At 44.7% G+C, this 72,089-nt stretch overlaps 1 long non-coding RNA gene and 1 pseudogene across 2 annotated transcripts; both read left to right on the forward strand.

Moving 5' to 3' along the window:
- On the forward strand, positions 8,737 to 9,867 carry Gm18393 (predicted gene, 18393; annotated as a pseudogene).
- Gm39127 lies at positions 20,210 to 52,417 on the forward strand. Of its 2 annotated transcripts, XR_870128.1 has the most exons (4): positions 20,210 to 20,413; positions 27,267 to 27,367; positions 46,371 to 46,475; positions 52,405 to 52,417. It is a non-coding gene; the product is annotated as a predicted gene, 39127 (long non-coding RNA). The 2 variants fall into 2 exon arrangements; XR_870127.1 differs by lacking the exon at positions 52,405 to 52,417 and having other exon boundaries at positions 46,371 to 47,262.
- The last annotated feature ends 19,672 nt before the right edge of the window (positions 52,418 to 72,089 follow it).

The raw sequence follows: 72,089 nt of genomic DNA on the forward strand, positions 1-72,089 counted from the left end.
CTGTGGACCATAGCCCAGGTAGTATCAGCCTGTGTTCAGCAAGAATCCTGTTATCTAACTGCAGTCCCCCTGCCTCTCAAGCCTCCTCTTGACCATTTTCTTCCTACTAACTTCTACTCCTCTCCCAAGCTATGCATCTCTTCGCTCTTCCCTGAAACACGGATCTGCCAAATGTGGTGGCTTATGCCTTTCACCCAGGAACTTGGGAGGTGAAGGCAGACAGATCTTTATGAGTTTGAAGCAGATGAGTCTCTACAGTGAGATCTAGGCTAGCCAGGGCTACACAGCGAGACCCTGCCTCAGAAAGTACTCTAAGTGGTTTGCTTCACTGTTCCTGGGGGTTGGGAAGTCCAAAGTCAAAGGACCATCAGATGCAGTGTGTGTTGAGAACAAGCTCCAGGCACCACAAATGTTGATTTCAGGCTGTGTCCTCATGTGGCAAAGGGGTGTGTCCCTGACGTACCTCGATCATAATGCCCTCCATGTTTTAGAAAGATTTACCACAGAGTCTTCTATGTTCTCCCCATTCCATCTTCTTTACTCAAGGTCCCCCCACTTTTCCTTGCTGCCTCTGAAGTTGAGCCCCACCTCTCTCCCTGTTGCAAACCTCACTGCTCGGAGTCCCTACACCCATCACAATACTATCAGGATGCCTGCCTTACTCTTCTTGAGCAAGTGAATGGTATTTTTCTTTTCCTTTCAGTAGATGTATAATGTATTAGAACCCAACATGGAACAAACAGGTTGTGCTCAGCGTTCACTGCAGCACAATCTTGAGCACATGAACCAAGGCTGAGGCTAATCTGTCTCACATGTGACCAAATAGACAAATAAAGGAAAAGAAGAGAACCACAAAAACAACAAAGATAGAGCCTACTTTTGGCCGAAAGCCACCACTGTTCACCACAAGTGACTTTTCAACACACGATTTAAAATCTAAGTAAGAGCAACCTGCTCCATTGACCTTGGAGGGAGCTGAGGGGAGGGCTTGGGGGTTCTGAATCCCACCAAAGCTTGCTTTCAGGATCCTGGTGATTGTGAGCAAGGATCTCACCAGGCAGAACAAACATGTCTCATATTCCTCTGGCTTTTGCTGACCTGGGACTTGGTTATAAGTAAGTTACCCGGTCCACTGCACTCACAGAAGGTGACAAGCCATCTGAGAACCTCTGAGTGCAGACACACCCACTCACCAGGAAGGAAAAGATCTACCATTTATTCTCCACAAACAACTGGACTTTCCAGGTGGAGTGCATAGTGTCACATTAAAATGCACACACACACACACACACACACACACAAGCATGCAATTGCTAAGTGACCCTGGGGTTCCTGGCATCAAGCTGAGGAGATGAGAAAGCTCTGCTGCGTGACTTCATGCTTCTTGGCAGTCCCTGGCATTTACAGACTTCTCAGGTACACTCAGTTAATTTCAACTCCAGATGAACAATGATTTATTTCTAGAGTAAGCATGTCACAAATACTGTATTGCGCATACACCATATAGGAGACATGTCTATACCAAGAAATTGTGTTATTGATATTAACCTAAAATTCAAATAAACTAGCAATCCTGCATTTCTCTTTGGTGACTCTCCCAGTGTTAACTTTCTTGTTTTCTTCTGTCAAAGCCGTTCTTTCAGAGCTCACGAGTGGCTAGGACCTGTTGACAGTGCTTTACAGACCATGTAACCTCAGAAGATCCTGGGGATGCACAATATGGTAACTTCACTTCCAAACACTGTTGGACACTCTGACCAGCCCAAGACCATACCCACCTCCCTGCCTCTAATCTGAGCAGCAGCGGGCTGTCCAACTTGATTTTTTTTTCTCCAGCAGATGAATGAGACACTATGTTTCAACTTTGTTGTATATTTTCTTGTTGAGGGTCAAGTCGAACATTTTTTTTAAAAATTTGCTTGAGGGCTAATGGCAGTTTAAATAAGATAGTCTTGAGTATGAGAACTCTTGGTCCATAGCTGGTGTTCTTGCTTGGGAAGTCTTAGATGGTATGGCTTTGCTGGAGGAATTGTATCAATGGAGATGGGCCTTGAGGGTTTAAAGAGTTGTATCTTTTCTAGTTCACTCTCTGCTTTGTGTCTGTGGTTCAAGATGTGAGCCCTCAGCTTCCTGTTCTGCTTATGTGTGTTTGTTCCACCACCATAGACACCAATCCTCTGCAATTGTATCCCAAATAAACTCTTCTTTCTAATGTGTTAACGTGGTGTTTTTAACTGTAGGAACAGGAAGTAACTAATACGGAAGTTGGTGGCGGGGGGTTGTCCTATTGCTGTCTAGATCCGACTGTGTTGCTTTTGGTTGAGGAATGTGGAGAATTTTTGGTAGCTAGAGTAGAAAACAGGGCTTAGTGGGACATCTGAAAGCCGGGGAGACAGTGCCCAGAACGATCGATACTGCGGAGACTCAGCTCAAGGAGTTTCAGAGAAGGAACAATATTAGCACGCGGGTTAGAGACCCTTCCTATGGTCATTTTGACAAAGATTGTGGCTGCTTTCTACTACTGTGCTAAGACCTTGCCTGAGGCTAAATTTAAACATACTATAGTACAGACTAGGACTAGGACTAGGGAGATGTCTCAGCACTTAACAGCACTTGTTCCTGCAGAGATTCAAAACAGCATTCAGCTCCCAGCACCTAAATAGTGACTCGAGGCCATCTGTAATTCCAGTTCTAAGGGGCTCAGCCATCCTTCTCTGACCTCCACTGGAACCAGGCACACACACATGGTGCACATATATACATGCAGGCAAAATACCCATGTAGAATAAAATAAACAAACTTTTTAAAAAAAATTTAAAGTAATGGACTAAGTTCTTTGGCAGAAGAGGTTTTAAGATGGCCTAACCATGATTCTGTCACATGTTTATTAGTAATCACTCTTATTCAGGCCTACAATGAAAAAGAACAAATGGGGCATATAAACACACACACACACAGTTCCAAGAGAAAAGAATACTGGCCAGCTTAGTGTTCCAGGGAAACTTGCACTGGATGAGAGACTGTTACTGTAAAACTATTATCACAAAAACAAATAAACAAAGGCAAAGAACTGGTCTACACTGATCTATATGAGAAGGAGCCCTAAGGGGAAGATTCCACCCAGCTACCTTCTAACACCTGAAAGAGAGCATAAGGCATTCACTGCTCTTGAAACACGGCTACAGTCAAAAGCTAATGCTGATGTGATTCAAATGGGTCAGGGTTCATCCCAAGCTGGTAGCTGAACTCAGCAATGTCATCCACACAGTTCTGGCTTTAGAATCATAAAAGCTAAGGGGTCGTGGACTCTTTCCCCATGGCTTCAGAGAGCCCCTGAGGACAGAAAATATATGGCAGGGGAATCCGTGTGTGAAGACCAAGAGAGCAAGAGGCCCCGAGAGGCCAGGGCATGAAGCTGTGCAAGTGAAACCCATGCTGCATTGGAGAGCCATGGGGTATTTGTCGAGGAGAGCTGCATACAGGGACTGAAACTAGCAAGGGAGAAAAGAACGTTGTAGTCAACAAAGATGGAATGGCAGAGACATCTAAGCTTTTTGACATCAGACATGGAGCTAAAGGATTTGGTATTTGCCTGCTGGGTTTCAATCTTGCTTTCATCCAGTATTTCTTCATTATGTCCCAAGTCTTCCTTTTTGTAATGATAATATATATTCTGTGCCATTTTATGTTGGAAGTATGTAATTTTGTTCGTTCTTTCTTTCTTTCTTTCTTTCTTTCTTTCTTTCTTTCTTTCTTTCTTTCTCTCTCTCTCTCTCTCCTTCCTTCCTCCCTTCCTCCCTTCCTCCCTTCCTCCCTCCCTCCCTCCCTCCCTCCCTCCCCCTCCCCCCTCTCTCTTTCTTTAAAATGACATGCACCTCTATCAAGTGGACTTTTTGGGACTGCTTTACTGGTGTTGTTATTTTTTTTTTTAAGATGTATTTATTTTATGTATATGAGTACACTGTAGCTGTCTTCAGACACACCAGAAGAGGGCAACGGATCCCATTACAGATGGTTGTGAGCCACCACGTGGAGGCTGGGAATTGAACTCAGGACCTCTGGAAGAGCAGCCGGAGCTCTTAACCACTGAGCCATCTCTCCAGCCCCCTGTTTTTTATTTCATAGAGAGTGACAATTAACAGATTGACATTCTGCTTTGAGTTTCAGAGACTTTGGATTCAAAACCAGTGTTGTGACTGTAAAAGACTAGTGGCTGTAGTTTTAATTTTTTTTTTTTGAGACCTACTTTTAATATGTGTTCTTAAATGCTTTAACCTCCCTTCTAGCCTTCCTCCACCCCCAACAGAGGGAGTGAAAAAGAAAAGTTATTAAGATACAGGAGCAGTGGACCTGTTTAGAAATTGTCCTTTGGAGCAAATCCCATCTGTGGACTCAGCAGCGGCAGCTCGATCCCATCAAACACTCCACACATACACCAGAAGTCCAGGTCAGTAGTGTCGCTATAGCAAACAGGAGTCAGTAGTGGTAGCAGGACCTAGCAGATCTAGCCAGGCCTCAGGTGAATCAGCAGGAATCAGCAGGAGCAACCAAGACCACCAGGGACACCAGGAGAAGTTCTCTGCCTGTTAACAAAGAGACCAAGAAGCGTTGCAAAGCTAGATATGCAAGCAAGCCCCAGCCACTCTCTTAATTTTTACCTCCTCTAGACATCACTTGTCCTTCACGTGTTTTGCTCTAGCACATGAGTTTATATTAGCAAACTCCATATGAGTCTGTGTCCGCTGACTTCACTCTGCCCGTCAGCCCGAGTTCAGGGAAGCGGCAAGGGGCTTCAGGAACCTCTCGAGAAGTTTTTTGGGGCATTTCTCTCTATGGAGTCATGCCCAATGGAGCTCAACACATGTAAGGCAAACTAATACACGTACGTCGTTAGTGATTGTCCTTCGCGAGCTTGCTTTAGCAAAACATCCTTTCACATGTGTCTGCTTTTGTGAAACATTCCTTCATGTGTCTACTTTAGCAAAACACCCTTTCTCCTGTGTCTGCTTCAGGAAAACACTCCATCTGTTTGCCCCAGCAAAACAACATCCAACACAACTGACTTTCCAAAGAAACCATAAGTTCCACTTCAGATGGCTGTGAAGTTGGACTGCGTATTCTGCACTCTTATATGGCCATAAGCCACTAGAGGACAGGGAGTGGAATGTGTTGGTTTGGATGAGGTGTCTCATAGTTCCAGGCATTTGAACACTAGGCTCCCAGTTGGGGGACCTGTTTTAGGAAGGATAAGGAAGTGTGGTCCTGCTGTGGAGAGAGTATATCACTGGAGATGGAAATGACATCATTTCCAGTTCACCCTCTCTGCTCTGTGCTTGTGGCTCAAGAGGTGAGAGCCCTCAGCCACCCGCTCCCGTTGCTATGCCTATACACAACCAACATGAACTCTCACCCTTTGAAACCACATGTCCCCCCCCCCCCCAATCCTCCTTTCTATGAGGTACCTTGGTCATGGTGCTTTATCACAGCTTTTTATCTTATTATATTTTATTTTGTCGTATTTATGACATACATGACGAAAATAAAAGATAAAATGAAAACCAACACATTGAGGCCGAACCAGGCAACTCAACAGAAAAGAACCCCAAGAGGAGGCACAAGGATCAAAGACTCACTTGTTTACATACTCAGCTGTAAGCTTTTACACACACACACACACACACACACACACACACACACACACAAGACTTAGTGCAGAGCCCTGCAGGCCCTATGCTCACCGGTTCAGTCCCTGTGAGTTCATATGAGCCTTGCTCATTGAGTCAGCTGTTCTCTTGGTATCCTTTATCTTCTCTGACTCTTTCTGCTCTTTCTGCCTTCTCTTCCATAGCATACTCCTATTTTCATTTAACAATTAACAAATACATCTTATCTTGTTGTACCACTTTATGTCGATGTCCACTCTTGGTGTTTTTTCTTTCATTGTATAATTGGGTTTTGTTGCATTTGATGCATGTAGGATAGTCAAGGTTTATATTTCTGCCTTTTAGAAAATAACAACACACACACTTCTTTTTGGGATCCTCCCTGACTTTGGAGATCATCAGCCAATATAGGTTCACAAGGGCAAATGGAGCAGAGATGACAGACAGCGGGACAGGACGCCCTGAGAGTTCACACAGTAATGACAACATACTGGGACTAGCTTCAGGGAGATAGATCAACTTTACTTGGGGTGAATCAAGAGTTATATAGCTTTGGGTTAAGAGAATAGGAATATCCGGGGTGAGCAAAGGTTATTGGCTGAAGGCTTAAGGTGTGAGTAGTCTCAATAGCACAGGGAGTGACTCCAGGAATCTCAGGTGCTAGCTGATTTCTTACCAGGAGAAAGGAAGTTGATTGACCCTGTAATATGAACCAAGGCTATGTGACATTCTGCAGGTAGAGGTGTATCGGTTGCAAGCTCCCGAGACAAGGAGAAGGCCTATCAGTGAAGGAAGTCTGACACTTTGCACCAAGCCCAGAAGGCTATCCAGACAATGATAGTCTTCGACTTTAATTAGCAAGGCAACACTTTCCATTTATTTTTTTTTAGAAACTTTTTCATTATATGTTTGAATACATGTTTTATGTCATTGTCAGTATCACTATGAATATGACAGGAAGGGACATCTAGCCATGTGGACATTATTTCCCAAATCGTTGGATGTTTTTCACCTTTTTTCTATTTAATTATTTAAATGTAAATCTTCAAATTTTATTTATTTATTTTGAGACACAGTGTCTCTAGGTATCACCAGCTGGCCTGAAAATTGATATGTAGATCAATCTAGCTTTAAAATGAGAGACATTCGCATCTCTCTACTTCTGGAGTACTGACATTGAAGGTGTGCACCACCATGGCCAACCATTTAAAACATTTAATTTCTGGTTCAGTGATCTATTTCTTCAGTTTTGATTTTTGCTGTTCTTTCTGTATTTGTTTATTCCTTATTATTAATCTGATTTATCTTTGTTTTTGTGTGATTATTTTCTTATGTTTGAGTTTGTCTTGCCATATCAGACTTGAGACTCTCTCTCTCTCTCTCTCTCTCTTCCTTATGTTTTTGCTATTTTTCTATTGATGTGATAAGCATGACCAAGGTAATTTATAGAAGAAAACATGTAGGCTTAGTAAGGATTCTCAAACATTTCAATCCCCCTTCTAGCTCACCATCCAAAGATTGGGGAGAAAAGATAGTAAGTAGGACAAGGGGATGTGGAAACCACCATCGGGTAAGATTGGGGACCCCAGCTTGGGTGGGAAACAGCACAGCCTGAGGAGGCAGGGGTTCCCAAAGTCCTGAGAGCCCAGTCACCTCTGGAACTGTGTGGTGTAGGGAATGAGGGTGCTGCGTGGGCTGGTGATGAGCCTGGGTACTTTGGCTTCCCTCAGGGGTGAATTTCTGTGTCTAGAGGTCTAGACAGGGGAGACTTAGGCGGCGAGGCTCTGTATGATGAAGGCCTCCTCCCACGTAGGTTCTTGATGAGAGAGACAGTCCTTGTTTGTCCAAACTAAGAAATGTCTGAGAAGGAAAGCTTATTGGCTAAACCATTCTGGGCTACATAAGGAGCTGCTAAGAGTCAGAGCTCATCTTATTTTATGCTCGGTTTCTCAGTGCCTGAACGTATGTGGGTGGATGTGCTTTGAATGTGGTCATGAATGTTCTTGATTGAGTAATTTTATTTAGCAAAACTTAATGACAGGATTAAAAACAAAACTTTTTCTCAGATGAGAGGGCATAAGGTTTAATCCTTACCATTTTTCAGATCTCTTCTCCATTTTCCCACAACTGAAGCTTATTATAGGGACTTCCATTTAAACATAAAAGGCACAAACATGTAATTAACAGTTTCCATACCCTTAACTACCCCCAAGAAATCGATGGGATGATGGAGAGTAACTTTGACAAAAGTTGGTGTAAAGAGTGAACACGGCAGCGAAAAAGAACAGGGGAAGGGCAACATCAGACAGATCTTAGAGGCTGAAAGCGAAACCGGAGCTTAGCTGAGTTAGAAAGGTAGAGAGGGAACTCGGATGTCTGAACATTTCTAGGTGGAGAGTCAAGATAAGATGTTCCTTGGAGCTTCGGGATGGGAGAAGGCAGCAGACAGGCATGGGCAGTAGGAATGGGTAGCCATTTGTGTGCAGCATGGTCCATCCCTATTTTATCTCTCTGCATCTGGGACCAGTTGGCCCAGCCCCATAGATGCCCGCTGTGGGCAATACTTTGCTCTAAACCAAGAATCCTGACTCTGGGATGCGATGGCAGGAGAGAGGGCTAAGGGTTCTGGGATGGAAATATGGATAAAGCTAAAGTATAACCAAATGCAGCCTGCCCATCTGTAAGGTCATCCCATGGAGCCGTCTGCTGCCCCTGCATGCGGCTTGCACGCGGCCCGCGGTATGTGTAGGTGTGTGCTGCACGTGGCTGTTCCTCCGCAGCGTTCATCTCGGTCCGCCCCTCTAGCCTCACTCTCGTGAGACTCGGGTCAGCCTCAGAGGAGAAGACACACGGCGGGCAAGCATGGCGGATGAAGGCTGAGGCGAGCAAGGCTGACCTTGTGGGCCTTCGGAGTTAGGCTGTGTGTCTCAGAAAAATCTCCAGGCTCCCGACTTCATCAGCACTGGGTGGAAAGCCTGAGGAGACACAGGAGCACTTCCGGTAGTGCCAGCCTGGAGGAGACAGAAGGAGCCCCGAGAGTAAGTGACTTAAGGACTGGAGGGGTAAGGTGGAGATGGGGGAGAAGAAGGTGGAGCAGCAGGACTTCCTGAAGAGCTTCCGGGAGTTCCCGGGCCAGCAGACCCCCCACAGAGTGAACATGCTGCCTGGGGACCCGACGCAGGTCCGAGGCCCCCGAGCCCCCGAGGATGCCCCGGACAGGAACCGGGTGCTCATGCTGGACGGCTTCGAAAGGAACGTCGACGGGAAGCTGCGGTGTTCATACTGCGGCTATTCCAGCCACAGAACAGCTCGGCTGATGCAACATACGAGAACCCACACGGGCGAGCGCTACCTCGAAGCCCACATGTGCTCCCACACTGGAGAGAAGCCATACAAGTGCCTACTGTGTGCCTATCGCTGCAACTATGGAAGCAGCCTAGCCCACCACCGAAGGCGCAAGCATAATTTGTTACCACTGATGGGTCCCAGGGCTTCCATAAGCAGTGTGAAAATGTGGGGGACCTTGCAGAATATGAGCAACGTAGAGGATGGCAAACGAGGGGTGCTCATCACCTTAGCTCTACCTTCTGTGGCTGTTCAGAAACCAGATCAGCTGAGGTGTGATTCTATGCACAAGAGCCCAAATGTGCAGAATGGCTTCTGTGACAGTATGGATAAAACTCCAGTTTGCAGACTGCTGAGGGACCCACAGGGACTCTGGTTTGTGGATAATCCTTTGAATCAGCTCTCTGACCTAACAGGGCACATGTCCACCTGAAAACCCAAACCCCGTCTCTGCTGATGTAGACGCCATCCTAGAAGAATGGAAGCCTTTTGTGATGCAACAGCCCTCTGCTCAACGGAGAGTACCTCAGAGCTCTCTCATAGTCCTCGGGCTTTCTCCAGCATCGAGTCAGAGGATCTGCAGTCCGCTGGAAGGGCCCAGCAGCCAGCTAAGTGGCTACACCAACACACCCATCCTTGGAAACAGCCAGCCAAGCAGTCCAACCGCAACGTCGCCGGTGCAGGAACCTCAGCTTGTTTACCACTGCCAGCACTGTGACACGTACTTACAGACAACATCCTTTACACTGTCCATATGGGGTGTCATGGGTATGACAGTCCCTTTCAGGGTAACATATGTGGATTCCATTGTGAGAACAAGTATGACTTTGCCTGTCACTTTGCACGAGGTCAGCATAACTAGAGCTTAGAACGACCAACTGTATCTTTACCCAGGCCTTTTGGGGTGTTTGCAGTTTGGGTTTAGATTTTGGTTTGCTCCTGTTAAGGCCTTTTCTAATTTAAAGCTTGCTATAGTTGGTAGAAACCTCTCTCCCCTTTCCTCTCTTGATACAATTCAATCAGGTCAGGGTTAGACACTAGACACTTACATTTTTCTTCCCATTCGGAAGTCATGTGAGACTTGAAGTCCAATCAATACCTTACCAGGTATTCAATATTTTCCCTATTTATGGCCCTTTAGGCTTTAAGGATTGTTCATTCTCTTGGTACTACATCCTACTTCCATGCTGGTATTGACTTTAAAGTTGCCTGTAGTTGAAGTATTGTCTAGTTCCTGTACTGAAATTGGACTGGTAGTTTCATTTCAAGTGGAAATAATAAGGCTGTCTCAGTATAATAATTGTTTTTTCAACAAAGGGAGCATAAAACAATTTTTTGAACTTAAAATAGGTGAAAGTCCTGAAAAAAATGGAACTTCGGACCAAGTTTCCTTTAACCTAAATAAGTGTGTTTAATATTTAACACTGTGGAGACAATGTCTAATTTAGATATATTAATAACCCATTGAGCTACTAATGTTTCAAGTTTATTTTCTAAAACCGGAGGAAAGGTAGCAGAATACTAGGCACCTTTTTGCAATTTCAATTTCTTAGTTAAATTTGTCATTGTCACATGACTGGTGTTAGCTGAGATGGGTAACTTTAATGAGACGCTGTTCTTCAGATTCTTCTGATGAGCAAAACAACAAGAGGCATAGGGAATTTTATCCGTTTGACATTGCAGCTGTTCCCAGCCCTTCCGAGGCAGCCAGTGAGACCCCGCCAGTTCCTGACTGTGACCTTCAGGACTTCCGGGATGCGTAGACTACATTACCGCTGCTGCTATATTCCTATGGCTTTGATAGAACGGCCACAGAAGCTCCATGCAAGGCTTCTGGGAAAATCTGATTCTCAACTTTCTGTGTGCTTTCCTGAAAACGAAGTGCCCTCCAGACTGTTCTTTTCAGCCTGTATACTCAGGCTAAGCTCTAACAGACACTGTGTAGTTAATAGTTACTGATTTTAGAATTTTTCTTTGGATTTATAGCACATACAATGGGCCTGAATGGTGTCTTATCCAAATTCATATGTTGAAATCTCCCGAGCTCGTGAATGTGACTATATTTGGACAAAAAGTCTTTAAAGGAGCAAGGTCAAATAAGGTCTCAGGGATGAGCCCTAATCTGGTATGATTGCATCCCTATGAGGAGAGGAGAGTTGGACACAGGTCTACACAGGTGGATGACCAGGGAAGGAATGGAGAGGTTGTCTAGCTGCCTGTGAGCCAAGGATGGACAGAGATCTCAGAAGGGGCTAGACTTACTTGCATTTTGTTTTCAGGTTTCTGGTACACGGAACTGTACAGAAGTAAATTTCTGAGTTAAAATGTCCTGGGTCATGACAGTAAATTGCTAAGGAAGCCTAGCAAGTTGATAAAGAATACCAGTGTTCTGTTTTTGTTTGATTTTTGGTTTTGTTTGTTTTGAGTCAGGTCTCACTATGGATCCTTGCCCAGCCTGAAACTCACTGTGTGGAATAGCTCATAAAGAGCCGTTTGCCTCTGATTTCCTAGTCCTGGGCTTAAAGGTGTGTGCTACCAAGCCACCCTGTTTTCCTTTTTCAGGAAGGAAATGTCCTAAGGAGACAGTTATGGAGGGGAAGAAAACGCATGCAATTCCACGACCCTATGTTTTATAGCTTAATACAGTGTGAGAGCAGTTTCCTGGGCTTATCTAGTTCCGCATTTATTAGATGTTGTTTACTAGGACTTCCTTTGGAATGTAGCATCCACTTTATGTTCTAAAGATTGCCACTTACTCATGGTACTCTGTAAGTTCCCTTAGCTGCTTTCCTAGCCTATCACATCATAAATGCCAGAGTAAGCTCTTGAGCAAGATTGAGTGGACTCACAAGCTGGAGCTAGGCTGTTGAGTGTTGCTGTGTTCCTTGACCCACACATCCTTACTCCTGGTGTTTATCACTGAGGTCAGTACAATGAGGACAGTGACATTCAGGAAACCGAGTCACATTTAAAGCATCAAAATCTTTTGTTTTAGTTCATTTTTGTACTTAAATTCATCCATCATAGTCAAAAATGATTAAGTCAGAGAAGCCAGTCACCGTTACTTATACTTCAGGGAAGAGAATTGATCCTGTTAACTATAATGGCCAACATTTGGCTCTGAAGACTAATTCCTTCCTAGTCTTTCTACTCTATGGACTGTGAGGTCCACTGTTCCTCCACTCAGGGCTCCTCTGTATCCTCACCAGGTCTTTAACCATGCCTGTGTACTGACACAGGTCTGTCTGCAGCCCAGAGTTCACTCCTGGCTGAGTTCCTAGCCCCTGGGTATGAAACTGAGCATCCCCATCATGTTCCTCTGAGTGCTCCAGGCTTGCCTTCCAGGTTCCTCCATAACCCTCATGTGCATCTCCCACCAACGTTCTCATTCCCTCCCGTCCTCATTCTATCCTGCATACCTCTCTGTCTTAAACTGTAGCCCAGGCTGTCCAGGAGCAGAGGGTAATCCCACCACAGTCTCCAACATGCCACAATTTCAGGCATAAGCCACCATATCCAGCCTACTACTGTCTCTTGAGATGTCCATTACCAGAGACGTACACACCCCAGCATGTGAATCCAATCTCTGCTTATTTCCTTCCATCTCACACTGCCACTCACCAGGGCTTATTCATTTCACTTCTCCCATATTGAATATTTAGAATTCTCAAAAATGTATTTTGTCTCACTAGTGCTAAAACATGTAAATCAGCAGAAAGCAGTGTGAAACTGACAAAGGCAGCACCCAACATGGTTACAACCAGAGCAAGTGAACACATTTGCAGGCAGCGGACTGGAAAGTGACGGTTGTGCTGGGTGACTGGCAAAGACACCAGCAAGTTTTTAAAATGTATCTCTTTAACTTAGTAAACCATCTCTTAGAAAACTGCCGCAGCAAAGTAAGTAGAGAAATATACAGGTTACACCTTTGGTTTATTAGATTTTTCATAAATACTAAAAGAGCATAAATATCATCAATACCAAACTTAATATACTGTGTTAAATATGTGAGTTTTGGCACCACTAATGACTATGCAAGGTGTTTGTTTACCAAGTCCAGTGAAATCCGCTTGCACTTTACATGTAAAAAAAAAAAAAGAGTGTAAAATAGTGTATAGATGGCAAATACACTTGATATAAATATGCACATGGGCATTCTCAACAGAAATCAAGGCAAGCTAGAAAATGCTTTGTGGGCTATCAGTAGTGGGTACTTCAGGGAGGTGACTTTGTAGAGAATAAACTCTTTTCAAGAATTTTCTTTATTTGCTCATTCTTTGTCCTAACAACAAAAACTCCTAACAAGGCAGAAGCTCTTATGAAATCTGGGAGTAGGAGACATCATAGGGTACAGTCCACTAGGCCACACTGAAACAGGCAGTGCCTTTGCTTTGCCCCATCACACCTTAGCCCATGGACCATGCACTGATCCAGAAAGAAACAGTAAGATCTGTCCAGTACTGTCCAGTCCCCAACACCGGCTAGAGCTCCTGACCCTTGTCTGCTAGAACAGAACAGATTTCTGTTGAGAATGCCCATGTGCATATTTATATCAAGTGTGTTTGCCATCTATACACTATTTTACACTCTTTTTTTACATGAACTCACAACAGTTGATTACCTGTAGTAGACCTGCACAAGATTGGATCTATTACATTCCATCATGGAGGGAGGAAGGGGATAAAGCCCCACCCTCCCTAATGATTAGGCAGACAGCAGTTGCTGAGGAGGGGCACATAAGGCCCTACTCCTCTCTGCGGATCTTTAGGCTAGCTAATGGTTTGGGGAAGGAGAGAAATACTCTTTGTTGGTGTAGCTTCTGGTGAGATACCCATGCTGCTGTAAATAACCTGTGATAGACAAGTCTCAGGCATGCTATAGCCTAAGAGGGGTTGTCTTTGAGATCACTGAGGTAGGAAGATCCATCTTAACTTTGATTGGGACCATTCCTTGGAGAGAAGATCTTGTGTTGGGTAGGTGGAGAAAGTCAGGCTATAATCAGTATGCATCCACACTCATTGTTCTCTTCTGAGAGAGTGTGACCACTTTTCCACCACCACCACCCACCATCCAGCTTTTGACACTCTTGATTTCCACTCCACTGATCCCCTCCTTCTTGCCAGCTAATTCCTCTTCTAATTGAAGAACATTTCCTAAACCTCAAGGTTATGAACAACTTCCATATTTAATGTTTCAGAATCTTATCACATAAGTGTAAATGGGGAAAGACGTCTTAGTTATCATTTTCAGTGCTGGGAAGAGACACCATGACCAAGGCAACTATTACAAAGGACAACATTTAATTAGGGCTGGCTGACAGGTTCAGAGGTTCAGTCCATTATCATCAAGGCAGGAAACATGGCAGCATCCAGGCAGGCATGGTGTTGAAGGAGGTGAGAGTTCTACATCTTATTCTGAAGGCAAACAGGAGAAGATTGGCTTCTAGGCAGCATGCATACCCCACATACAAAATAAACATACTCCAATTAATGTAATCTTCATAGAACAACACTGAAGTATTGGGAGGAGAAATCAAGAAAAATTTCCATTCACAATAATACATAAAAACACCATCTTAGAAATAATTTAAACGAGAACAAAAGAGAGTTTCTTTCCCAGTGTTTGGGGTTGATTTGAGCCCAGGGACCAGGGCTCTGCCATACAGTGAGCTATCTCACCAGCCCAGAAAAATACCTTGATAGGAAATGTAAAACCTGAAGAGAGAAATTCAAGAAGTTATAAATAAATATTTAGGAATTGGTTGGAATTGGAATAATGTCTGTACTACCCAAAAGGATCCACATATTCAAAATCATTTAAACATTTTTTATTTCATTCTGTGTGTATGAGTGTTTTGCCTGAATGTATAACTGTGTACATGTGCATGCTTGGTGCCTGAAGAGATTGAGAGCTTCCATATGTGTGGTGGGAATTGAACCTGGGTCCTTTCCAAGAACAACAAGTGCTCTTGACCACTGAGCTAGCTCTGTAGCCCCCCAAACAGCAAAGCAGTTATCAGTAAACTTTGTTTTCTTCCTCTTGTAAAAAACAGGCCTGACTGTGTAGACCCAGATGGCTTGGAACTAACTATGGAGATCAGGATGACCTCAAATTCATATTGATCTTCCTGCCTCTGCTGCTCATGTGCTGGAATTAAAGGTGTACAACACCACACCTGGTCTATGGTCAACTAAGGTTTAAATAAGTAACTGAACAGAGTCAGTGAGGAAAAACTTTCTCTAGTAAACTTTCCTGGGAAAGCTTGATATCCATTTGTAGAAGAACAAAACTGGGACTTTTCTCATACTGTATCAAAATTTTATATGGACATTTAAAAATTACAGTGGAATTTTGTATAATAATGTATAAGAAGTATAATAATGTATAATAATGTATAATAATGTATAATAATGTATAAGAAGTATAATAATGTATAAGAATGTATAAGAAGTCAGAATGTATAGTAGTCTTATTAAAAGCTAATTTATGAAAAATGCTTTTTGCCATTTGTCAGGGCAATCATTTTCTTGGGATATGAACTCCAAGACGTAAGCCCAAAACAAACATAGGCAAGTGAGATTACATCAAACTAAAACTCTCCTTTACTATGAAGGAAAGAGAGTGCAGAGACAACATACAGAGAGAGAGAGAGAGAGAGAGAGAGAGAGCACATTGGCAAAGTAGAAATCTATATGGGATTGATATTTAGAATATATGTGAAATTTAAATAGTATAGCAGCAAGAACATAATACAATTTTAAAAATGGGATGTTTTTCAAAAGCAATACATAGGTCTAGGGATGTGTCTCAGCAGTGGAGGACATACCTTGCATTTTCCAGTCCCAATCATTGAAGGAGAAGGAAGAGGAAGGGAAGACACAGGACAAAGGAGAATATAAGTGGTTAATATATACATTGTTAACAACTTGAATCATTATGGAAATTAGAATGGAAACCACTATGAGATATCCCCTCACACCTCTTAGTACAAGTATTGAAGGTACTTGTTGGTAAGGATGGAATAGAAAAGGAACTGCAGTCCAGTTGTTGGGCAGCTACATATTGGTGCATCAATTATGAAGAGTGGCACAGTGTTTGAAGACTTTCAAGATGGAGCTGCTGTGTGACTCAGCCACAGCACTCCTGGGAGCGGACCCAAAAGAAATGAAATTTGTGTGTTGAGGGGCTAGCTGTACTCTGATAATAGCTGAGATATAGAAATCAACCTTTGCCAACTGATGGATTAATGGATGAGGTAATATGTGTGTGTGTGTGTGTGTGTGTGTGTGTATAATTCATACACAGCAGAATGACACTCAGTCTTGGAAAATAATCTCATCTGTGACAATATAGGCAATACTGAAAGACACAATTCTAAAGGAGATAATTGAGGCACAGGACAAATACTGCATGATATGATATATGCTAGCCTATTTATTTTGTTGCTGTGATTAATACTCTGCGACTGAAAGCAACAAACTTAGGGGAGGGAAGGCTTTCTTTACCTTACCCTTCCAGATCGTCGTCCATTGCTGAGGAACGTCAAGGCATGAACTTAATTAAGCAGGGCAGGAACTTGAGGTAGAAACCATGAAGGAATGCTGGCTCAATCACTGGCTCATGCCCAGGTAGCTTTCTAATAGAGCCCAAGTCCTCCTCCCTAGGGATAGTGCTGCCCATAGTGAGCCAGGCTCTCACACATCAATCAGCAATCAAGACAATCTCTCACAGACATGTCCACAGGCCAATCTGATCAAGATGACTCTTCAATTGAGAGTCCCTCTTCCCAGGAGACTATAGGTTGTGTGAAGTTGAAACAAAAAACGGTACTTCAAAGAGTCACAGGGTAATGGTAGTTTCTGAAGCTGTAATGTTGGAGGAAATGAGTTAATATTTCAGTTAAGTAGGATGAGAAAGTTACCCTAGATATCTAATGTCTAATGACTGTATACATGATTTTTTCCATTCATTTACTTAATCAATTTACATCCTGATCACACACAGCCTCCCTCCTCTCCTTCAATACCTTCCTCATATAGCCCTTCCCCCTATCTGTCCTCATCTTCTCCTCTGATAAGGGGAAAGATCCCCTCTTGGTACCAATGCACCATGAAACATCAAGTCACTGCAGGATTAGGCACTTCCTCTCCCACTAAGGTCAGACAAAGTGCTGAATTAGGGGAACAGGGTCCACAGGCAGGCAACAGGGTCAGGGACAACCTCACTCCAGTTGTTGGGGGAGTTACATGAAGACAAAGCTGCATATGTGTGCGGGTTCTAGGTCCATCTCATGCTAGTTCTTTGGCTGGTGGTTCAGGCTCTGGTAGCCTTCAAGGGTCCAGTTTAGGTGACTCGTTTGGTCTTTCTGTGGAGTCTCTATTTCCTTTGAGTCCCTCAATCCTTCCCCCAACTCTTCCACAAGACTCCCTGAGCTCCATCTAACGTTTGGCTGTGGGTCTCTGCATCTGTTTTGGTCAGCTTCTGGGTGGAGCCTTTCACAGGACAGTTATGCAAGCATAATAGAGTATCTTAGAGTTTTACTGCTGTGAACAGACACCATGACCAAGGCAACTCTTATAAGGACAACATGTAATTGGGGCTGGCTTACAGGTCCAGAGTTTCTGTCCATTATGGCTTCCAGGCAGCTAGGAGGACGGTCTTAAAGCCTACCCTCAAACTGACACACATCCTCCAACAAGTTTACATCTATTCCAACAAGGCCACACCTAATAGTGCCACTCCCTGGGCCAAGCATATTCAAACTACCACATTCTACTTCCTGGTCCCCACAAGCTTGTTCAAACATACAAGTCTATGGAGACCACACCTAGACATAGTATAATGCAAAATACATTTAGTTCAACTGCAAAAGTCCCCATAGTCTCTCACAGTCTCAAGAAGGTTTAAATGCCTAATGTTCAGAGTCTCTTCTGAGATTCATCCAATCACTTAGCTGTAAAGTCACAATCAAAAAGCATTATCATATACCTCCAACATCACAGGCTGTACTTTACCACTCCAAAATGTCCTAGTGAGGAAATCCTGGACAAAAGCAAGGCCAAAAGTCATCTGGACAAAACTCTGCAACTCCATATCAGACATCTAACTTCTTCCTGCTTTGTTGACTATAACACAATTCTTTCTCTTTGGCTGGTTCCACTCCCTGTTAGCAGCTTTCCTCAGCAGGTATCCTATGGTTCTGCATCTTGGACTTCTTGGGTTCTCCAGGGCAACATCAACTTCACAGTTTCTTGTTCCAATGTCTGGGATCCATACATGATTTTCTGTGCTTCTCCAAAGGGCTTGAAGCTCATCTCCAGCTCTGTCTCCTGTAGCTCTCGAAGGTCAGGCTGACTCCCCTCCACTGCCTCTGCTATTCTGAGTGACCATACTATGGTACTGGCATCTCCAATACACTGGAGTCTTCTGTGCAACCAGGCTTCACCAATAGCCTCTCATAGGCTCCCTTTATGGTGTCAAGCCTCAACTTCTTTGCATGGCCCCTTCAGTTCTGGGCTATCAACTACAACTGAACTGCATCTTCACCAATAGCCTTCCCTGGCCTCTCACACTGCCAAGCCTCGGCTGTTCTTCATGATGCCTTCAAAACTAGTACCACCTGGGTGATTCTTACGTATTAGCAAGTACAGCTGCAGCACAAGGTAAAAACCTTGACCATCTCTGGAACACTACTTCTTTGTACTCTAAGAAAACACTTCCCAGAAGATTTCACCTCAGCAATTCTGGTCTCTTCTTAATCACTGCTAATTTCTTAGTTCCGGCTAACAGGCATTAACTGTCCCAGTAGTCCTGTCTGTTATTCACTCTAAAGCCAGAGCCACATGGCCAAGCAAGCTGAGCTCTGCTGCTTGCTGGAGTTAGAACTTGCCCTCCCTTCTATTACATTATCACCAGCTTTCTGTTTTCCAGATCTGTCACTGCAACCAACCCACAAAGCCTTCTGGGAAATGTGTCCTGCCTACAAGATGTGCAGAGACAAAGATAGGGAATGGGCAGCCAATGAGCCCCAAATTGAGACCCATCCCAAGGGCAAGAACCAATCCCTAACACTATTACTAATGATACTTTGTTATGCTTGCAGACAGAAACCTAGCATAACTGTCCTCTGAGAGGCTCCACCCAACTGCCAATGGGAAGAGATTCAGAGACTCACACCCAAACAGTAGATGGAGTTCAGGGAGTCTTACAGAGAGCTGGAGAGAAATTGAGGGACCTGAAGAAGACAGGGGCTCTACAGGAAAATTAACAGAGGCAAGTAACCGGGACCCTTGGAGGCTCCCAGAGACTGAATCACCAACTGAAGAGTGAGCATGGGCTGGACCTCGGCCCCTGCACGTATGTAGCAGATGAGCAGCTTGGTCTTCACGTGGGTTCCTCAAATAACTGGAGCTGGGGCTGTCCCTGAGTCTGTTGCCTATTTGCCTGCCTATGGATCCCATATGCCTAAATGGTCAGCCTTGTCTGGCCTCAGTGGGAGGGGTGTGCCTAGTCTCATAGCAACTTAATGTGCAGGGTAGGGAGGTTGGGGGCTTGGGGGGCTGGGGTGTTGGGGGATTAGAGGGTGAGTTGAGTTGGGAGGTTGGGTGGGTGGGTTTAGGGGTGATGGGGGTTGACACCCAGAAGGGGGTTCCCCTAAGGCAAGGCGAATGGGGATAGGACTTACATGAGGGGGCACTGAGAGGAGAGGAAGGGTTGGTATTGGGTTGTAAAGTTAATAAATAAATACATTTAATAAAAATGTAGATTTATGTTTTCAATCACACAATACAAGCTGATAGATATGTTAATCATCTTATTGCCATAATGATCTCACAGTCTACATATCTATTAAAGCAATGCATTATACACTGTAAGTATATATAATTTTATTCATAAGCTCTAATTCAAAAGCTGGAAAATAGGTCTTTTTCTTAAATGGTTCTTTTTGTTAAATCTTTTTTCTGTTATTGGTGTTCTTGAGGTTGCTATGGTATATCCAGGTATACATTTCTTCCTATTTTTTCTTGAAGGTATTTATTGGTTACCTTAATATAAGTACTTAACACTTTTGTGGAAAATTCTTTCTGTTACTACAAATGTTGCTTGCTTATTATGTTTTTGTGCACTATTTCTAAAGTGGTAATTAAAAAGACACAAGTTTTGTGAGCATACTTTTCATGTCTTTCACATTCTAGAAGAAGCCACAAATGAAGAGGAACAAAATGTAAAAAGGGGAAAGGGTGCTTCCAGTCATGGGAGCATGGCTACCTTTGAAAGGACCAGGCCATGGCTGCCTGAGAAGTGACCTGGCTATGGCTGCCAGAGAAAGGACAAGATCATCACTACCTGAGAAAGGACAAGGTCAGAGATCCATTTGGCTGTAGCTTACAGTGAATGGAGCAAAGGTGAGAGATGAACTGGGAGTGGATTTATCCTGAGTCTTTAGTAGAAACCCTTCTAGGGTTCAGAGTTTGATTATAGTACATACAGGCTTAGGGTTTTTAACCTTTTTATTTTATTTTATTTATTTATTTATTTATTTTGGTTTTTCGAGACAGGGTTTCTCTGTGTAGCCCTGGCTGTCCTGGAACTCACTCTGTAGACCAGGCTGGCCTCGAACTCAGAAATCCACCTGCCTCTGCCTCCTGAGTGCTGGGATTAAAGGCGTGCGCCACCACCGCCCGGCTTTATTTTATTTTTGAGACAGGGTATACTGGCTAGTTTTATGCCACGTTTACATAAGCTTAAGTCTTCTGAGAGGAGGGAACCCCGATTGAGAAAATGCCTGCATAAAAGGAGGTTCAGGCAAGCCTGTAGTGCATTTTCTTAATCAATGATTAAAGGGGGAGCACTCATCACTGTGGGTGATGCCATCCCTGGGCTGGTGGTCCTGGGTTTTATAAGAAGATCACAAGGAGCAAGCCAGAAACCAGCACTCTGCATTCGCTTCTGCCTCCAGGTTCCTGCCCTGTTTGAATTCTTGTTCTGACTTCCTTTGATATCTAACACAGATATGGAAGTATAAGCCAAATAAACCCTTTTCTCCCCAGGTTGCTTTGTTAATGGTGTTTGATCACAGCAATGATAACCCTCACTAGGACACAGGATCTCTTTCTGTAGTCCTAGCTGCCCTTGGAGATTGATATGTAGATCAGGCTGGGCTGAATTTACAGAGCTCCTGCCTCCAAATGCTGGAGTCAGGATAGTGATGGTGTGTCATTCAATACTGATAACCTTAATTCAGTGTTATCTTCGCTGCAGGGTACACATTGTCCTGAATTTGGGTGAGATTTAGGAAGATTGTACAGGACAATGGGGGGTGGCTGTCTTTCCTTTGCTTGTCCTGTCCTGTCCCACCACCCCCACCCCAGACACCTCTCCCAGATTGAGACTTGTATATTGAAACAGGGACCTAGATTCCCAGATTGAGACTTGTATATTGAAACAGGGACCTAGATTCCGACCTAGCAGATGGGTTGGAGGAAGCTCGCACATGACAGCACCAGACCAGGTGTGAGGCTCTTGTGGTATCCAGGCCAGAAATGCTAATGTGGTGGGATGAGACAAAACAACACAGTGTGCTTATCTTACAACTGAGTATAGACTTGCCTACTATTTAACATCTAGAGACCTGGTCTTTTTTCCCTTCCTTCCTTCCTTCCTTCCTTCCTTCCTTCCTTCCTTCCTTCCTTCCTCGCTCCCTCCCTCCCCCTCCCTCTCTCCGTCCTTCCCTCCCTCTCTTTCTTCCTTCCTTGTATGTGTTAAGGCATGAGTCAGGATGGTGATGGTGTGTCATTCAATACTGATAACCTTAATTCAGTGTTTTCTTCACTTCAGGGTATACATTGTCCTGATTTTGGGTGAGATTTAGGAAGATTGTACAGGACAATGAGGGGGGAGGGCTGTCTTTCCTTTGCAGATAGTCCTGCACACAGCAACACTTGGCATCTCTGACTCCTGACTTCTAAATTCTACTAACTGTTCTTTCATAACATGTCAATTCGAAGTATTCCCATATAGTTTCAAAACTCCTTCACCTGTCTTGAAAATCTCTCTGTGATGGCTAATCTTGGGTGTCACCTTGACACAAATGTGGGAGAAGAGACTTCAGTTGAAGAATTGCCTCCATTGGATTGGCCTGTGGGCATATCTATATGGCATTCTTGATTAATTGTTATGGTGAGTGCCCATCTCATCATGGGTGGTACCGTCCCAAGACAAGTGAGTCTGAGCTGTGTAAGAAAGGTAGCTGAGAAAATGAGGGAAAGAGGAAACCAGGTAAAAACCCTCCTCCATGGTCTCTGCTTGAATTTCTCCTTCAGGCTCTTTCCTTGAGTTGCCTGGATGAAGGTCTGTAGCTTGTAGGGTGAAAGAAACCATTTCTTCCCCAAGAGGCTTTTGGTCGTGGCATTTGTGATGGCTAATCCTGGTTGTCAACTTGACTACATCTGGAATGAACTACAGTCCAGAAATGGAGGGCACATCTGTGATCCAGATCTTGAGGCATAGTGGCATCTTGGGTCCAGGCAAGGTAGTACATGCCTTTAATCAAAGGAGACAGAGGCAATCAGATCTTTGAGTTCAAGGCCAGCCTGGGAAAGAGCAAGTTCCAAATCCAGGTGTGATGGCACACACCTTTAATCTGGGCCATACCTTCTGCTGGAGGCCTGCATAAAGACAATAGAAAAAGGACGTGTTTGTTCTCTGGTTTGCTTGCACTTACTTGCCAGTACATCTGTTGGAACCTGCTTCAGGATTTCAGCTTATACAGAAAACAGCTGAAACACCTAGCCTCATGGGACTGAGTAACTATTAGATTCTTAGACTTCCCATCCACAGCTGCCCTTTGTTGGGTTAGTTAGACTGCAGACTGTAAGTCATTCCAATTATTTCCCTTAATATAGAGAGACATTCCATTAGTTCTGTGACTCTAGAAACTCTAAGACAGTATTTATAGCAACAGTGAAGTATCTGGAACCTTCTTAGACTTCTCACCTACTGTCGATTCCAATAGAAAAAGCAATCTTGCCAGTGGTGCATAGTTCAGGCCGGCTGGCATCCTCAGCCTAAGGAAGGAGCCAAGGTGCCAGCATTGGAGCAATCTCTCCTGGTGAAAACAGTTGGTTTAGAGTGTGATATGTGACCACATACAACAGAACGTCTGCATAAGATCTTCCCAGTCACCTCACATGGTGGAATGTGGGGTATGCATTGGCTTTATCTTTTGCACCTTGTAGATGTTCTAGCAAAACCAAAAACCAAAAAACAAACCATCCCAGTGAGTGCAGAACTGACTTCTGGTCCCTTACAAGTGGTGAAGTAGAGTATAGAAGACCAATTATTAGATATTTATTGGTTTATTTAGTGATCTATTTCAAGCACTGCTTGTGTTGCCATTTACCAAGAATGATGTCACTTGGTCCCTGGGACAGAATGACCAGGAGCAATAACGGAAACAACGGGTTGCCTCCCATAACCACCTGCTCACCGCCACATATACTTCTGTAAGATCTTGCTAGCTTGCCCATCCCACCTGTGGTTTAGAGTATAAAATGACAATATAAACTCATTTTGTTTCTTGTGAGTGAGCCGGGATGGAAGCCTTTCAGGAGCTAACCTGGCTCCAGTCAACTGGTGACATCTCGTTTCCATGCTCACTGGGGTAGTAGTTCTTACTACACAAAGGATCTTGCAATGGTGGTGACTTCACACAGCAAGTTCTGCTAGATTTGAGAGCTGAGAGATTGCATTTCCACTTCTTAGACGGGGTTAGCATGTGCAGGGAGAGCTTATGCACACAACTTTGATTGTGTGCCCGATGCTTTCTTGTGATGTTTTCATTGTACTTCTTTGATCACAGTCAGCTATGCATCCCAAAGGCTCCATCTGTGTCCTCAGAGGAGGGATTAAAAGCAAGTTCAACACACAGATAGCACAAAGATGCTTTCCTCGTGCTAATTACCTTGTTTATTTTCTGCATCTCATGAGAACATCCTCATAAGGGTAAGATTGCCTTCCAATTCTGTGCAGTGCTGCCAAGGGAGCCTAGGACAGCACCACTGGGGTGGAGAAAAGGGAAGCAATGCTTCCTATTTAGAATTAGACATTACTTATGGATGCCCATTCTGTTTTGTAAACTTTCAAGGATGACTGATGTTGGGGATTGGTCTGGTGCTGTGTATACAAATGCTAAATTCTGAAGCCAGGATCTGGTTGGCCCCAGTGAGCAGATTCTCATGTACACCAGCCTGTGTGTGTGTGTGTTTAAATGAAAGTGGTTGCACCCAATTAATAGGGAGAATAGAGGTAGGTGTGGTTTCAATTACTGGGATGGGAGTCACAGGTACAGGGACTTGTAGGAGAGAAAGGAGAGGAGGAAGAAGCAGAGAAGAGAAAGAGAGAGAAAGAAAAAGGAGGAGAGAACAAGAAGTCTCCATTAAATGTGATGGACCAGGAACACATGGCCGAGTGAAATGCCCCCTGTGGACAGACTGATAGAGCACAAATGACCCAGGTGAGACTCAAACAGCAAGTACTTGAGGTGCACAGCTAGGGAATTAAAAGTCTAACTTATCGAAAAATAGATTATGGGTAATTCGCCCAGTAATTTGTGCTAAAGCTGATTTTAAAAAATCCATATTACTATGCCTTGATTATGGGGGCCTGGCCAGGTCATATTAATAACTGATAGTTATTAAATAACATTTAAAAACCATTTACAGTATAAAGTATAGAGAGTAGGGTTGAATTCCTTTGTATCCATTACTGAGCTTCACAATCGTCACGATCAATCAGCTTCTGTTTGTAATCATATTTATTCTTTTTCCTTTTAATGAGATCAACTGAAGTAATCCCAGAAATCTTCCATGTATGAATGTATGTATGTATGAATGTATGTATGTATGTATGAATGTATGTATGTATAAATGTATGTATGTATGTATGAATGAATGTATGTATGAATGTATGTATGAATATATGTATGTATGTATGTATGTATGTATATATAAATGTATGTATGTATGTATTTATGTATGTATGTATGTTTGGGACAGGGTCTCTCCATGTAGTTCTGGCTATCTTAGAACTCACTATGTAGATCAGGCTGGTTTCCAACTCCTAGAACTCCTGTTTCAGCCTCCCAAAGGCTAGGACTAAAGGTGTGCACCACCCTCTCTAGTTTCTTGGACATCCTTCTTCCTTTGTGATCACATTTACTGTTAGCTATTTCTCCTTAGCTTCTGATGTTATGGAGAACTTAGATTAGAATCAGTGCTCGGAAGGGTCTTCATTTCCTCCTTCACGCATCGGTTGACACTCAGTCAGGAGGGCTTCTCTTCAGGATAGGACCATAAACTCAAGTTAAACTCTTCAACTCTTCAACTGTAGACCCGAAAAGCATGCACTGTAGCACTGTAGTCCAGTCCACCCCTTTCCTTTTTTTTTTTTTTTTTGAGACAAGGCTTCACATATTCCAGGCTGGCTTAGAACTCCCTGGGTAGTGTCTGGCCCTCCGGCCTGTGTCTCCCAAGTGACAGGCTCATAGAAAGGTGCCTCTGTTGGAGATTTTATTATCTGTTTTGTGGGCTAAAATTTGGCTACAGCTTCCACAGGACTTTGATCTGTTTTCAAGAGGAGTAAGAGGGAGGAGCACGATGGGGTGAACCACAAACTGTGAAGCTCGTCTTCATTGCCATCTCACCACTTTCCTAATCCCCTGGCACTTCTGCTGGCCCGAGTGGTTTAGCTGGTGAGGTCATCCATTTCTGGGAGACGGAAGCCCATGGTCTCAGTGCCCTTCTTAGCCTGTGGCTGCTGCACTTAACTGTGCCTGCTCAGTTCTGGAAATGTGAATAAGAGACATCCCAGTGGACCACCTGGGTATCAAACATACCCTTCTTTGCCTCATTATGTGGAAGCCGATGTGCCTTCTCTCAATATTCAGAGTTGCGTTGGTTTGACTATGCTTGGCCTAGGGACTGGCACTGTTAGGAGGTGTGGCTTTGTTGGAGTGGGTGTGGCCTTGTTGGGGGAAGTGTGCCACTGTGGGGGTGGGTGATGAGAGCCTCCTCTGTGGGAGCCAGTCTCCTCCTGTCTGCCTTTGGAACAAGATGTAGAACTCTTGGCTCCTCCTGCATCATGCCTGCCTGGATGCTGGCATGGTTCTACCTCAGTGATAATGAACTGAACCTATAAGCCAGCCCCAATTAAATGTTGTCCTTATAAGAGCTGCCTTGTTCATGGTGTCTGTTCACAGCAGTAAAATCCCTAAGACAAGAGTCAACAGCCCACCAGGATGCTCACTGCTTTTGTTGCCCATTGGGTACTGGGAACTGGGAAGATCAAAGTGCCCATGTACAGAGCTTGAAATATTCTGTGTCTTACAGAGACTTCTTTCAAAAATGATCTAATTCCTTTTATTATCAGGGTATCTAAATCAATATGGTTTGGTATTATGGTGAGGGGGAGTTCAAGTTATTTCAGAGTTCAGTGTGAATTCCGAGCTGAAGTAGCTCTTTGTCAGCACTTTTGTTTATGTACTCTAGTGTATCTTGATTTTTGAAAATGTTCCCTGATAGAGCATTTACCACCCTGCTAGAATCTCATTTTCACCAGCCAAAGTTCATTTTAACAGGCTGTCAATTTCTGGCAATGTGCTAAACCAGTGGATCCCACGACCTTGTGCTCTTTACCACACTTACTTCAGGGAATGCACATTACTTTGTGTGATGGGAGACTCAAAGGTCCATGGGTTAGATACTATGCTGACCTTTGGAAATTAGGAATGATTGAGAGCCTGTGAGAAGGAAACATAAATCTGTGCCTTATGCCTTATGGCTACTGTCAGGCTATGGCTACAGGTAGGGTGTACACAAGTCATCTTGGCATTAGCAGACTAAATGGTCTCCTTAAGAATGGCAGTATTGGAGGCTCAGGCTTAGTTTCTGCACTGACACAGCAGAAGTTATGTCAACACTACAAACTCACAACCCACACTTTAGACTCATGTGTAGTCTTGTCTCCATCCCGGCTACCACAGCTACTTTGGCCATGTCCAACTGTATGAGAATTGGAGCAGCCAGTCACAGGGAATAGCAGATGTTGATTTGCCGAGCCAGTCCATTTTCACATTGATGCTCCTCTAGTGGGTATCTACATGCAATATGGAATCTGGACACTTTGTGAATACCCCTACATGCAATCAACACATTTCCTCCCACACATCTGAGAATGATCTTTCAATCTTTCTCTTCCTAGATCCCTGGATGACCCACTGACCTGATCACCAGTGACCTTGAATCTACTCACATTCTTACCTTGTTCTACTTTCTCATCAAAGAGCCGAAATGGCTAAAAAGGTAAGCCACTGAAACCTCTGCCTACTGAGAGTGCTCCTCTTTACTGCTCTTTTGGGGTCATACTGTAGTGGATCTATAGTCAGGAGCAGTTTGTTTCATCCATGCCAAGCAACCACATTCATGAAATAAGCTTGGGTCTCCTCCTTCCCACTGCATGAATGTGCTTCAAGGATGGACAGCATAGGTCTGGGCTTCCTGACTGTTTGCATTGCTGTGACCTTCATCCCCGTTAATAATGATTTGAAATTAACCCCTTTTATCTTCCTTTGGGTTTTGGTTGAGACAATGGGCAGTTCTGGATGAATCATAATTAAGGTACTGGGCCATGTGGTACATGTGTATTTGAGTGTGTGCATATGTGTGTGCACATAGATCAAAACTGAGTGTCTTCCTTAATGACTCGTCTCCTTATTCACTGAGGCAGTATCTCTCACTTGGACCCACTGCTTGCTGATTAGGCTAATCCAGCTAGCCATCTTGATCGAGAGATCCTCTCTTTCTGCTCCCTTAGTTACATGTGGGCCACAACACCCACCTCACATCTACACTGGGGCTGGGCTTATGAATTTCAGCCCTCAAATTTGCATTGCAAGCACTTTCTATGCTGAGCCATCTTCCAAGCCCCGCGCTTTCTTCTTAGTAGGGGTATAGAAAATGATAATTTGCCCTTTACTTGGGAAAAAGAATGACCTATCTTCTTTGGGTCACTGATTCTCAAAAGTCTTTTTGCTTAAAAAAAAAATGAAACTACAAAAAGGATTTTCTAAGATGCAGAATTCGATTAGTTTTCTAAGATGCAGGTAAGATTCCCGGGAATAGTTTTTGTGTGAGCATGATGCACAGGTATATGAAGATATGGGAATGTTACAGTGAAATCCTTTATTTTGTACAATTAATATGATTAAAAAATTAAGTATCACAGGACACACAAAGTCCTCTTTGCTCTGGGGTGTTTCTGGGTCTCATTGTTTATTGCAAATACTAAGAAGTGCACAGAAGTGCACATAACTTTATATGGCCTCCAGTGCCCTTGCCTCTTCTTGATTCTGTTTGAGTGACATGACATCATTGGTATGGTGGACCAATGCAATCCATTTTCCATTTTTATTGTACGGTGACCACTGGGATTATGAACTCTGGCCCTCCCAGACAGGAAACATTTTGTTCCATGTAAATGTGACTCATTTTGACACCCAATGGGTTCTTGTAAAGATATTGTGCCTAGCATAACATCTTCAACTAGAGTTACCGTGTGGCTGAACTTTGTGTAGTCCAATGTCATCCTTTAATATCTGCCTGACTCTTGTCAAGTCTAAAGAAGTATATTCAGTGAGAAATGGTAGGACCCATCAGCCCCATATCTGTCAGGTATTTAAAGATGGTGCCAATCTTTGCCCTGCCCCCCCCCCCAGGTCCATAACAATCTCTCCTGCACATATTCTGGTACTTTAGATTGTCCTTCCAATTCTTCATGGATGAGCCTGGCGGGTCACCCTCTGGATGTTGATTTGGCAGTTAAACTAACCGTCACAGCATCTATTTCAGTTGTGCATTTTGGAGACAGGACAATGGGGACTGGATGAGACTGTGGGCCCAGGTGATGACATCTAAAGGAGGGCCAGGGAGCCACTGACTACTTGGTTATATAAGCTCCATGTCACTTAGGGTATGCTACCAGCCCGGAGTTCTCTGGATATGAATGTCAAATCGGAGCATCCAGCATTTCTAAAAATGTTCAAATTCTGCATCTTCAGTGTGTGGTTGCCTAGATAAATGACCACAGGTCTTGTGAACAGGAATTCCAGCATCATTATTGTACTCTCCCTTGCCGAGGACTTGACCTCTCTTTTAATTAGTGAGTTTCTGGGTTAGGACACTGTCTCAGGCGACAAGATTTATCTAGTCTTCTATCATCTATCACAACAGCTCTGGCATTCCACCTTAGTGTGGCTGTAATTTTCTCCAAAGTTCTATGGAGTCATTTTACCACCATAATAAAGGCATTCCCTGGAGCCCCTGCCAGGAAGGCAAGTCATCTCTCACCTCAGGCTGCTTCCATGTAAATATGCCCATTCTTCTCCAATTTTATGTTTTATCTTCTGTGACCTGTCATCCCCAAATCCAACCGTAAGGAATCTTGGCTTGGCTGATACATATTGGTCTGGTCCTGCAGTCCCAGAGGAATTTCATCCTTTCTTTATCTATCAAACAGCCCCTGACGTGTGTTAGTCTAACATGAGTGTGGTTCTCTGGGAGGAGTGGGAGGTAGTGTTGATCCATGAGTGACTCATGTCCTTCAATAAACAGAGTCACATCTGCAGACCCAGAAGCCCCCAGGCAAAGTTTCAAAGTTGTGGGAGCATTGGTTCTGATGTCCTGTCCACCTCTAACATGCAAAGTCCCACTCCTCCGACTAGCTCCTTGACATTGTTGTAGGAAAAGCTGATATTCTTATAAAATTGCACCTTTACCCACAGCATCTGTACCTTCCTGCTGCTGGAGATTAAGAGTCTCTTAGGTGCCCTCGGAAGACACTAACTTCCACACTTAGCTTTGAGGGACGCACACTGTCTTTCTCTAATGTATCAATAACTCAGCTGAGAGCCATCAAATACTGTTGTGCTCATAACCAATGCCTTTTTTTTTTTTTTTTTTTTTTTTGCATTTCTGAAAGCCTGGGATGTTGCACCCATTAGAGCATCTCTCCCCGCCACATTCCCTCCCAGTTCATCACCAGTGAAAGCTATGGCAACGGCACTTCTGTACACGGAGGTGGCCATGCTTTGCTGCTGCAGGGATCCCATTTTCTCCAGCCCTACTGATTCATGTGGCAATCTGTCTCCTCCCTCTGTCCTGCAACCAACTCCATGAGGTCTGTTTCTCTGGAAAAGAAGCGCTGGAGATATGCACTCACATGTATTTTCTGGGGGAGTGACTGTGGCACCTCTGTTGACCGAGGATGAACTGATGTCAACGTTCCCAGGCATGGAGTGCTGTGAGGTGCTTTCTTGCTCCTTGGGCTTGGTAACGTAAGCAGTCACCCTTCTGTTTGTTGCTTCCTTCTCTCTCCCCCTTCCTTTCTCCTGGATGTCTTTCTTTCTGGGGACATGCTCCTGGCTGGAACAATACCACCCAGAAGCTGAAGTGACAAAACCTAGTTTCCTTCCTCACGCTCACTGTTGGTGTCTGAGTCCATGTCATCAGTGACTTTTGCCCTATTCCTAAGGCACAGGAGCAGTGACATGACTCCTGGGTGAAGAGCTCTGCTGCTGGGACTTCTGGTACTGCCCACTCCCCAGGTCTGCCCCTGGGACTTTATGGACACACACAGAGTCTTGTCCCTGTAGTTATGAGGGAATATGTGTTGCAAGCAGTGGTTTTGTTAAATAGGGAAACAAGGTGTATGCTTATGATTGTGTTACTTGTTGAAGATGGTTGTTTCTTTATCTCTCTCCTGTAGCAGGAGGTATAGCATGTGCTTAGTGTGCACAAATCCCTTGGGTAGCAGCTACATACATACATACATACCCAGCTACCTACCTACATAGGTACGTACAGACAGACGAACAGATAGATAGATAAATAGATAGATAGATAGATAGGCAGGCAGGCAGGTGTGCGTGAACACACACACACACACACACACACACACAAACCCCTTCACTCCTAAGAGGCAATGCAGGAGTGGAACATTCCTCTTGCTCATCTCAGAAGAAGGAAGCTTCTCACTATGGCAGGCTTTCACCAGGGTGTGATTTCTTTATCAGACAACCATGTCATTGTTATCTTGAACCCTTTAAAGAGCCCCGATGTCCAGCAAAGCTCACCTGCTGTCCTCACAGGCTTCTACCCTCCCTCTCTCCCCATCTTGCACCTTGGATCACTGATATTAGGCTAAGCTCCCCCTAGTGGTGAACAAGGCAAACCATGCACTGACACCGGGGTCACAAAAGCTGCAGTTCAAATACAACTGAAAAGATACGACTTCAGGTAGAGAAGGAAAGGACTCGTAAGTCAGAGGATGTAAAACTGTTGTGTTAACCACTAGAATGTCAGCCCAGAAACTGCAAGATATGTTCTGTTATTATTCACAAAAATTGATTGATGAAAAAGAAATAAGATAATTTCATTGTATTGGAATTGTGATATAAATGAAGCAGAATGCTATAAAATACATTGGTTGTAGCAATTTGAGTGAAACTCGCGTATTTAACTGGTACATCTGATTGGTAGTTATATCTTGCAAACAGTGGGGTGAGCAGTTGTGAAGCAAAGAGGGCTTGGAAGCTTTTCCTGCAACCAAAGTTTCATGTGATCCTGGGCTGACGTCACATGTTCACGCTGAGAGGCAGATGACCTCAGTCAATTACTTATAAATTCTTTCTCTATAAGCTTAACTCTGAGCCACCGGGGAGAGGTGCGAGCAGTGCTGGGCAGAGCCAGGATAGTGGGGCAGAGTACCAAGGGTCTTGGAGGTGGTCAAGGGTTTGAACAGGGAACTTGTCCCGCTGTTTTTCAGACACAGCTTTTTGAAATTGTATTTTGGGAGTCCGTTGGAAGATTTCTGTCCGAGGAGTGGTGGTAGTTGAGGTCAGGCACCAAAACACACATTCCTTCTGTATTTCCTGTAGCAGATGGGAATATTTTAACTCATCTTGACAACATCATGGACAGGAGTGGGCTTTATGGGAATGCCAAGGCAGAGACACAAAAGCTAGCCCATCTTGCACTGTGACATTCTAAGGCCAGCACAAGTGCACCCTGGCACATGAGTGTATTGGGCATGCATCCAGGTGTTCACATACAGAGAGTGTGTACCGAGGTGAAGCCATGGCCTCCCAGGACAGAGGGATAGATCACCCACACTCGAGCACTCAGCAACATGAACAGACTGCCATTGTTGTATGGCTCAGACGATTCAGGTCCTGTCCTGAATCTTGACTTGGTTGCATAGTTTCATAGTATCTTTCAGAACTCAAAGCTCAATTCTGTGCTAATGAGTTGGCATCGGAATGTCCTCGGTTTCTACTAGTTTGTGTGGTAAAGATGAGAATATTATCTACTGCCAACATGGGTGCTGGTTTCACCCGTTTCTACACAATAAAGAGCAAAGACGGGCAGGTTTTTATAAGAATCTCTTCTCGTGTGGCTTACGATGTGTCTCAAAACCATCACCTGAAACATTTCTGCCGTGGGAGAGAGCACTAAAGAGATCTCAGGCTACACAGCCTTGATTTTTTTTTTTTTGGTCAATATACTGTGCATTAATCTGACAGTGACCAAGGATGATAATAATAATAATAATAATAATAATAATAATAATAAAAAGCACCCAGACTAAAACCTCTTCTCATTCTCATGAATACGCACAGCCCAGGCCTTGGGGTACCTCCCTGATATATTGCTTTTTTCATGCTCAATGTGGTCATTTGGAGAATGTTAGCGTAGACCTCTATGGCTGGAACTGCTGCCTAGAGACAGGAAATGAACCAGTTCTAGGTCGGCCTGTCAACATCAGGCTTCCAACAACCAGCTGAAACCGAGGCTGCTTCTGTTACACGGAGTTCCCAAGAATATTTTTGAAAAAGAAGCAGTTGTCACACAGCAAAAGCCAAATCCTGGGTTGGTTTCCAAGGGCAGTGATACTCTTAAGTGATTCCAGCTCCCAAGCTATTTAAAATCAGCTTAAGCAGACAAAGTACGACTCCAAACCGGTCACCTCTGGTTAGCAGTCCATCTACAATTCCATCCATTTGGAATGAAAGAGGAGACTGATGGCATCTTTGGAAAGATTGTAAGTCTAGTCTGGGGGATGGTCAGCTGTGATCCAGAAAACACTTCTTGCTGGCAGAGCCAGATGGCAGGCAGGCAGGCACTCTGAACTTCGTGTTGGAAGTTGCTTATGGGAAAGCTTGCACTGGATCCTCCAACTGAAATGAATGTTCTGGAAAAGACATCTGCAGAGTGAAGAAGTGGGTTTGGAGTCCAGCTGTCCCCGAGTTTAAGGATGTTTTGAAGAAACGTGAGAGTTGAAAATTGAATCTGAAATCGTAACCCGGGAGAGGCCTTACTGTGCAGCTGCACCTTTAAGGACATGGTAAGATCTGGTCGGCTTGCAGAAGTTTCTGTGGCAAATGCCACTGCATACAAACTCTGTGCACCGGCGTTCATTTGCTCAACCCTCACGGTTGTGCATTTTTGCATGATAGTTTCCCGAGCTTACAGCAAGGGTCAGCTGAGATTTGTCCTGGGGAGAGAGAAGTCAAGGCGCCAGTCGATTGTCTCTGTGAACCGCTCAGAACAATGCGATGCTTCTGGACTGGTCAGTAGAGAACCAGCCCTTCACACTCTGGGTTCATGTTCAGAATTTCACATAGACAGCTTTTCTATCCAGAAGTACTTCACTACTCAGGTAAAACCTGATTATTTGTGAACACTATATTATTGTATAAAAGAGACCTCTGTGCTGACCTACACCAGGGGATAGTGAACCAGTGGCTCCTTCTAAGGTATGTTATATTTGATTAGTTTAATATTCCATAATATTTCATCTGTCCTTCATATTTTTGGTGGCTTATGAAACAATACTCTCTAGATTTCACTGCAAGTGGAAAGTTGGCTTGGAAACTCTCTATCCAATTATTCCCGTATACATTTGAAAACAAATCTTTTTTACTTTTTTGGAAGTTTTTACAGGAGTCGATAAAAATAGGAAACTTCAGGTTTCAGATGTTTTATTGCATTTTTGTGGCATAATAACAGCTTCATTAAAAATAACTCCACAGTACAATGTAGACGTTGTGAGGCGCTTAAACACTCGCGCCACCGGCTTTCTCTGCAAAATGTCGTGTCAGGGAAGCTGTGCTGGTTTGTAGTTTATATTTCATTCTGCTGGTTTTTTGTAAGGTATTGGGTTACCACCCCCTACTGCATGGTCGTACAGGCAGAAGAGGCTGCCAGTTGTATGCTGCGGAGTATGGAGGCTCTGGACACTTCCTAGCTGAGACATCCTTGTACCAAGATGCTGGAGTCAGCTTCCCTCATGGGAAGGGCTAAGCTCACTCTTGGGACAGCTCTTTTCTGTAGTGTCCTGTTTGGTTGCTGGAAGGAAATGTTGTGGGGGTAAGGACGAGCCTTTCTCCTCTGAGTTTGGAAAATGATTTTAAGATGATGAGTGTGTGGGGAGGAGCCAAAAAGGCATCTGATCCATTGGGTTTTTGTTAGTCCACTATCCTTTCCAGCTCCCCCCCCACTCCCCCCGCCCAACTGTGCTCAAATGTCTCTGGCCATGGGAAACTCAGTTTCCAAAGGCAGTACCTTCTGTCTGGACACAGCCTTGGCACTGGAGTTCTTCTTGATGTGGGGCTGAGATCTGGCTTAGCTCAGCTTCCACCCATTGTTCTTAGCTGTGTGCCTGTGGTTCATGAGAGCGCTTTTCCTACTCCACAACAATTCGGCTCACAGAAGGAAGGCAGTAAGACAGAGCAGGAGGGTGAAGCTGGGGAGACAAAGCAAGTCTCTTTGACCCTTGGTCTCCTTTGCTGTGAAATGGTGATTGTGGGCCTGACCTGACCATTCAGGGTTCTGGGGAGTTGGGAAGGTATGGTCAGAGCACAGCCCAGCAAAGTACAGAAAGCCAGCAGCACAGGACCTTCTGCATCTTTACCTATGGTCTGGCTCTGTATACTCATCCATTCTTGTCTGTTGAAGCTTGGGGCTCTCCACTTCTTTCTCTCTCGTTAGCTTTGTCTTACCTCGCACATCTCCTATCTTTTCTTAGAGGTGTTGTCTGCTACAGAATGTGGGAGCTTCTCCCCTAGACCTAACCACTGAACGGAGCTTGGTTCTCTTAAAAAGAAAGCACAAATTGGGGCTGACTTACAAGTTCAGAGGTTTAGTCCATTATCATGATGGGAAGCATGGTGGCGTGCAGGCAGATGAGGCATTGAAAAGGGAGCAGAGAGTTCTACATCTGGACCTGAAGGCAGCAGGAAGAGAGAATCACACTGGGGCTGGCTTGACTATTTGTGAAACCTCGAAACCAGTGACACACTTTCTCGGACAAAGCCACACCTCCCAGTTGTGCCATTCTCTGATAACCAAGGATCCAAATCACTGAGCCTATGGGGGACCATTCCTATTCAAATAATCACATTCCACTCCCTGGCTCTCAAAGGCTTGTAGAAATATCATAATGCAGAAATGCATTTAGTCCAACTTCAAAAGTCCCCATAGTCTATAATAGTCTCAACATTGTTCAAAAGTCCAAAGTTCAAAGTCTTTTCTGAGATTCATGGCAGTCTCTTAACTATAACCATCTGTAAAATCAAAATGAAAAAGCAGATCACATACTTGTAACATACAATGGCGCAGGATATACATGCCAATTCCAAAAGGGAGGGAAAGAAAGATACGAGGAAATACTAGACCAAGGCAAGACTGAAAACCAGCCGGGCAAACTCTAAACTCTGCACCTCCATGTCTGATGTCAAAGTGCTCTTCAGGTTTCCAACTTCTTTCAGCTTTATTGACTGCACCACACTTCTTTCTCCTGGGCTGTTTCCACTCCCTGTTGGCAGATATTCTGAGTCCATATCCCAGGGCTCTGGTGTCTCTAACATTGAGAGGTCTCCACGGCAATGCAGGCTTCTTCTTCACAGCTTCAGGAGAAGGTCTCTCTGGGCTTCCATGAAGGGATATCCCTGCTACGCACCTGGTCTCTGGTTTCCAGAGATTCCATAACCCCTCTCTTGTATCCTTGACTCTAAAGCCAGTACCATGTGGAAAAAGGTCACTTTATTTAAATGCATTTTCACCAGCTTCCTATTTTCAATCGTTTCCTTTACTACCTAAGCTTGGCTGTCCTAGAACTTGATCTGTGGCCCAGGCTGGCCTCAAACTCAGAGATCTGCCTACTCCAGCCTCCATAATGCTGGGGCTAAAGGCGTGCACCACCAAGGTAGTGTATATATATATGTTGGAAGCTTAGCTGTGTGGGGTCTTGCCCTGAGGTCACCACTCCCTTTGTTCCATTTAGCATCAGGCTTTTCTGTAGACTTTCCCCCAGTGTTTCTTTTCTCCTCAAACTGTACACTTTGTTCAGATTGCTCCTTTTCATTGTAGATCTGCATCCATGTCCTACTAATAACCAAGCGACACAGTTAATACTGGGCTGTATGGAAATCTCCTTTGCCAAAGCTGTTAATCTGTAAGTCTTCAATTTATCCTCGGGCAGATATTTTTTGGACAATGACAGAAAGCCGCCATATAAATATCACCAAAATATCACAAGAAAGGTCTCTAGGCCACATATTAATATTCTTCTCCTCTGTTACCTCTTGACTCATGCCCCCTACACTTCAGATCACCCCCAGTACCACTGTCTTACATGCTCCTATGAGTATGATCCATTAAACCCCACTTAAAGCATTCAACTGCTTTCCAAACCCCAAATCCACATTCCTTCAAACAAAAGCATGGTCAGGCCTATCACAGCAATACTCCAGTCCCTAGTACTAACTTCTATGATGTTTAGGGCTTCTGTTACTATGAAGAGACACCATGACTCTTATAAAAGAATTCATTTAATTGAGGTAGCATATAGGTTCATAGGTTTAGTACATTATCATTATAGTGGTAAGCATGGTGGTACAAAGGCAGACATGGCGCTGGAGAAGAACCAAGGGTTCTACATCCAGATCCACAGGCAGCAGGAAGAGAGAGACGCTGAGACCGTTTTGAACATTTGAAACCCAAAACCTGTCCCCCAGAGTCACAGTTCTTCCCACAAGGACACACCTCGTAATAGTGCCCCTCCGTGGTGACCAAGCATTCAAATCTATGAGACTTTGGGGGCCATTCTTATTCAAACCACCATACCTTCTTATAACATTTTGCCCTCCTTTCCTGGGGGCTGTAGAACAGAAAGTGGCAGGAATGAGGGGACAGAGCTTTTTGTCTTCTCAGCAAAATGTTGGGGGATTTTTAAAATAACTTTACAAGGGTCTGAGATCCTTTTAGTTTCTCTTATTTTATTCTCTGTAGTAACAAGAGTGAGCCCAGTGCACATGTTTTAGGCAAGTGCTCTACCGCGGAGCCATGTCCCCAGATCCCCCTTCCCTTGTGATTTTGGGACAGTCTTTTTAAGTTGCCTGTGCTCCCTTTGAACTCCTGTGCAAACCAGACAGGACTTGAACATGTGATTTCCCTGCCTCAGCCTTCTAAGTAACTGAGACGACAGATCTGCACAGATCATGCATGGTCACTTAAAACAACTATGTGAGTTACAGTCCTAGTCATGGGTCTCCAGAAAAAGACAGCCAATAGGAGATCCATCTATGTTTTCAAGCATGTGAAGGAGGACAGGATGGAGCACTGATTGGTTCATGTGATTATGGAGACAGAGACATCCCCTGCCCACCAAGTTCAACCTGAGGAACAATGAAAGCTGTGTGACCCATGTCATACCTGGAAGCTTGATAACAAGGTGGGAGAGTGTTGACCCTAGGTCCAAGTGGGGCACTCGATGAGATGCCTCACCTCGAAGTTCAAGGGAGACTGACTAAAGGGCTGTCTCGCTTTCCTCTGCCTCTGCTCTCTCCAGGTCCTCCAACAATCAGACGATGCCCATACACATGCATTAGTGCCCCTTGCATTACTGAGCCCTCATGCTCAAATGTCAGCCTACTCTGGAAATGGCGTAGCCATACCCAGGAAGTGCAATCTGGGTACCCTATAACCAGTCGAACCCCAGGGAGAATCAATGGCCGCAGTTATTTTTGTGAGTTTTGTAATTTCATTGTGAGTCCCGTTCGGGCAGCATAGAAGTCCGGAGTGGGAGAGACACTCTAGCCTCAAGGCTGCTGGGGCCCACCCTCTTCAGGAAAAGTGAAAGCTTTTGCAGGGAGCTGTCAATGTTCCCTCTGCAGGGAGCGGTTAGTGCTCCTTCTTGGCTCATTTTTGCTATGTTTACTCTCAGTGTTGTGCAGGGTACAGTGAAAGGCAGATGTTAATCTTCAAACACAAAGGCCGTCTTAAAGCAGGTCACAACTGCCTTACATAGCTGGTCCCTAAAGGGTTTTCTCCCTGCATAGATCTCACTGTTCATATTCAGTTATCCTGAACATTCCTCAAGAGAGCATGTATGTGGATTCCCAACACCCAGCAGGGTGGTTCACAAGACAAACAGAATCGCCAATCCTTTGTTGAGCCTTTTGGGTTTTTTTTTTTTAAGCTTTACTATTTTCCCCTTAATTTATTTATTTAACTTACATCCTTATTGCAGCCCCTCTTCCTCTCCTCTCAGTTCCACCCTCCCCCATTACCCCCTCCTCTTCTCCTCTGAGAAGGGAAGACGCCCCCCCCCCATGGGTAACAACCCACCTTGGCCACCCTGGCAAATCCGGTCTCAGCAGGATTAGGCACATCTCCCATTGAGGCCAGACAAGGTAGCCTAGTTAGGGGAAGGGGATAGTTCAATGGCAGACAACAGAGCCAGAGGGAGCATCCTGCTCCATTTGCTAGGGGCCCACATGAAGAACAAGCTGTACATCTGCTGCATATGTGTAAGGGGACCAGGTCCAGTTCATGAACACTCTTTGGTTGGTGTTTCAGTCTCTCTGAGCCCCCATGGGCCCAGGTTAGTTGACTCTGTAGGTTTTCTTGTAGTGTCCTTGACCCCTCTGACTCCCTCATTCCTTCCCCCCCCCCCTTCCACAGTACTCCCCAGGCTCTGCCGAATGTTTGGTTGTGGGTCTCTACATCTGTTTCCATCAGCCGCTGTATGAAGCCTCTTAGAAGATAGTTATGCTAGGCTCCTGTCTGCAGGCAACCTAGATGTCCCTCAGTCGATGAGTGGATAAAGAAAATGTAGTACATTTGCACAATGGAATACTACTCACCTGTTAAAAACAAAGATGTCATGTAATTATCAGGCAAGTGGATGGAATTAGAAAATTTCATCCTGAGTGGGGTAACCCAGACCTAGAAAGACACACAAATGGTATATATTCACTTATAGGTGGATATTAGCCATAAAGTACAGGATAACCATGCTCTACTCCAGACTCAAAGAAGTCAAGTAACAAGGAAGGCCCTAGGCAGGATGCTTAAATCTCACTCAGATGGGGAAGTAAAATAGATTTTGGAGGTGGATGGATGGAGGGAACTTGGCAGGAGAGAGGCTGGGGAGAGGAACAAGGTGGGGGATCAGATGTGGGGAGAGAGAGGGGCAAGAGGGCTACGAGAGAGAGTGAAAGTTGGTGGGGGAGCGTATCTGGGAGTATCTGCAGTTCTGGGACAGGAGGTTCTAGGGAGCCTATGGCGCTGACCCTAGCTGAGACTTCTAGCAGCAGGGGATATGGAGACTGAAGTGGCCACCTCCTGCAGCCAGGTGGGATTTCCAGTAGAGGGGAGGGGGACATCAACCCACCCGTAAAAACCTTCAACCGAAAATGCCTGCCTATAAGACATGCAGACATAAAGATGGAGCAGAGAGCGAGGGAACGGCCAAGCAATGACTGGCCCAACTTGAGACCCATCCCACGGGAGAGAGCCAATCCCTGGCCCTATTAATGATGCTCTGCTGTGCTTGCAGACAGGAACCTAGCCGTAACTGTCCTCTCTGGAGTCTTTTAACTTTCCTCTAAATGGAGGGTTTCCTCCCCCAAATCATTTGAGAAGCATTAAAATTTAAAATTATAATAGAATCCCAGTCCATGCTCAAACATTTAATAATATATAAAAGGCAAGTGGTTATGAAAGGAAAGATGTGCCTGTGGCTCGTGCTCTGTTATCAAAAGCAATAAGCTCTGAACATTGGCGAGGGAGGCAGGATGGAGACTGTCCAGATCCTAATAAAGGCTCCCTCTCTCCACATTGCTTCTTTTCCACGGCATACAAAAACAAGCATAATAATATATTTTTGCCCATAGGTGCCAAAACTTGTGCTGTTCTCTTTCAGACACTTTCCTTTGTTGTGTTTGGGGACAAATATTCAGCTCTGTGTGTGTGTGTGTGTGTGTGTGTGTGTGTGTGTGTGTGAAAAATGGCTTCACAGGACTTGCAATAATGTGATGAAACTAGCAGAAGATCCCTCTTGTGCGTGACCATGGCCTATGCTTATCTCCTGTCAGGAGCTCTGTTCCTGGACGGTGTAGTAAGATCAATTAGCATGTGGACAGTGAAGGGCTGGCACCCCCTGTGAGGATGCTGATGGGAATTCAGAGATGGGAGTCCACTTGGAAACCCCAAGGAACACAACCAGAGCCCAGGACTAATAAGTCAGCATCCGAAAGGGCTGGAGTAAGGGCTAACGTGCGGGTGTGGCTCCTGACACCTGGGGACCTTATTCTTTAGGAAACCTCCAGAAGGAGGAGCCCAGCCAGCTTAAGATGGACTCTGTATCCTCCCATCTCTGTTGGGACTTCTCATTGACCTAGCATGACAGTAGTTTAGAGAAACAAGGAAGCTTTGTGGTCCATCCACGTAGGTAGCTGTCTTTAGCAGAGATTAGGTGAAGGGTGGGGGCGCTTAGAAGGGCACCTGACGGCCTGGAACCACCTGATGAGCTATAAATATCAAGGCAGGCAAAAGCAGGTGCATCCTCTTGAGCGATACGAATTGTGGGAGTTATCAGGATTGTGCTTTTGTTTGTCTGTTTGTTTTTTCGAGGCAGGGTTTCTCTGTATAGCCCTGGCTGTCCTGAAACTCACTCTGTAGACCAGGCTGGCCTTGAACTCAGAAATCCGCCTGCCCCTCCACCCCCCAAGTGCTAGGATTAAAGGCGTGTGCCATCACTGCCCGGCTCAGGATTGTGCTCTTATGGAAGATCATATTCATGTTTTTTTTTTTTATTCCTTGAATCATGATTTAAAATGCCAAATAGCTGAAAATCATTGCTAACTCATTAGTGTGTGTGAGAGAGAGGGAGGGAGGGAGGGAGGGAGGGAGGGAGGGAGGGAGGGAGGAGAAAGAGAGAGAGGATGTGAATCTGTGTGTTAGTGTGTATGTGTGTATGTGTGTGTGTGTGTGTATGAGTGAATATGTTCGTGAGAGAGAGATAGAATGTGAGTCTCTGTGTGTAAGAGTATGTGAGAGTATGCGTTTATGTGTCTGTGTGAATATGTATTTGTGTGTGTGGTGTGTTGTGTGTTGAGACAGGAGTGGGAAGTGAATGGGAAAGCCAGCAAGAGCCCCTGTGTGAGACTCTACATAAGACATTGGAAATTTGGCCAAGGCTGTGGGTGAGGCCATCCTCTCGTGGGAAAGACAAAGCAATGACTTCAAGGGAGCTTCTTGGAACTGGGCTGGTGGGCTTGTACACATGATGTGACTCACATGGGCTGGTGGGCTTGTACACATGATGTGACTCACATGGGCTGGTGGGCTTGTACACATGATGTGACTCACATGGGCTGGTGGGCTTGTACACATGATGTGACTCACATGGGCTGGTGGGCTGGTACACATGATGTGACTCACATGGGCTGGTGGGCTGGTACACATGATGTGACTCACATGGGCTGGTGGGCTTGTACACATGATGTGACTCACATGGGCTGGTGGGCTTGTACACATGATGCGACTCACATGGGCTGGTGGGCTTGTACACATGATGCGACTCACATGGGCTGGTGGGCTTGTACACATGATGCGACTCACATGGGCTGGTGGGCTGGTACACATGATGTGACTTACATGGGCTGGTGGGCTGGTACACATGATGTGACTCACATGGGCTGGTGGGCTGGTACACATGATGTGACTCACATGGGCTGGTGGGCTGGTACATATGATGTAACTCACATGGGCTGGTGGGCTTGTACACATGATGTGACTCACATGGGCTGGTGGGCTTGTACACATGATGTGACTCACATGGGCTGGTGGGCTTGTACACATGATGTGACTCACATGGGCTGGTGGGCTTGTACACATGATGTGACTCACATGGGCTGGTGGGCTTGTACACATGATGTGACTCACATGGGCTGGTGGGCTTGTACACATGATGTGACTCACATGGGCTGGTGGGCTTGTACACATGATGCGACTCACATGGGCTGGTGGGCTTGTACACATGATGTGACTTACATGGGCTGGTGGGCTGGTACACATGATGTGACTCACATGGGCTGGTGGGCTGGTACACATGATGTGACTCACATGGGCTGGTGGGCTGGTACATATGATGTAACTCACATGGGCTGGTGGGCTTGTACACATGATGTGACTCACATGGGCTGGTGGGCTTGTACACATGATGTGACTCACATGGGCTGGTGGGCTTGTACACATGATGTGACTCACATGGGCTGGTGGGCTTGTACACATGATGTGACTCACATGGGCTGGTGGGCTTGTACACATGATGTGACTTACATGGGCTGGTGGGCTTGTACACATGATGTGATTTACAGTTGAGGAAGTCAGACTTTGGGAATGATTGCCATTGTTTGGTCCAGGCATTTCGAGTTAGACCCTAGCGGGTGGAGAAGAGGGCCTGCCCTGAAGGAAATGGTTCTGGTTCCTTACAATGAGGTAGTTCTAGGCTGAGAGAGTTCTCATAAGGAGCAGTGAGGTAGAAAAGTCTGAAGCTTGCAGCTAAAACTGATTGATGGAGATAGGAGCGGTCTTCACTGCGTACGTCCTGGTCCTGGAGAGCAGTTCTATCTTAAAGTATCACTGTCTACAGGAAATGATGAGAGAAACTGCTACACCGGAAACTCTTAGGAAACTGTCTGACACATAAGCATGCACAAATCATTCACACAGTCACCACTCAAGAAACACATTTATTTATTGCTTTTCGTTTTGTTTTTGTTTTGTTTTGCTTTGTTTTGTTTTGAGACAGGGTCTCTTTCTACATAATTCTGGGTGTCCTGAAACTCACTATGTAGACCAGGTTGGCCTGGAAAACTGAGAGCTGGGATTAAAGGCATGCAGCACCACACCCAGCTAAGGAATGCTTATTGAGTCCTGCTCCAGAGGCTGCAGGACGGCTCAGTGGGAAGGCATTTGCTGTGCAGATGAGAGAATCTGAGTTTGGGTCCTCAGAACCCACTAAGGCCAGACATGACAACATGCACCTGGAATATCCGTGCACTTACGGTGAGATGCAGGGCAGGCACAGAAGACACCATCGAACCCTGGGCCAGCTAGCCTGGGGGATGAAGAGGTGCAAAAAAAAAAAAAAAAAATTCTCTTCTCAAACAAGGAGAAAGTGAAGACTGAGACCCAAGCTTACTCTCTTGTTTCCACATACAGCATGTGCTTACATGAATGAACACACACACACACACACACACACACACACACACACGCATGAACACACATGCTCATAATGAAACAGTTGCCTGTGCAAGGCTTATTAGGCCAGAGACTCACAAAGATCTTTGTAGATTAGACCTTTTATTCACACTCAGCACGTTACATATGTAAGGTATGTATTTGTCAGTGGCAAGTTGTAAACACACTGCTCGCTGGGCTACAGAGCATCCCTGGGTTCCTGGACTGAAGAAAGAGGGTCTACCTATTGAAATAGCTCACACTCTCTGAACTGTTCTTACAGTAACAGGCCTGAGACCTTAACACCACTGAAACCAGATTAGAGGGACCATTCCGACCTTAGAACCCAGCACTTAGGCCCTACTGCCTGTCAAAATGGGGACAAAGAACTAATCCATCAAAGACCCAGTGTGGTCCAGGATACCAGACACTTCCTAAATACAGGAACCTTGCTTTGCTTTTTTGGCTTCTGTGGTTTCAAGACTCACTAACTGTTCTTGTTAACTGAAGTTCATCAACAGAACAAGGTTTCTGTGCATAAAAGGCTGTGAGATTTGGGGAAGTTGACCCAAAATAGTCACCAACTAACAATACAGACTCTCCATTTGGCTTTGAGAATGTCTGGTGGACCTACCATGCAATAATACTCCCAGTAGCACCTATGGTTCAATACTCTAAAGTGGGGACTTAAAGTCTGAGGGCCTGGCTCACCTGTAACAGAAGTATAACCTGGCTTTCCTGGTTGAACTGGGCTTGGGAGTTAAACAAGGGTAGTCTTCAGCACGTTGTAGCAGGATGAGGTGACAGTTCAGAGTTGTTCCCGAAACAGAAGCTTCGTAGAAGCTTAAAAGACGTTTTTATATTTTAGGGGGCAGAGGCTATCCTGACAAGAGCCAAGACTCCTGGTTTAATTTAAATAGATGGGAATTCTCTACGACTCCTTGAGAGAAGACTATGATTCACTCCAACACGTGCTCTTAAACTTGCTCTCACAAGTTGTTCTTAAAAGTGTTCTTAAAAAGTTCTTAAAGTTGGGCTGGTGAGATGGCTCAGTGGGTAAGAGCACCCGACTGCTCTTCCGAAGGTCCAGAGTTCAAATCCCAGCAACCACATGGTGGCTCACAACCATCTGTAACAAGATCTGACGCCCTCTTCTGGAGTGTCTGAGGACAGCTACAGTGTACTTACATATAATAAATAAATAAATCTTAAAAAAAAAAAAAAAGTTTAAAAAAAAAAAGTTCTTAAAGTTGTTTTTAAAAGTTCTTTTAAGTATGTATTTATTTTATGTATATGAGTGTTTTGCTTGTATGTATATCTATCTATATACCACGTGGATGCCTGGTATCTTAGGTACACAGGGCACTGGATGTCCTAGTGCTGAAGTTATAGATTATTGTGAGCTGCCACGTAGGCCCTGGTGGCTCCAGCCTACACCGCCTGGTTTTGGCGTGGTGTCCACTCAGGGTCCAATGTTAACAAACATTGCACTTTGTAGGTCTGGCTCTCAAGGCTCAGATCTCAATATGCTTGGGTTCTATTAACTGATTCTAGGAGAGAAAACTGGAAAAGCCATACAAAGGAAAGAAAACCAGCAAAATTCTCTCATCTTCTAGTCCGAGAACTCAACAGGGAAGAGGCCCAGCCTTTCCATGTTTGTCATATGGGGGTCTTTGTTCTTACCAGGCCTTGAATTTCCTGTCAGGTAAGACAAGCGCAGGAAAAGAGAATGACAGATATTAGTGAAATTGAGTGTGATACCAACCAGGGTGCTCCCAGGATGAGCCACAGGGCCCAGCAAGTGAAGAGAAATGTCCGTCAGGAACATCTGGCAAGGAGTCCTGCCAGAGGAAGGGAGAAGACGAGAGCAGCGAACCCCAGGAAGGTCAGGTCATGCTTAAAGGTTCCTGCCTTCACTCAGGGCGAAGGGAGACCGAGTGAGCAGAGCCCTTCATGGCATGCCAAAACCTACATTGTTCAACATCAAAACAGGTATCTTGGGAGCACGGGAAATGATTCTTATTACAAGAACGCTGCATGCATAAACCTTTGTCTCAAAAAAAAAAAAATCTACAGAAACCTAATCCTGTACAGCAGAAGACTGCTTAAGTCAATGCTACACTGGAATTGATGTTTGCCAAGCTCTGCATGGCAATCCTGTGATGCATTTTGGTGCGTTTCTAGTTCATATTATAGCGGTTTCCTGATAAGTAAAACCATTTGTATATTTTTAATAATGGTAAAGAAAAATGAAATTTAAAATGTCAGTTAAGAAAAACCCTGAAAAATGTTGCTTGTTGCCATTCCAAGTCTGCTGTATAATTTAACGAAAGTCTATGGAGAATAAAATTATTAATAAAACAATAACAGACAAATTACAAATTTTCCTTTGCGGTGCTCAGATGACCTAGTTTTTCCCAGGGAAGAGAGCCTGTACGCATAAAATTAGCCGTATTGCATTTCAATTTCAATTGGTAAATACTATTTTAAGAAGGTGATTAGCAGGGAAACACAAAATTTGGAGTATTTTTTAAATTTGGCATTTCCCCAGAATACTTATGAACTCTTGGTACTTAAAATATGTGCTACAAGGAAACGATAAATTATCACATTATTCTAAAGCAATAATAACATACAGTCCTACAATTGCTTCAAAAATGGGTCACTAAGATGGCAATACAATCAAGCTACTTCCTAATACAGATTTCTTTTCCAGCTCATGAATTTATGTGAGAATCATTCATCAGAAGAGATTCAAATCTTGTCACTGTTTCTTCCTGGTCACCTACCTGTACCTCATCCCCAGCACCCACCAGACCAGGTGAGCCACCCAAGCTGGAAGCCTGGGAGCACCTTCTGTCTTTGCATTGCTAAATTTCCTCAGGTTTCCTTAGACCTGAAGGTGAGCTGGATCCTGTTGCTCTGGGACCTTGATTGTTCTCCTTCCTAGAATATGCACACAGCTGCTCCTTCTCCCTGTGAGTGCTCCGACTACAGACTGTAGTCCTCCCTAGAATATACCCACAGCTGCTCCTTCTCCCTGTGAGTGCTCTGACTACAGACTGTAGTCCTCCCTAGAATATGCCCACAGCTGCTCCTTCTCCCTGTGAGTGCTCTGACTACAGACTGTAGTCCTCCCTAGAATATACCCACAGCTGCTCCTTCTCCCTGTGAGTGCTCTGACTACAGACTGTAGTCCTCCCTAGAATATGCCCACAGCTGCTCCTTCTCCCTATGAGTGCTCCGACTACAGAGTGTAGTCCTCCCTAGAATATGCCCACAGCTGCTCCTTCTCCCTGTGAGTGCTCCGACTACAGACTCTAGTCCTCCCTAGAATTTTTACTTATCTGTTCCTCCCTGTGAATGCTAACCGAAGAGAAAGGGACGTCTCTGGTTCTGGGTTCCGGTGCTGTTCTCTGACACTGAGACCAACAGATTTTACTTGATCTCAGGTCAGAATTGAACCAAGCTAACTGGTTGCCTCTGATAGCAATGCACCTTGCCATTGACACTGTCACCAACTTTGAACACTTGTGTTTGGACTGGCCCCAATCAAGTCCTTGCAGTATTTAAAAACTGAACATAGCGACAATTGCTCTGTCAAGCTCATGGGAGCTATGAGGGAAAAAACAAACAAATAAGACAAAACAAAAACAAAAAACTAAAACAAAACAAAACAAAAAAACCAAACCAAAACATGTCACCTGATTTTATCTCTTTGGGCACAGACACTGGTTCAAGTCAAGTCTGAATTTTTTTTCTGCATATCTAGACCCTATAGATTAGGCAACTTGAAGCCTGACAGCCCTGTTCCTAGACCTGTTGCATCCAGGTTGGTTCCTGAGAAAAGTCTCAGGTCCCCATGATGGTAAAGGTGAGGGTGGCATCATTTGGAAATGCTGCGAGAAGCTGAGGGGAGGGTACCTGGAGAGAGAGAGAGAGAGAGAGAGAGAGAGAGAGGGAGAGAGGGAGAGGGAGAGAGAGAGAGAGAGAGAGAGAGAGAGAGAGAGAGAGAGAGAAGCCCAGGAACTGATGATGTGCAGTGGGAGAGTAGCTAAGGAGCAGGCCTAAGGCCCTGCGAGGCATTCTGCTTGCCTCCTCCGCTCTTACTTCTTTAATGCTCTATGAGGTAGCGAGTATATTTATGTTCATCAGAGAAGGAAAGAGGCAGTGTCCAAGGCTGAGATGTTTGTGAAAGTCACGGAGATTAGAATGTCAGAGCTGGAAACTGATCATGGTATAGGTACTCACATCTGCTAAAGCTATTTCTAACCCTCTGGTTCTGCAGTGCAGTAAGTGTGGAGTTCAGCATGGAGTAAGAGAAGAGCGTAATGGAGGTGTGCCTTAGGCTTCAGGACTTCTGAAGAAAAGTCATTCATTCATTCATTCATTCATTGATTCATTCATTCATTTTGGGTACCTGTGTTTTATTACAATCATGGTTTGTGATACCCCCAAATTCATATGCTGAAATCGTAACTGTTGTGACTCCAAAATGGGGCCATATTTAGAGACAGGGTCTTTACCTGTAAAGGTAGCAATGTAAAATGAAATTATTAGCAGAAGCTCTAGTCTAATACTACTAACATTCTCATAGAAAGGGAAATTTGGACGTAGGTGGACTTTATTCTTTAATAAAACGAGAAAAAAATCAAAACTACTCTTTGAGACGATGGGTGGTACAAGCCAAAGAATACGGTCACGAATAACCCTTTCCCTCACAGCCCCGAGAAGGAAGTAACCCGGCCCGCACCACATGTTGGACTCTGGTCTTCAGAACCACAGGGAAACTGAAGGCCTCCAGTCTAGGTTTACTCTGCTTGCACAGCCCCAGAAAACAAGCAGGAGGAATCCCTCTTCGCAACCCCAACCGCCTCCGTGTCGGAGAGACGGAGAGACAGCGGAGTGATTCAGGGTAGGTGGCACATGGAGATGGTGCTACATTCAGAGAGCTGCCACCTGCGCACCAGCAGATACCGCAGAGCGCGCAAGGGCGTGGCCTGCCTCTTTCGCAACGCCATGGTTTGAGAGTGGCGTAAGGGATCCTTAGGGCCCATGGCGGTTAGAAGCTTGGTCTTCAGGATGGCACTTTGGGAAGTGCTGTGCAATCTTTGGTAGGTGGATTCTATGTCACTGCTGTGTGCCCTTGAAAGGTGGTTTTTATGAGGACTCCTTGGTGTTTTATGGGGGGAAACAACTATTATACAAGCCCAAGCTTGGCTCTAGACTCTATTTTCTCCCCTAGGGTTAGCATTCCTTCTAGGCTCCACCCTATAGTTTATGCCTGACTCACTATAAAAGGGGCTGTCTGCCCTCTCCTCACTCTCTCACTCTCTTGCTCTCCTACTCTCTTTCCTTCTCTGTCTCTCTTCTCCTCAATCCCCTCCCCCCTCTCTCTTCATGTGTTCCTGGCCGGCCTTTACTGTCCCCCAAACTCCCCTCCCCATGCCATAAGTAAACTCTATTCCATACTATATCTGTCCTATGGTTGGTACCTCAGGGGGAAGGGGCGCCTCATCATAGGGCTGCTAAGGCACCCCTTCCACAACACCATACTGTGTCTCTACCAAACATATCCTGGTTCTTTCATTTTTTAGAAAACACAACACCTAGGGTCCAAAACTTCTTTCTGTCTTTCATGAGGATGCTTCTCATTGATTTTGGACTCACTCAGGTATTCCAGAATCTTCTCATCTCTGAGACCATTCTTCTACTTTAGATCTTCTCCATAGGTTTGAGAACAGGCATCTCTTTTGGAGGGCCACCATTCAACCTATTCCGCCAACTATGTTCTATAAAGTGTTCAACTTAATCTCCATCATAGCTCCCTGCAGTCTCCATTTCTAGAAAATGAGCTGGGCTCTGACCATTACCCAGGGCAGTGGCAGAGCTTGGATGACATTATTAATATTCATGGCCTTCAGGCCCCAGCCTGCCCTCCACCCATGCTTTGAGTTAAGCATGATTTAAAAACATCTACAGAGAAAGATCTCACTTCAGGCTATGAGCACTGCAATACAAGGTTTACCCGTGAGCATCAAGAAAAGAACTAAGCTCCGAATTTCTTTCACAAAATACCAGCTGCAGAAGGAACAGGATCTGCTTTGAAATGACAGCTTTATATTCCTGCATTGTGCCTGTCTTCACAACAAGGATGCTCACTTCTAATATTTAACTTACAGCTGGTAAGGGAAAATAGCTTTGAACTATTTTCAAGGATTGTGCCAAATACTTAAAGATTCAAAGGCAGAGAAAATTGTCGTCGTTTTCCTCAGCAGATTTGCTCTTCCTGCTTTATTGTCTAGTTTCTCCACACTTGAGCAAAGATATTAAAAAAAAAAACACTAAGTTGTATGTGTGTTAGTGTTTGTGTGTGTTTCTGTTTGTCTGTTGTGTGTTTTTGTGTATTTTGTGTGTGTTGTGTGTTTGTGTATTTGTGTGTGTGTGGTTGTGTTTATTGTATGTGTGTTGTGTGTGTTACGTGAATGTTTATTGTGTGTGGGTTATGTATGGTGTGTGCATGTTTGTGTGTGAGTTGTGTGTGTTTGGTGTATATGTGTGTGTGTGTGTTTGGGTGTGTGTGTGTTTACTTCTTTTCTAGAAAGCTCTCCTTTCCCATCCTTTATATTAAAAACTCAAACCAGAACCAATGTGTATGATCATCAGTTTGTCCATCTTGGGTGTTTATCTCATGTACAGATGGGAATTAAGCGGAGTGTCAAGACTTGGCTCTCCTTACCTCAGGGGATTCAGAAAAGTGAAAAAACAGGAGACTATAGCCTGAACATACTTCTTCCCCACGTCAGCTCTGCGGCTTGGACAGATAGGGTCAGCTCTTCACGACTCTGGCTCCTCATTGCAAAGTGAGGATTGTGTCCATCTCATGGACTCCCATGGGAGTTACATACAATGTGTGCTCAGCTCACACGGCACTGGCTACAGTCAGCGTCCCCCTTCTCCCCGTCCTCTTCCTTTCTCTAGAGGTTCCTCTGTTTTGTTCTTCTATTGAGTTTTTTTGTTGTTGTTATTGTTGGCAGACAAACTCTCCAAAGCTGTTTTGAATTCTAGGACAATCCTTGCTTCTTAGCTTTCGGCTTTTGTGATTTTTTTTTTTTTTTTACAAGTCAGCCCCTTTTCTTTGGATTCTGTCTTCTCGGTTTTCTTTACTGGCATCTTTCTGGTTTACTAACTCTAAAATGCATTTTGGGGTAAGTTTGTATATAAACAATGGGCAGCTGGAGTCCCTGGGTATCTGTTTCACAGGAGATGGGGGAAGGTGCAGGAAGGATGTGAAGGGCCAGTGATGGCTTTTAGCCTCTTTAGTCTTCAGAGCCACACCCTTCTCTATCAGCCTATGTGAGCCTGTAATGGACTCAGTTTTACTCTGTAGTGGGGCTTAGTTCACCTTTACTCCGCTCTAGAAGAGGAGCTCTGAGGGCTGTGATCTTCCTGGGTCACAGTGGATATTCTAGGATGGCAGAAGGCACCAAGAGGAGCAGGCTGAGCTCCAGTCCTCCAGCAGAATGACATGACTCCCAGGGTTGGTCACTGATCCGGATGTGCGGAGGGCTGCTCACAAGCATGAGTCCCCTGCGCATTCTGCTCTTGACGTAGGGATGACAAGGAGTTGAGGTTCTCCCCAGAAACCTCTGCTCCCAGGGACACTGTAACAACCTCAACCCAGGTGAAGTCTGAGACTAAGATAACCCAAATCACAACACTAGCAGGTCCACGTCCCAGCTTCTGCTGCCATCGAGCGTCTTTGGAAGTCCGTACTTTCTGACTGCGTTACCCCAGTCGCCCAGGTTCTACCTCTGAGGTAGTGTGGTGTCTATGCATTGTGTCTGTCTTCAGATGGAGGGCTTCTCTGTGTGAGAAGCTTAGGTCTTCTCCAATTTTACCCTTTTATTTATGATTGAGCACATGGCGCTCAATTTCCTTTTATGAGGCTGACCTCTTCAGCCCTTGGCTTTTGCGGGTCTTTCAGCTATTAATGCTCTTGGTCTCATGTTGACACTCCAAGATGCTTTCTGACATGTCCTTCATGACCAACCCATGTGTGAAGCAGCTCCACAGTGCACGGAAATATGCACAATTCACTCAGCTTCCGGGCTAAGTCACAGGCCGATTATTTGCAGAAGTGTTGATGTAGGAAACGGTGATCCATTTCCCTTCCGCTTGCTCTTAGTTGTTTGATAAAGTCCCACTGGCTTGAAATCAGATCCAATAAAACTGTACTTGTATAAATAGACTCTCCATGGCAAAGCAGAAGAAACCCTGTCATTGACATCACAGGACAGTGTGGCTTGAAGGGACTACTGAAGGAGCTCTTTGTTGGAAATCACGGCACACATGCCACACGGCCTTGAAATTCTTTGAACAGTCGGCATTCATCAGGTGCAGTCTCTTGGCTGCCAGAGGATCTTAGACAACTGGATGAAGAAGGTTTAGGAAAGAACAACTCAGAAAGTATCCTAAATGAAGGACTGTCAGTGGGCAGGGATTCCATGGAAGCACCCTATCAATGCCTTATCACCTGTGTGCGCTCCATGACTGTGAGACGTCATCCCGACTCTGTGCGCCCCATTCTCTTCTGCCCCCTTTTGCTGCCTTTGGAGACCCCCATAGGCTGCTCCTGAAGGTGAAGAGCTCAGATCTGCATGGATCATTGGACATCTACAAAGTCTATGGGGGAAAACCCAGCAGGGCAGAGTGAGTTCAGACCAAGCAACATGCTGTTTTTCTTCCAGCCTTCCCTACGGACTAGCTTCTCTTGAATGCTACATGAGACTGCCAGGACAACAGGCTTCCTTCTCCCAAGCAGCATGAGATGACATCTTTCTTTTATTCCTCACATAACACAAGGATACAGGAAGACATACTGATTGGAGCACACAACAGAATTTGTTTCTTTGTATAAATAAAGCGCTCTCTGTATGAACCCCCTCTGGTCTAGGGATCATTGTTTCCTTTCTTAATCCGGATACTTTGCTACCCAGGCCTGTTTGCTACAACAAACCACATCCACAATACGATTCAATTTCCTCCACTCTCTCTTCTCACTAACGCCCTTCATAAAAAGCTGGCTATTTTAACACCTTAGTATGTGCAGCAAAACTAGGTGGTTTGCAAATTAGAGTTTTGTATGAAAGCATTTAGAGATATTTTCCTTCTAGACTGCTACATTTTTTTTGGTAGCTCAAAATATTCTGTTTCTTCAACAAATGTACAAATTAAAATAGGATTTACTCTCATTCTAATGCTTTGCTTGCTTCTAAATTAGCACTTTTAAAATGCTGTTCTTATAGACACAGGCATACTTTCTCTTCTGTTTTATTCCCACATGGTCACAGCCTTTGCTTCATTGTGACAGGGCTAAATTAAGTCTCCAGCTTTCAGCTTAAGTCACATTGCCCATGCCACATACTACAGAGGCCACTTTAAAGTTGCTCGTTTCCTTCATGGCAATTTTGACTGCGTGAAAAAATATACCACCAAATTTAATATGTCCATAACAACAGCCAAGTTTTATTTATTTATTTTTATTTTCCATGTTTTGATAGTATGCAAAAATAGTGGGTTTCATTATGACATTTTCAAGCATGCATCTTTGTTTACTTTCCTCCCAGACTTCCCTTCCAATCTCTTACTTTCCTTCCCCCCCTCCCCCCAGTAGTCCCCATCTTTTCCTACACCCACACCAGGTTTTAAAATTGTCTTGATTTAATCAAAAGCTGATATATAAATGTCCATATGTCATAATCTCTCTCAGACATGACCATCGTGGTATTTAACAAGGTAAAGGGAACACGTGTTTTGGGCCAGCAACTAAGCTAACTGTGTTATGCCTGCGGACCCAGGCCTGAGGAGGTTGTTGTTCCAAAGCAGCAGTGTGGGATGCTGGCTCTGCTTCTTGCCTTTATTCCCTGCTGGTTCTTGGCCTCCTCAGAGATATTCGGAGTCACTGGATGGCTTTGAGTTCCTTTCTTTCTTTCTTTCTTTCTTTCTTTCTTTCTTTCTTTCTTCCTTCCTTCCTTCCTTCCTTCTTTCTTTCCTTTTTCCTTCCTTTCTCCTTTTCTTCCTTCTTTCTCCTCCATCATCGCCCTCTTCCTTCTCCTCTCCATCTGTTTCTTTGACCTGGTCTCAAGTAGCACATGTTGGCCTCCAACTTGCCAAGTAGTTCAGGATGGTCTTGAACTTCTGGTCTTCCTGTCTCCACTTCCTGAGTTCTGAGATTACAGGTGTATCGCCCCACCCACTCTACAGAGAGGTAGGCCCAGCTGGTTGTGGGTGGTACCATCCCTGGGCAGGTGGTCTAGGTTGTATATGGAAGTTGGCTGAGCACTGACCAGAGAGAGAGAGCATTCCTCAGAGTGAAAGTGGAATTCCTCTGTGCTTTCTGATTCAGTTCCCACAAGTTCTGCCCTGATTTCCCTCAGTGATGGCCCGTGACATGGAAGTGTAAGCTAAATAAACCCCTCCGCACAAGCCGCTTTTGGCCGTGGGCTTTATCATAACCACAGAAAGCAAACCACACCTTGCAGTCTAGGCTAGTCTCAGATTTACCTCCTCCTGCCTCCCTCCTGGGTGTTGGGATTATAGCACGCACCACCTGGCTTCCATGCAGCTCCCAGAAGAGATCAACCTCACCAACACTTTGAGCTTCTACAGCCAGAATACATCTCTGCTGTGGTGTGTGCCACCCAGTTTGAGGTTTATGAAAGTTCCAGTAAATGAACATTTGAGAAATGCTCTGTATCAAAGCCTGCGGGGGAATTGAGGTGCCTATTGTTCATCAGTACTGTATATCTGAATAGGATGTGTTAGATACAAATAATTAATTATACCATATTGTGAATAAACAAATGATGTGGTTTTGAGTCTTTAAGGCATTTAGAAGGATTAGCTGTGGTAACGATGCAACGAACAAGTCAGTCCTCTTGACACTTAGTAGACAATGTGGGAGAACACTACTATTATTCTGCTAACAGGACATAGTTTTGAACTGACTCCTAATGACCTATGGTTACACCCAAAGACTGGAGTGTGTCTCATCATTTGGTTTCTTCCCCAAATGTCAATTTGCATAGAGAATCCCAGACCTTTCAAGGTGCAGAGAATATGAGACTGTGCAGTTCTTGGCCCTCTGTGGGACATCCATGTCAGACCCTCTTCACCCAAGACTGAGGGATCATGGCTGAAGGAGGCGGGGAGGTATGTAGGAGGCCAAGGTTGGTAAAAGACTACAAGGACAACTGCATATAAGAACTCACAGTGCTTGTGATGGCATGCACAAGGCCTGTGTAAGTTCAGTTGCGACTATCCTGGCAGGGAGAGGCCAGGAAGTTTTGGAGAGTTGGGTTTCTTTAACCTTTATCCAGTGGATGACCACACACCTAAGTGTCCGTGGGCAGTCTGGGTTGGACTAAATGAAGACATAAAGTTGGGTAGGTAGAGAAGGAAGGGTGGACCTCAGAGTATTTTTAAGAAGGAGAATATGATGTAAATACACTGTATAAAATTCTCAATGAATTAATTAAAAAAAAAACCCTTCACCAAGCATATCAATCTAATGTCACACAGGGCTTTGAAACAAAATTTGGAAAAGACACAAACAATCTGGTATTCAGATGAACAGAAAGCAATCTCTAAGGAGGATCTGTAGGAACACAAATAGCATGGACATTCAGCTGCATCAAAGGTTTTTCCAAAATCAAAGTTCCTGCCAGCTGTACAACTTCACCATATTCCTTGGCCATTTGTTTTTTGCCAAGTACGAACTTGCAGAGCCAGACCTGACACACCTGCATTCAGTTAAAAGGGTTGCATTTTTTCATGATATTTACTCTGTAGCGTACTTTACCGTATGCAATTTTACTTGTTAACAGTTTAAATCTTTGCTGATTTTTTTCCTACCTATAATTTCCATTACAAACCAGACAGTCTTTTACTTCTTCAGACACACCTCCTTCAAGAAGCATAAAGAAGGGCGATGGGCTAAAGCACACAGTCCCACCGTGAAGATTACTCTCCTTGGCATTTAAATGATGTACTCGAGTGCGTTTAGTGCGCAGCTCAGTGGTACAGCCAAGAAAGAGCAAAGCTTACCCTTCGCCCTCCTCACATTCTTCTGAAACAGCAAACATTCTGCTGCTTATACGCCTTGCCAAACTCTTTCAGCTGAAGTTTATTTATTTATTTATTTTTTTAACTTGAGATTTTTGGAGATTTGTATATAGTTGTCTAAGACAATGACGAAAGCAGATGAGGAGAGTATGTGGACAGAAGAAAAATGTACACAGAACCCTGGAGCAACCCTAAGTAGATCCTTATGATGATACACAATGGGGTTTAAATGGTTTTAGGTTGAAATGGGAAGGTCTTCATATTTTCCTTCAAAATTAGGAAATACCATATTTTAAGTCTAACCTCAGAAGCCATTCAGACTTTAAAGTATGCGTGGGAAAAATCTTAAAATCCAAGATCATTTGTCCTGAAGTTATATTGCCGTGCTGTTTTCAGGCAATATATAGAAATGCAGGTATGTGCTTGTGAATTTAAAACTTTAGGGTAAGTCCTGGGGATGGCTCAGTGGGTAAGAGCTCTTACATTGCAAGCCCTAGGAACTGAGTCCAAAAGCCCAGAACTCACACACACACACACACACACACACACACACACACAAAACCACACACACACACACCTTTGGCCTAACTGTGGGAATCAGGCATCACTGTTGTGGGAGGCAGACACAGGGGCCTGATTGACCTTGCTGGCAAGGGCACTAGCCTCGCTCCAGATTCATAGTGATTCTGTTTTGAGGGAATAAGTAGTGTGGAAAACTGTAGAACAAGAGACGGATGTTCTCTTCTTGCCTCTGTGTGTTCCGCTGCGACTTGCACAGCTTAGTCCTGGAAACATGACTAGGTGGTAAGAAATCGGAGAAAGCACAGACACACATATAGAGAATAGCTGGGATGAGGTAGGCTAAGCATGCTCAGATGGTGAGACGTGAACTGGAACCTGGAACCCCATCCTGTTTACTATGTTTAGATGGCTAAGGAGGGGCTTGTGAGTGGTAGGTCTTTGTAGGGGATCAGTCTTAGGCTGTCAACTCAGAAGAAGGGAGCTGCAATTGCCCAGTTTTCACACTGGTCACTTGTGAATAAATACTAATACTTACCCACACTGTCAACATTTGAATTTAGGCCAGGGGAAAGCTTTGCCATTCCCCGAGCCTCAACAAGATGGGTGAAGGCTCTGCATTACCACGAGTCTCAGGCCATGCCCATGACAGCCATACAGGTTCACTGAGGACTTCATCTGCATTCATTTACACATCTGCTTAAGGCTTCCTCTGCTCCATACAGTGAACAAATGAGCACATGCACCCACACACATGCTCACACACATCACACATGGACACCGTAGACACATGTCACAAACAGAGTATTTAAGTTTAGGGTAGTGTTAGTTACAAGGAGATCACATAAAATCACTTTAAAGAGAATTTCATGCATTCATGCAAGGTATTTTGATGATATGCATTCCTACTAACTCATTTCAGATCCAACACCCGTTTCCTTACATCTCTTAACTCCTGCCCCACCACTTCATGCATTACTTTGTGCTACCCATGTATTCATGGGTGTGAGGTCATCTACTTGAGCTTGCTTGACCTATGAGTGCCCTCACTCTTAAAGAAGACTGACTCTCCCTTCCCTATAAGCCATTGACTCTTGACAGCTTCTCTGCTATGGGTGGGGGCTATGCTGCCTAATTTGATCTACTGTAGGTCTTGTCTTATGCATCTGTCCTATTGTTTCCAGAAGATGTTGTTTTGTGCGACTCCTCCTCAACCTCTGGCTCTTACAGTCTTTATGCCCCATATTCTAGAATGGTCCCTGAGCCTTGTGAATGAGGCACGATACAGATATCCTATTTGTTGCCATGTATACTGTATACTCTGATCAGTTGTGAGTTTCTGGGCTAATCATTATCTACTGTACAAAGAAACTTCTCTGATGAGGTCTGAGAGCTGCATTAATCCACAGATAGCCCAGATCCCTAACTTGGGTAGGTAAGTCCCCTCTTGGAAGAGATGACAGAAATGTTTTCAGAGCCAGAGGTGGGACAGGCCAGAGAGGCTCGAGCAAAACCGCCTTCTGGTCTTGCAAGGCTACGGCTCTCACAGACTCGCAGCTGCTGTGTCTGACACACAAGGACTTCCCAGGATCAAGCGAACATGGAAGCATGGGATGGTAACATGTTCATGAGCCCCCACCCTTAACTGAGGAGCTACGGTTAGTTGATGACTGTAGGAGAGAGAAAGTCAGTTCTCTTTAGGGGTATGGTTCCTGGTAAGTCAAACACACTACAGTGGATGATCCAGGCAGAAGTAAACAAACAGTATAAACTGGAGTTGGTGGATTACTAAGTAAAAAAAAAAAAAAAAAGAAGGGACATAAGAGTTTTGGTGGTAGTAGTAGATCTAGGAAGAGCCAAGGAAAGGAGTTGGGGGTAAATATGATCAAAATACTATGAAATTCTCAATTAAGAAAAATGTTTATTAAAAGTAATATTATATGCCCGATATTATATTAGAATATGCTTATAATCCCAGCACTCAGGGGTTGCGGCATAAGAATTTAAGTTCAAGGATAGCCTGGGCAACCTAATAAGATCCTGTCTACAACAACAACAATAACAAAATAACCAGAAAAAGAAAATATTACATAATAATTAAAAATGTCTGCAAAGAGTGCTTAATGACCTGTTTTATGGTAGTCTTTTGAAACAAAGCAGAAGTGGGCCATGGAATCATATGTGAAGAATGCTCTTCACACAGGAGAAACACAGGAAGGAAGGCTAGGCTAATTTATGCCAAGAAATAATTTTTTTGAGATGTGAGATGCTTTTTTTTTTTTCAAATTTTCTAGGTACAAAATGGAATAGCAGTGCTCAGTGAAATGTACTGAAAGCTATAGGTTTGGACTAAGCCTCCTCATATCAAACCAAAATGGCGTCTCTCATACAAAAGGCACATGTCACCATGCCGACAAATAAAATAAAGTAAAATAAAATAAAATAAGGCATCTCTCTGACATCTGGGAAATCAGGGGAGCTCACGGGCCACCCCCAGTCAGGTCAGAAGGTTCCTTCTACATTATTCCTTGAAACCAGAACTGTGGCCCCGTGGTCAGGAGCACTTGCTATTCTTGCAGAGGACTGGACTTCACAGCGCACCCACACTGGGTGGCTTACAGCCTCTTGTAACTCCAGCTCTAGAGGAGTACGCCCTCTTCTGTTCTTCTCGGATCTCCTACATGTGAGCATACATACACACACATACACACAGATGTACACATAACTTTCTTTTTTTTAAATCTATGAAAAGAAAGTGACTTTAAAATGGTGTGCCTGCTCTTCTCTCTCTTTCTGAGTTCGTGAGCTGTTTTCTGTATTTCCCAGCGCTCTACCTGCACTACCCAAGCTGCAGAGCCATGTTCTCTCAAGCTGTCCTGGTTCTCAGGGTGGCCTCATTCCAGATTTGCTAAACTCTGTTGAGGCTGGAGGTTAAATTGAGTGGAGAGCGTGACCCTGGCTCACCTAAGATGCTTCACTCTGCTTCCCGACCCACAGAAGACGCAAAGACAGCTCTGAAAGAACACAAACCCTATATGCAGTTTACCCTGTCAGAAATGTTCTTTTTTATCAGCATTTAACATTAGGATTTTGTCAAACCCATGTTTAACTTTAAGGTTTCTTTCACAGCATTTCTCTGGAGAGCCAGTGGGCCACCAGTAACCATGGCAGCAATGCACCAGACCTGCTCCTCAGGGTCAAAGAAGGCACTGTTGGTCCCTGGCTGGTCACGAGGAGGGAAATAGAGTTGCCAAGCATAAAATAGTTAAATGACAGCATAAAAATTCAGGTCAGCCGCTAATATATCAAGCTGTTTTTCTGAAATACCGAATCTTTAATTCAAATCTTAAGCGCTAATAAAAGTGGGCATGAATTGCCTACCTCACCCACATCTCTTCAGAATTCAATCACTCCCGGCAATCCCCGGGGAACGGAGAAGGAAATAAAGAAGCACATTTCCCCGCGCTTAAGAGATTCAATAGACACGGAAGAGAACATCACTTACTTGTGTATGCATAGACTAGGAATGAGCAGGAGATCTGAGGATCAAAAGCTTCAGGCTCTGATGAGGAGGAAAGCCCCCTGTTTAGCCAGGGCTGAGAGAGCTGCACCCTGCCGGAGGGCTTTAAATGCGCACAGCGAGCACAAATCAAAACTTCACCACCTACACCTGAGCATGAATCCTAAACATAGCTTCGCCCTTCCTGACTGACCCTTTCTCTGTCATCCAGCTAGAAAGCTACCTAGTGTTGGATTTCTTCGTGTTCTTAGGAGAGGTAAGGGAAGACCCTGGTTTTCTGTGCTTTCTGCTTTCCGCAGTGTGTGTGAGCAAGCCCACAGGAAGGAGAAGGTGCGGCCGACTAGCTGAGGGATGTATGTCGAACAGACTTGGTTTCTCTCTCTCTTTTTTTTTAATTATTATTATTTTTTTATTAGGTATTTTCCTCGTTTACATTTTCAATGCTATCCCAAAGGTCCCCCATACCCACCCCCCCAATCCCCTACCCACCCACTCCCCCTTTTTGGCCCTGGCGTTCCCCTGTACTGGGGCATATAAAGTTTGCAAGTCCAGTGGGCCTCTCTTTGCAGTGATGGCCAACTAGGCCATCTTTTGATACATATGCAGCTAGAGACAACAGCTCCGGGGTACTGGTTAGTTCATAACGTTGTTCCACCTATAGGGTTGCAGTTCCCTTTAGCTCCTTGGGTAATTTCTCTAGCTCTTCCATTGGGGGCCGTGTGACCCATCCAATAGCTGACTGTGATCATCCACTTCTGTGTTTGCTAGGCCCCGGCATAGTCTCACAAGAGACAGCTATATCTGGGTCCTTTCAGCAAAATCTTGCTAGTGTATGCAATGGTGTCAGCATTTGGAAGCTGATTATGGGATGGATCCCTGCATATGACAATCACTAGATGGTCCATCCTTTCGTCACAGCTCCAAATTTTGTCTCTGTAACTCCTTCCATGGGTGTTTTGTTCCCATTTCTAAGAAAGGGTAAAGTGTCCACACTTTGGTCTTCATTCTTCTTGAATTTCATGCATTTGGCAAGTTGTATCTTATATCTTGGGTATCCTAAGTTTCTGGGCTAATATCCACTTATCAGTGAGTACATATTGTGCGAGTTCCTTTGTGATTGGGTTACTTCACTCAGGATGATACCCTCCAGGTCCATCTATTTGCCTAGGAATTTCATAAATTCATTTTTTTAATAGCTGAGTAGTATTCCATTGTGTAAATGTACCACATTTTCTGTATCCATTCCTCTGTTGAGGGGCATCTGGGTTCTTTCCAGCTTCTGGCTATTATAAACAAGGCTGCTATGAACATAGTGGAGCATGTGTTCTTCTTACCGGTTGGGACATCTTCTGGATATATGCCCAGGAGAGGTATTGCGGGATCCTCCGGTAGTACTATGTCCAATTTTCTGAGGAACCGCCAGACTGATTTCGAGAGTGGTTGTACAAGCTTGCAATCCCACCAACAATGGAGGAGTGTTCCCCTTTCTCCACATCCTCGCCAGCATCTGCTGTCACCTGAGTTTTTGATCTTAGCCATTCTGACTGGAGTGAAGTGGAATCTCAGTGTTGTTTTGATTTGCATTTCCCTGATGATTAAAGATGTTGAACAGTTTTTCAGGTGCTTCTCTGCCATTCGGTATTCCTAAGGTGAGAATTCTTTGTTCAGCTCTGAGCCCCATTTTTTAATGGGGTTATTTGATTTTCTGGAGTCCACCTTCTTTTTTTTTTTTTTAAAGATTTATTTATTTATTTATTATATGTAAGTACACTGTAGCTGTCTTCAGACACTCCAGAAGAGGGAGTCAGATCTCATTACGGATGGTTGTGAGCCACCATGTGGTTGCTGGGATTTGAACTCTGGACCTTCAGAAGAACAGTCAGGTGCTCTTACCCCCTGAGCCATCTCACCAGCCCTGGAGTCCACCTTCTTGAGTTCTTTATATATATTGGATATTAGTCCCCTATCCGATTTGGGATAGGTAAAGATCCTTTCCCAATCTGTTGGTGGCCTTTTTGTCTTATTGACGGTGTCTTTTTGCTTTGCAGAAGCTTTGCAATTTTATGAGGTCCCATTTATCGATTCTTGATCTTACAGCACAAGCCATTGTTGTTCTATTCAGGAATTATCCCCCTGTACCCATATCTTCGAGGCTTTTCCCTACTTTATCCTCTATAAGTTTCAGTGTCTCTGGTTTTATGTGGAGTACCTTAATCCACTTAGATTTGACCTTAGTACAAGGAGATAGAAATGGATCAATTCGCATTCTTCTACATGATGGTTTCTCTCTTTCTTTTTTCTTCTTCTTCTTGTTTTGTTGTTGAAGTTGTGTTCTGAGTTCTGGGAAGGACGTATGTGTATGTTATGCTCTATTTTTAGATGTTTATAAATGGGACAGTTATCCTGCAAAGTGATAAATAGGACTCTGTTCCTGGTAAGGGAGAGCCAGTAAAACAAACAAACAAACAAACAAACAAACAAACCTACCCACCCACCAACCAACCAACACAAAACCAGGACAGAAGACATGTCTCAGAGGTCAAGAGCCCTGGCTGCTCCTTCAGGGCACCCAGCTTTAGTTCTCAGCACCCACATCATGGCTCACAGCTGTCAGTAACTCAAGTTTCAGGGGATCGCATGCCTCTTTTGGCCTTCAAGGGCACCAGCCTGTGAGTGGCGCTCAGACAACCATACAGGCAAAACTCATACCAGTAAAAAAGTAAAGTAAAGAGAAACAACAAACAACGAAACAAATCAAAACCAAAGCAAAGATGCTTTCTGCTGTTTTAGAACAGCAGAGCCAACAGCTTGGGTGTTTATTATTCTGACTGGATACAAATTTGATTTTGAAGTTGCAATTTGTTATTGTTTTAAAATGACCTTTATTAAAATGGCATTCAAATAAATCACTTAGTTTCAAAAACGATTTCCAAGCTTATGGGCGTGTTCATGATCAGAGGTAGCATTTGGGATACTGAAAGAGCCTGGTTCTGTGTTTGCCCCTTTATGTAACGAATCAAAACCTTGATGGTTACTTAGCATTATGTACACTCAAATTGGTCATGCATACTTGGCAATATTCCATATTTGATAATAGCAGTGGAACACTTGTCATTTACATACATACATATATACTCAAACCCATACATACATACCGAACACATGTATGTGTATGTATATTGTATGTATGCATATATATGCACACATACCATACCTGTACACACACAGAATGTGCTTGTGCCTGTGCACATGCATATGCCATGGCTTAGGTATGGAGGTCATAGAACAACTTATGGAGTCAGCTTTTAATTTGTACCACGTGGATTCTGGACACTGAACTCACTGCTGTCATCTGGCTTGGTGGCAGGACCCTTAGCCACAGAGACATCTTTAAGACCCCTGTTATTATTTTTTACGATGTGTAATAACTCTGCATGCCCCTTTGCTTTCATATGCTGTTTGGTTTCTCTTTCATATTCTTGCATGGCTTTCATTTCCAGTCTTATTTTGCAAATGGGAGAAACTGGTACCCAGCAAGGTCAAACAGCTCACCCCAAGTCATCCGCTTAGAGGATGCAAAAGCCCGCAGAATTAGCTTGCTTCCACTGTGTCCATTAAGCTAGCTGAATGAGGGAGATGTTGAGTGGAAGCCGCAGAGATGAGGGAAGGATGGGTCTCCAGGGCTGTGCTAGTTTTGACCAGATTCCGTGGAAGCAGGGTACCAGTGCGCACTAACGCTCAGGATGCTTTGCCTTACGTGGTATCCACTGAAGCTTTCCAGGCAGCAGTGGACAATCAGGACAGTGCATACCATGGGGGCACCTGTGGGGGACGGGCAGACTCGAGCATGCCCTCTGTGTTTTGAACCCTGCACATTCCTTCTCTGTCCCTTCTCATGTCCCCTTATCTTTGCCACTTGGCTGACAGGCTGACATCTGAAAGCTCATTGTGTTGTGGAATACTGCCTCCCCCCTCCCCCCCTCTACATTTGTTTTTGGTTGTCTTACCACCCAAGATCAGACTTCATTACTTCATTCCTGAACACTCTAATACCGACTAAATATTTCTCGTTTTTAGACTTTTTTTTCTACTTGAATTCAGCCTGAACCCATAACACCATCTAATTAATTTTCTCGAGACACTTTGATCATGTAACCACCCTGACCTCAAAGTGTTAGGCACCCATCTGGCCTGTTGGACAAAGCAAAGCCCTCTGCACAGCTCACACGGTGGTGACGGTTGTGGACCAACTCTGTAGAAACGCGTCAACATGTTTGCTTCCAATTTTTTTTTTTTTGTTCACACCTTTTAAGGCAATAAGAGAAATATCTCCTTTCTTCTCTGCCAAGCCAGTCATCCCAAATCTCAGGGCTGAAATGAACCTTTACTCTCAAGATGTGCCCTCCCGCTCAGGCACTTAATGATCTGGTCGGGGGACTCTCTTCTCCTTCATCTCCAATCACATCAAGAGAAGCTGAAGACAGAGAATGCAGGTGAGGGCACAGGACTCATAGGAGACTTAGAACCAACATGGCTGTCGTGTGAGCCACTGTAAGGACAAGTGCCTCTGTGGCTTTAATGGACAAGGAGGCTGACGAAATTCCAGAACCAGTCTGAAGTTACAGAAAATAAAGGTTAGCACCGGGAGAGGCAGGAACAACAGGGATTGCTGTCATGCGACAACCTGTCTTAGCCGGCACTGACAAAGCTGCTGGTGTTTCTTCACGGCAGTTGTTCGAGGATCCATATCTCTGAGAATGTAGTGTGATCCCTGCCCCTCAGCACCTCAGGGAAAGGGTCACTTTGAAGTCTGAACAGCCCAGAATTCCCTTCGAACACGGAAGGCTCGAAGCTGGAAACACACCTCTTGTAATAGGTTCATAACATTTCTACTGGGGCCATTTCCCCACCAGGTCCAAGAGACATGGCCACTTTAGTTCACACCATTGTTCACAGAACTTTTGATGGGGATTATTTTTTTTTGATCAAATCCCACAGTTCCCCCTATCATTAGTGACATTTTACAACACTCACGTATATCACATACCATGTCAGCCACAGTCTGTCTCCAGCACCATAAGTCCTGGAGTCATGCCTTATAATTTTGAAGTTTCTGAACCATATATAATATCAAGGACATGGTGTTTGTAACTAAACAATATGCGGGAAGAAAGTCATGGCAATGGCATTTGGCTGCAGTTGAAAGCTTAGCTTTTAATGTTTCTGAAGATCTGAAAGATACTCGGTTTTTGTTTTCTCCAAGGGTCCTTCACAGTTAACTGCATAATGCCCAATTAGGAATCTTAGAAGAATTAAGGGTTGAGAAAACCCAGCCTCTATTGGAATCTTTGATTCTGCCGGCCATACTTTCCCCAAACCAGTTTTTACACAAGCAAACTCCCTGTGGGATAGAGCTGATTGTTATAACTTTTGAGTTTGCCTTGCAAAACCACAGACCCATTACAGCAAATGCTGCAGTTTAAGATGTTTAAAAGTCTACAATTGTAGCTGATTTTGTTCATTACTTGATCAGGAGAGAGAGAGAGGAAAAAAATACCACAATTCTTTTTTTTTCTTTTTTCTTCAGGTTTTAAATGAACTGAGATTTTAATATTTATTTTCTAACTTTTGTAGCATGTTAAGCACAATGTTTTTCTTTCTCAAAGGTGGGGGAATCAGAAATCATGAAAAATATCTTGATCTAAAAAAATGGGAGACAAGGACAGTTATCATTTGTCGCTTGTGAGCGGGGAGTACAAGGGAAGCCTTGTTTAGTCTCCCTGCACTGTGGTCAGGGTATGACAGGCTACCCTGCCAGCCACAGAGACAAATTTGCCAGAGCTGCAGGTGTCACGCTCATATTGGAAGGTGTAAGTCGTTTGTCATGCATCTGGTTTTGCAGAAATACTGGGGCCGTAGGAATTTATAAACACAGTTCCCCTTAATTTGTGGAAGACATTATACAGATAGCATTTTTCTCGGGCCTAAGGCAGGAATCAGAGTCATTTCCCTCTTGGGGAGTGGGGCAGCGGGACTGCACTCTCAGTTTGGTGAGAGGAGTTATGGAAGTTAGTGGATGAATCACAGATTCAGGTCCTGAATTTCATTGCTCTGCACCAGCGTCTCCCAGCTCAGTACTGCTCACATTGCAAGCCCTGTAGCTCTGGACAGTTGGGGAGCTGGCCTGTCCATACCTTGCTTCTCTACTTGTTGTCATATTTAGGAAACACCCCAGGACATTTTAAAATGTTCCTTATGGCGGGGTGGGGTGGAGGAGTGAGGAAAGAAACCATTTTCTGTTGATTAATTTTTATTTTTTAACTAGACATACACTAGAGTCACCTGGGAAGAGGGAACCTCAGTCAAGAAATTGCCTTCATCAGATTGGCCCATAGGCTTGTCTATGTGGCATTTCCTTGGTTGGTAATTGACCTCGGAGGGTCCAACCCACTGTGGGCACTGCCATCCCTAGGCAGGTGGGACCGAGCTGGGGGAGGAGCCAGCCCAAGGAAAAAGCCAGTTAGTATCATTCCTCCATGGTCTCAGCTTCATCTTTGCATTGAGCTCCTGCCCTGGCCTCCCTCAACGCCTGTGATGTAGAAACATAAGTCAAATAAACCCGACCCCAGGCTGCTTTTGGTATGTGGCAGAGACATACACTGGAACACTCCCAGTTGAAGACCGCTACTGTAGATTCGCTTTATATTTGGGGCTGCTCACTTCATATACGTCATATACCATGTTAAAGGAGAGCGGCATTTCCCGGGGACAAAGGTCCGGCCTTGTTCCAAGGAGAGCAGGTGTTGTGACTTGCAGCGAGTCTTTCAGAACGCCCTGGCAACCATGGCTGCACCTGGGGCCAAGCTCAAGGAGTCTTTTATTAGACTTTAGAGCGTTCAGAAGAGTTGTATTTCCTAAAAGTCTCCCCTTACCTTCGGGGCAGTGCCCACTTCCATTTCAGTTGTAAATGCCTCCGTTGGCTCTTTTTTCTCACTGCTGAAATAACAGCCTGGCAGTAATGACTTTACGCTCAATGCGTTTGGTTGGGGATATGGTGCACCGTGCAGGGAAAGACTTGCCACTGGCATGTGAAGCCATAACATACGAGCTGGGGGTGCAGCTTCTTATATCTTGAGGATACTGGGGAAAAAGGGGTCTCTGGTTGAAATGTGGGCTGGTTATAGCCCATAATGTCTGTACCCAAGAAATCTATTTAAGGCGAGGGAGACCCCTCCCCGTAAGTCCCCCAAGTCCTCCCAAACGCTACCGGCAGCAGGAGACTAAGTTTCTATTAAATATAAGTCCACGAGGGATATTTCAGATCTAAACCATAATAGTAACTATAAAAAATACACAATTATATAGCGGAGAACTCAGCGTGTGTGTGTGTGTGTGTGTGTGTGTGTGTGTGTGTAGACTCCTTTTTCCATGGCAAGCATCTCCATGACTAATCAATCAGTGTGCTCCTTACCATTGAACTAAAAGGTCAAGTCTCATTGCAGATTTTTTTTTAACACCTCAGCAGTGTGTCAGAAGAAGGGCTTAGGTGGAAACCTCTGTGTCACAAGTTATTTGGTAACTAATGGTAGCTATGGACGCAACTTTATTTGAATTACGGTGGTAGTGGTGGATGCACTAAAGTCTAGAAACCAAAGAATGTGTCTGGCCAAACTTCATGTTTTCATAAATGATCTTATTGATTTTTATAAGACCCGAGGGAATCCAAGACGATTGCAGGTGCTGAAAAGCTCCATTATTTTCATGGGGTACCCACCTCAGTTTTAGAGGTGAGTACCTGTATGACCCGCTTCTCTTATTGCTGTGGCGATGTTCGCTGCAGAACGACTTAAAGGGTGAAGGTTGTGCCTGTGACATCAATTTCAGGTGCTCTCGAGGGCGGATGGGCATTAGCTTCCATGAGACACTTTGTGGGTGTCAAGTGGTGACTGGTGATTAAGGACCCGAGCTCCAGGCAGGCAGAGCAGGCAGCCTGCACAGCCATGACAACGGAAAGGAAGAGAGTCATTGAAAACAGGGTGGGCTCTGTTGCCCCTGCTGGTGGTGAGAAGAGACACTTGGTGTAGGTCGGGCCTGAGCTACTGAGCCAGGAAAGGAGTCAGAGAACTCACCCTGGACATCATTTGCTGAGAAAGCATCTCCCTCTAGGGTGAACGCTCACTCATTTTGAGGTGTGTGTGTGTGTGTTTGTGTGAAGATCTTCTCTTTCAAGTTCAGGGAGCCACAGAACTTGGCACACATTATCAAAAGATGGAAACCAAACTACCAGGTTCAGTTTCTTTTAGGAGCCATATTCCATTCTGGGGGGAGGAACGAGCCATCAATGTGGACCCTACTTTAGGCTCCTCCCATACCCACAGGAAATTTTGATACATACTAAAGTTAGAAAGCATTGATCTAAGCCATACACATCTGGGTTTTGGTACACTTTCTGGGTGTTAGCGTGTAGTGACTCAGGGTGGGAGATGTCTCTGTTTTTGCACATGCTATTGGTTTGTGAATGCAGCCCATGATCAAAGAGGACAAAATTCTAGGTTGCTCTCTAATCCAGGTGTCCTGGCCTTGTGGGCCAAACCATATCGGGGAATGTGTTGGAGGCGCTGAACAAATATAAGGACACCTAGCTCAGGGGGTTCTGAAGGAATGGTGAAGCAGTGGAGATCTGGGGAAGATCAAGCTGAGGACAGGCTGGGGACAGTGCATGCTTCCTTGGACACCAGAAGCTTGCCTGCCATCCACTCCCTGGGATCCTCACATCCCAGGAATGTGGTGGTTTCAGCAATCAGTTTATCACAGTTTAACACTTCCAGGTCTATTCCAGTGTCAGCCTATGTCCAAGGAATGTGTGTATGTTGGGAGTGGGGTGAGTCTCCAGGCCGGGGGACAATATAGCAGGAGGAGTTTCCTGGCTGGACTGGCTTCTTAACACTACTAACATATTTTCGCACATTGGGAGAGTTTCATGAGGTCCTCTTGTTCCCAAATATCTTTGACTCACCTTATTCAGTGGCCTGTGTTCAGAGTGGGATCTGATTATTTGGAGAACTCAAACAACTGTGCAAGAAGGAAGCCAGACAGGTACCAAGGCTGTTGGGAAAGCCTGGTCATTGAGGGGGATGGCCTGGGAGCTGAGATATATTGAGACCAAGAAAGTCAAAGGACTTCTGAGAAGGGCTGAAAAGCTATTCTCTTGCGTAGGCCATGCTCACAGGTACATGACAGGGGTTATCGCAAATAAGGGCCTTGGAGTACAGTGGTGTCAGGAGCCAAGGTGAACACAAGAATACTGTGGACCTTGAGAACAGAGAAGGGGAGTGGGGGACCCAAGACTGCAGAGAGAAGGCGTCTGGTTTGCAGCTTTATTGGCCACCTCCGCCTCAGCCTTTGCTAACCACTGTGTGGTTGTGAGGGAGAGGAGGTGGTCACCATGCCATTGTGGTTCCTGAGTCAGCCAGAGCCCATTGCCGCCAGGGAACCAGACTCCGTGAAATGTTAATTATCTGTTAGAAAAAACAGTTTATTTTATACAATGCTGAAAACAAAAATCCAATCCCCGAGCGGGCTCTGTCATTTGACTCGCGCAATGTACATTTATTTATGCCCCGTAAAGGTACAGGGAAAGCCATACAGTGGTCTTTTTAAAAAGGTGATAACACGTTCTTTACACTAAACCGTAACACCTACGCACACAGTGATTGAGTTATAGTCAGAAAGGCACCATAAATGACATTTCCTCCCACTAATTTCACATTGCCTGTGCAGCTCTGGGGAGTAACATTACTCTTCAACAGAAAAATGTCCTATCCCACCCTGGCAACGCCTCACAGCACTTGTATTCCCGTCAGTTTTTTTTTTTTATCAGCTTGACTTGCCCTGTTTCTTCAGGGGTAACTTGTTCTCTGATGCTAGTCTGCATTTTATGGAGTGTGGAGTCATAGCAGTTTCCTTGTCCTGGTCCCATTAGCTTCCTGGTCCTATTGTTTGGAGTCTCCAGATCCTGATGTGTAATCCAACTGTTTCCCCACTATGTGGGAAGCGGAAAGCTGCCGGCCTATGTCTTGAACAACCCAAGCTAGAGCTTTCCTTTCCCAGGAAGATGCTGGCAAGACTTTCTGGGATGCAGCGCACACAGCAGCTGTGCACAGGGAGTGTGTCTGGTGGGTCCCGTCACTGGGTTGGAATCTGCTGGCAGCATGATTTCTGAGTTAAGTCTAAAACTCTGAAAGGAAGATCTCAACAGTATTTGGGTCTGTTTCTTGGTGGGTTTCAACTTTTTGCACCGGGTTATGTTTTTTATTCTGCTGTTTTCAAGTTCTTGATTCTACACCCTCCCCCAACCATCCCCCCCCCCAATTGTTGTTGTTCTCCTCCTTCTCCTCTTCTTACTCCTCCACCATATTGTAATGAACTCACATTTAACAGTACATGTAGCTAGATGAATGTAGACCGTGCAGGTAGAAAGAGACAGGAGTCGTAAATGATAATAGTTTTTCTGATTTCGACCCTGTCACAGTTGTTCTTTTTCATCCTGATGCTCACGTCTTCCGAATGCAGAGTTGTAGACTGAGCAAACACTTGCTTGGATGGTTCCCATCTCATGAGACAAGTTGACTCTCAGTCCATTGTGTTGACTCTCAGTCCATTGTGGAAGAAGTCACCTGACTCACATCCCCTCAGTTTCTCTCCAGCTCCGAATTCCTCTATGCAGCTCCTGACTTTTCTACTTTGACCCAACCCAGAGCTGGCTTTCTTTTCACAGACTAGTGCCCCTGCCCACAACGCTGCTTGGCATATCCCTTCTTCGCCCTGTAAGTGTCTTCTTTCACAGAAGGAAGGTGAAAGAGTAATCTATTTATTTTTGTTTTTGAAACAAGAGTTTCCCTGTGTAGCTCTGGCTGTCTTGGAACGCTGTAGACAAGGCTAGCCTTGAACTCAGAAATCGCCTGCCTCTGGCAGCAGAGTGCTGGGATCAAAGGTGTGTGCCACCCCTCATTGAAAGAGTAATTTATAAACAGTAGATTGTACAGAGCCTTGTCCCATGAAGGAGGTGATCTGTGTCTTAGGCCCTTTGCTGTCACTGTTTTTCATGCCAAACATTTTCACTTTGGAGAAATCACCATGGAAGCCATCTTGGTGTCCCACTCTCCCCCTTGAAGCACACCAGTCTTCCTCCGAACTCCTCCATAACTGTGCAGAGCTTAGATTCTGGCTTATTACGAAGCAGGAAGCAAACGTGGGGGCGGAAAAAGCCGAGAAGGTCTGGAGGCGGGGACACCTGTTAACAGCAATCAGGAGTCTAAGGAATCAGGAGGTGATGAAGATGGGCACTGGGTGTGTCAGGCAGAACAGGAGAACTCAGGGAGAAATGTCACACTGGCCTCATCCGTAGGCAGCTGCTGCTACAATGACAGTGTGTGGGGTTTGCAGGGTGTTTAAGCAAATATGGGCCTGTTACAGATAGAAGGACCACGAGGGGAGAATTACCTGATGTGGGGGTCAATGATGAGATAGATCTTAGGCACACTGATATAGGATGCTAGGATGGCAGGAATCTTAATTTTTAATTGCTATTGGAGAAATTGCAGTGAAGCCAACGTGACCAAGACAATGTGTCAAAGAAAGCATTTAACTCAGGCTCATGGTCCCAGAGGGCTAGAGTTCTTGACCTTGATGGTGGACAGCATGACAGCAGCAGGCAGCACGAGGCTGGAGCAATAGCTGAGAGACCAGTGTGGTGCACAGAGAATTAACTAGCCCAGGCTGGCATGGGCATTTGAAACCTCAAAACCCACTCTCAGTAGCACACCTCCTCCAACAAGGCCACAATTCCTAAACAGACTATGAACTGGGAACCAAACTTTCAAATATCTGAGCAGATGGAGGCCATTCTTGTTCATACCACCATAACTGGCTTTGTTGCTTTTGTGCCTAGGGTCAGGAGAGCATATAAAAGCAGTTAGAGCGGGCAGGGGGAAGTCAGGAGGCTACAGGAGAACAAAGAGAATGGGCTGGAGTCCTGTTAACCCTTCTGATCGTCTGTGCCCTTCCTTCCTACCTCTTAGAAATCTCATTGTTTACTAAACACCCTCAGGGACCAGGCTCCACCACTTTGACATTTGGGTGACATTTCACACCCAAACTGCAGCAGAGGTCGTTGGGCCCTGCTAATTAAGCCTAAGTCTACTGTTATCCAGACAGTCCTCTGAGTTTGGTGCTAAATGGGGCACTCCCTTTATCAGCAGGGCTTTTCCT

This window comes from Mus musculus, chromosome 8 (genome assembly GCF_000001635.26).
Source record: "Mus musculus strain C57BL/6J chromosome 8, GRCm38.p6 C57BL/6J".
Classification (NCBI taxonomy): Eukaryota; Metazoa; Chordata; class Mammalia; order Rodentia; family Muridae; genus Mus; species Mus musculus.